The 69,901-nt window shown below is 35.4% G+C and overlaps 2 protein-coding genes across 17 annotated transcripts in view; both read left to right on the top strand.

The window, feature by feature from the left end:
* Window positions 1-24,255: 24,255 nt before the first annotated feature.
* On the top strand, window positions 24,256-45,032 carry LOC130979941 (probable DNA primase large subunit). Of its 7 annotated transcripts, none has more exons than XR_009086816.1 (10): window positions 25,451-26,188; window positions 27,635-27,682; window positions 27,782-27,871; window positions 28,006-28,065; window positions 28,772-28,831; window positions 29,077-29,151; window positions 29,504-29,595; window positions 29,761-30,019; window positions 30,233-30,295; window positions 43,755-45,032. XR_009086816.1 is itself a non-coding variant. In XM_057903503.1 (8 exons), the coding sequence occupies exons 1-7, from the start codon at window positions 26,078-26,080 to the stop codon at window positions 29,540-29,542; spliced, it is 483 nt and encodes a 160-aa protein (XP_057759486.1). In that variant the 5' UTR covers window positions 25,451-26,077; the 3' UTR covers window positions 29,543-29,566; window positions 29,761-30,210. The 7 variants fall into 7 exon arrangements, 1 of the variants encoding a protein (XP_057759486.1); XR_009086817.1 differs by lacking the exon at window positions 43,755-45,032 and adding an exon at window positions 30,473-31,069; XR_009086815.1 differs by lacking the exons at window positions 30,233-30,295; window positions 43,755-45,032 and having other exon boundaries at window positions 29,761-30,210.
* A 21,379-nt stretch (window positions 45,033-66,411) lies between these two features.
* The window catches only part of LOC130979940 (putative disease resistance RPP13-like protein 1), a 9,948-nt gene continuing 6,458 nt past the window's right edge, over window positions 66,412-69,901 (top strand). For all 10 annotated transcript variants that reach the window (XR_009086808.1, XR_009086807.1, XR_009086811.1 and 7 more), the window contains exons 1-3: window positions 66,412-66,829; window positions 67,672-68,331; window positions 69,334-69,437. Coding sequence is in view for 4 of the 10 variants with exons in the window: in XM_057903499.1 (XP_057759482.1) it covers window positions 66,622-66,829; window positions 67,672-68,331; window positions 69,334-69,437 (972 nt within the window). In the remaining 6 variants the exon portion in view is untranslated. The remainder of the gene's footprint in view (window positions 66,830-67,671; window positions 68,332-69,333; window positions 69,438-69,901) is intronic.

Here is a 69,901-nt window from a genome sequence, read left to right as displayed (position 1 = left end):
AACAAATTTGTTTTTATATTTTTTAGATTAAAATATTTGGTTGATGTTATTAATAAATATATTGAGTTGTTAAATTGATATTGTTGTTGTTGATGCTAATAAGAACAATTTTATTTTTACAGATAATAATAATCAAATTATTTTCGTCTATTTAATATTATGGTTTTATAAATAATAATAATAATAATAATAATAATAATAATAATAATAATATATTTGATCTTTAAAAAATTAAGGTCATGTTTAATGTTATAACATTCCTTAATAATAATAATAATAATAATAATTGTTCATACCCTGACCCAATGTTAAGGGCCCAGGTCCAATCGAAAGGCCTGATCCATTAGATTAAGCCTAGCAAAGCACCCACCTCTACTCAAGAGGTCGGTGTCCACCCCGACTTGGTACGAAGAAGTCGGTTGTGAGATTAGCTGGCAGGTAAACACCCATTCAAATGAGTAACCGCCCCTAAAATCTCTCTAACCACTTCCTAAAGCCATATCTTAACCTCCCTAAGATAGTGGGACGGTTATTATCCTAAAGATACGGCACTACTCCAACGGTGGTTATTGGCTCACCACTATAAGTACACTGACACACCTCAGGTATTCCTAAGTCCAATACTCTCTAAGACCTGCTCACACCCTTGCTAACTTAGGCATCGGAGTGTCTTTGCAGGTACCACCCCCCATTCACACGCGAGCACAAGTCGGACGGAGCCTCCCGAGTTGCGGACCCACAAGGAGTCCTCCTCCATCATACACTTGGGCCGCCGAACGCCACCCATTGGACTAATCTCCGGTTACCCACCGTAACATTGGCGCCGTTGCCGGGGACCCGAGAGATCATCCCTTGATGGCAGAAAGATCCCATGAAGAAGGCCATGTTGAAACAGATTCTGAGCAAGAGAATCTAGGCCTGGGCAACGACAATGAAGACACAGCCCAACATCAAGATAACGATCAACACAGAGAGGGTACCTCTGGAATGAAGAATCCAAAGGTAAACTCCTCAGATGGACGTGAATCAGAAAAGGGTGGACCATCCCACGTAACAGAATTGATGGGACTAGTCCATAGCCGCCTGGAGCAATTGGAACAAGAGCGGGAGAGGCAAAAGGAAACCGAAAGGTACCTTAAGGAAGAGATGGAACGGCGAAGAGAGTTGGAAAGAAAACTCTTGCAGGTAGAATCCTCTCTCAAGAACTCCCGCGACGAAGGAGAAGATCACCCCCAGGCGGAGAAGATCCTTTCAGCGAGGACATAATGAGGGCAAAAGTTCCAACGAACTTCAAAAGCCCTGATATGGACCTCTATGATGGAACTACGGATCCAAAGCATCATCTTAGCAACTTCAAAAGTCGGATGTATCTAGCTGACGCCTCCGACGCTACGAGATGCAAGGCTTTCCCGACCACTTTGTCGAAAGCAGCGATGAAGTGGTTCGATAGCCTTCCCCCAAGATCCATCACCAGTTTTGAAGACCTCTCAAGAAAATTCTTGATGAGGTTCTCAATCCAAAAAGATAAGGTAAAACATGCACCGAGCCTCCTGGGGATAAAACAGGAGGTCGGAGAATCTCTACGAGCCTATATGGAAAGGTTCAATAAAGCATGTTTAGAAATCCAAGACCTGCCCACGGAGGCAGTAATAATGGGGTTAGTCAATGGACTTAGAGAAGGTCCCTTCTCACAGTCCATATCTAAAAGACACCCCGTCTCTCTAAGTGATGTACAAGAAAGGGCCGAGAAGTACATCAACATGGAAGAGAATGCCAAATTAAGAGACCTAGGTTCACGACCTGGACCCACTTCCTCCCCTAGGGAGAGGGAAAGGGAAGTCAGGAAGAAGGAAGAACCCGGTCTCGAAAGGCCCAGAAAGTATCACTCTTATACTCCTCTAAAGACTTCTATAGTGGATGTATACAGAGAGATATGCAACACTGAAAGGCTGCCACCCCCAAGACCTATTAAAAACAAAAAGGGGGAAGTCGCAGCGAGTATTGTGAGTACCATAAAATATATGGTCACTCCACCAACGACTGTTACGACCTCAAAAATGTGATAGAAAAGCTGGCTAGAGAAGGCCGGCTTGATAGATATCTCATGGAGAGGTCGGACATCCATGGAAAGAGAAAGCGGGATGACATGGACAGGAGAGATCCGCCACCACAAACCCCAGAGAGACATATCCACATGATCTCAGGAGGATTTGCGGGAGGTGGGATCACCAAATCTTCTCGCAAAAGACATCTCAAAAGAGTCTATCAGGTCGGGGATGAGACACCCGACCTCCCCACTATCTCATTCACGAAAGAAGATGGGCAAGGGATAATCCTCGGGCATGATGACCCCGTGGTGATAACTATGATCCTAGCCAACGCCCATCTCCACAGAACCCTAGTAGACCAAGGAAGCTCGGCGGACATCCTTTTCAAGCCCGCCTTCGACAAACTAGGGTTAGATGAAAAAGAACTGAGAGCTTACCCCGACACTCTATATGGGTTAGGGGATACGCCAATAAAGCCACTGGGATTTTTACCCCTTCACACCACCTTTGGAAAAGGGGAAAAATCAAGGACTCTGAGTATAGACTTTATAGTCATCGATGAAGGGTCAGCCTACAATGCCTTAATTGGCAGAACTACCCTTAATCGACTTGGAGCAGTAGTGTCAACTCCTCACCTCTGCATGAAATTCCCGACTCCAGGAGGAATAGCAACGGTGAGGGGAGACCAAAAATTGGCAAGGAAGTGCTACAACGAAAGCCTGAATCTGAGAGGAAAGGGCAAAGAAGTCCACACCATAGAGTTAGGTGGGACAAGGACAAGAGAAGAGCTACGACCCCAGCCGGGAGGAAAAACCGAGGAGATACAAGTCGGTAAAGAAGAAGGAAAAACGACTTACATAGGAGCCAACCTAGGGGAAACCCTGAAACAAAGGTTGGGTGAACTCCTAAAAGCTAATTCCGACCTCTTCGCCTGGAAGGCTTCCGACATGCCCGGGATTGATCCCGAGCTCATGTCTCATAGGCTCTCGGTTTACCCAGGGTCCCGACCTGTACAGCAAAGGAGACGCAAACTCGGCCCAGAGAGGGCCTCCATAGTAGAAGAGCAAGTACAGGCGCTCCTGAAAGCCGGCTTCATCAGAGAGGTCAAATACCCAACATGGCTAGCCAATGTAGTGCTAGTCAAAAAATAAAACGGTAAATGGAGGATGTGCGTCGACTATACCGACCTGAATAAGGCCTGTCCTAAGGACCCTTATCCCTTACCAAGTATTGATACCCTAGTAGACTCCAGCTCAGGGTACCAATACCTATCATTCATGGACGCCTACTCGGGATATAACCAAATCCCGATGCACGAGCCCGACCAAGAGAAAACATCGTTCATCACACCAAAAGCCAACTATTGCTACGTGGTCATGCCATTCGGACTGAAGAATGCAGGAGCCACGTACCAAAGGCTGATGAACAAAGTGTTTTCCCCCCATTTAGGGAGCTTAATGGAGGTATACGTCGACGACATGTTAGTAAAAACCAAGCAAGGAGTCGACCCCTTAACCGACCTCTCACAAGTCTTCAACACTATAAGGTCGCATGGGATGAGACTAAATCCCGCAAAATGCGCCTTCGCAGTAGAAGCAGGGAAATTTCTAGGCTTCATGCTAACACAAAGAGGGATTGAGGCCAATCCCGACAAATGCAGAGCCATCCTAGAAATGAAGAGCCCGACTTGTTTAAGAGAGGTTCAACAGCTCAATGGCCGACTTGCAGCCCTCTCCAGATTTTTGGCAGGATCGGCACTAAAATCCCTTCCATTATTCTCCTTGTTAAGGAAGGGATGCCAGTTTGAATGGACTCCGGAATGTGAGGAGGCGTTCCAAGAGTTCAAAAAATTCTTAAGCCAACCTCCTATCTTAACCCGACCAATACCGGGAAAAGACCTCGTCCTATACCTATCCGTGGCAAACAGGGCTGTCTCCTCAGCCCTGGTCCGAGAAGACGAGGTCGGTCAACACCCGGTCTATTTTACCAGTAAGGTTCTACAAGGCCCTGAGCTAAGGTACCACAAACTAGAGAAGTTTGCCTACTGCTTAGTGATAGCCTCACGAAGACTACGACCTTACTTTCAGGCTCATACAATAAGAGTCCGTACGAACCAACCCATGAAGCAAATCATCCAAAAGACGGATGTTGCAGGGAGAATGGTTCAATGGGCAATAGAACTCTCCGAGTTCGATTTGAAATATGAAACTCGGACAGCAATCAAAGCCCAGTGCCTTGCCGACTTTATTGCAGAGTATGCAGGAGAACAAGAGGAGAAACCGACTACATGGGAACTCTATGTAGACGGATCCTCCAATAAAACAGGGAGCGGCGCAGGCATAATATTGGTAGACGGAAAAGGAACCCAGATAGAGGTCTCCTTAAAATTTGAATTTCCGGCTTCAAACAATCAGGCAGAATACGAAGCCTTGATTGCCGGATTAAAGTTAACAGAAGAAGTTGGCGCTACAAAGGTGATGATCTACAGTGACTCACAAGTGGTGACTTCCCAAATAAGTGGAGAATATCAGGCGAAGGATCCCAACATGAAGAAATACTTGGAAAAAACCTTGGAACACCTAGGGCACTTTGCGGAAAGCGAGGTCAAGCATATAACTCGGGATCTAAATAGCAGAGCCGACGCCCTATCCAAGTTAGCAAGTACCAAACCTGGAGGGAACAACAGAAGCCTGATTCAAGAAACTCTCCAAGAACCCTCGGTAACAAAAACGGAAGATGAACAAGAGGTACTTGAGGTAGTCGGCCTAAACCTCGGATGGATGAACCCCCTCGTCGAATACCTGAAGTTCGACATCCTCCCCAAAGAGGAGAAAGAGGCTAAAAAGATCCGAAGGGAAGCACAACATTATACTTTGGTGAGAAATGTCCTTTACAGAAGAGGGATATCAACGCCATTACTAAAGTGCGTACCGACCTCAAGAACCACCGAGGTGTTGGAGGAAGTACATAATGGGATCTGCGGAAACCATCTCGGAGCGAGGTCATTGACCAGAAAAGTGATCCGAGCAGGATTCTATTGGCCGACCTTGCAGAAAGATGCAACAGACTTTGTGAAAAAATGCCAGCCATGTCAGATGCATGCAAATTTCCACGTGGCTCCACCAGAAGAGCTCATCAGTATAACTTCCCCCTGGCCTTTTGCAAAATGGGGAATGGATCTGTTAGGTCCTTTTCCCCAAGCACCAGGGCAAGTCAAATACCTGATCGTGGGAATAAATTACTTCACAAAGTGGATAGAAGCAGAACCACTAGCTACTATCACCGCTCAAAGAAGTCGCAGGTTCCTCTACAAAAACATTATCACAAGGTATGGAATACCTTATTCCATAACCACAGATAATGGGACTCAGTTCACCGACGCCTCCTTCAGAAGCTTGGTAGCCAGTATGAAAATCAAACACCAATTCACCTCGGTAGAACACCCACAAGCCAATGGGCAAGCCGAGGCAGCTAACAAAGTCATACTGGCAGGCTTGAAGAAGAGACTACAGGAAGCGAAGGGGGCTTGGGCTGAAGAGCTCCCTCAAGTATTGTGGGCTTATAGGACGACCCCCCAATCCGCCACAGGAGAAACACCCTTCCGACTAGTCTATGGGGTAGAAGCCATGATTCCTATAGAAATCAGTGAGCAAAGCCCAAGGGTAATTCTCCATGATGAGGTCGGAAATGTACAGGGGCACAAAGAGGAGCTCGACTTGCTCCCCGAAGTCCGAGAGAACGCCCAGATAAGAGAAGCAGCATTAAAGCAAAGAATGGCTACCAGATACAACAAAAAAGTCATTCGAAGAACATTTGCTGTAGACGACTTGGTCCTAATCAGAAATGACATTGGAGTCAACAAGTCGGGGGAAGGAAAGCTCGCCGCCAATTCGAAAGGGCCATACAAAATCAAAGAAGTGTTAGGGAAAGGTTATTATAGAATAACCGACCTGGATGGCACTGAGTTACCAAGGTCGTGGCATGCTTGTAATATGAAAAGGTACTACAGCTAGAAGCGAACTCTACTCCCTGATGTACTCTTTTCCCAGCTTCATGATTTTTTCCCAAAAAAAAGGGTTTTTTCTGGAGAGGGGTTTTTAACGAGGCATCATAGTAGAGGCTAAGGGAAAATATATTGTCAAGACCCTTAGTATCAAAAAGGTACCTTCACGATTAATAAAGATCTTTTTTCATTCATAATATCTCTCAATATCCTCCTTTATTTTTCTAAGTCTTTCTACGAAACGCGCCGACTTAAGCTCGACAAAGCGTGAAAATCCCATGAATCGACCTAGATGGTCGTCAGGATAAAACGACGAGGTACAAGTCGGCGTAAAGAGGTTATACAAGTCGATCGTAAAAACTCGGGAACCAACCCGACTCATAAGTCGGAAAGAGATCCCGAGTAGGAAAACTTGGAAAACTTTGATCCACAGATCGGAGTATAACACCGAGTAGAAGAAAAACGCATCGCAAAAATAACCTAAGTCATAAAAACTCACTAAAGCAAAAGTTGAGTATAAAGGATAACAAAAGAGATATGAGAACCTGAGAAAGTTTAAAGTTTGCATACAAGCCTTCGCACGGAAAAGGCTCAAGAAAACAATGCAAGCCAACAAAAGGTTTTTCCGAAAAGATCAAACATACCAAAATAGAAAAAAGCATGCGCACGCACAAAGTAACTTAAACCCTTATCCAAAAAAGGGGCGCCTACTCCAATTAGAAAACCCTTATCCAAAAAAGGGCATTTATTTTGTTTAAAAACCCTTATCCAAAAAAGGGCAGCGAACAGAATATTTTGTTTACGGCCTTGAAAGGCCAGAAGCAAATTGTTCACAACCACCAGCAAATAAATAGAAGTTTAAAAAAGGGGGGACCCACAGGCCGGGCCCCCATATAGCCACAAAAATAAAAAAGTCATTTCTTGGACGGAGTAGAGGAATCACCAGGAAGAACACCACCAGGACCGGGAGGAGGAGCTAAAGAGGAAGTCGGAGTGAGGATTGAAGAACTCGGAGCATCTTGGGGACGAGGAGGAGACTCAATAATCCTCTGTCCCCGAGTCTTCAGGTCTGATTCGGAAATGACCTCGGGGACGGGAGGATCAACGATGGCGCCGTCAATAACCACCTTGTCGGGATGGAGCGGAGAAAGGTCCAAGTCGGGAGCGATAACTCTGACTTGTTCCAAGAAAATCCTCCAAGACTCCTCGGCACCATCGGCGATAGAGTCCTCCAACTCGGCATATGCGTTCCGAGAATTCAGCAAGTCCTTCCTCACGGCCACAATATCTTGAAATAAGCTGTGGTAGCTGTCTTGCGCCGTCTTCCTCAGATTAGCCTCCAAGGTACATTGGGCTCGTAGCTTACCCTCCTCCTCCTTCAGGTGATCCCTCTCCTTCCTCAACCTATCTCTCTCCTCTTTCAGCTCCTTTTCATGTTTTTCAAAATACGAAGTCTCCCCTCCAACTCCTCAACCCTCGAGGTTGCACCCAAGGAGCTAAGGGGAGCCTTCTCAAAAATGTCCAAAAGCTTGCCACAAACACCCGCCGTCCTAAAACTCTCCTCGGCCATGGTGGTAAGGTGGTTCCGAACAGAAACATCATCCATATGTATAAAAGGATAGATGTTCTTTCGGACGAATGCCATAGCATCCGCCTTAACCCCACCATCGAAGGAAGAAGAGCCAGACTCTGAAGTCTTGCGCTTCTTCTTCTCGGGTTCGGAGAGAATTTGGGCAGAGGGGGGTGGTCGGGGCAAGCTCGAGGAAGAGAGAACAATAGGTTGAGTAGGAGTGCCAGTGTTCTTAGGAGGAGGAGGTGGAGGGGGAGGAGAGATGACTACCCCGGACCTAGCCCGGGACTTCGCCTTAGCCTCCCGGACCCTTTGGTAGGCCTCCTGAGCATTCTTTTTTGCCATATCTACAAAAGAAAACAAATAACAACCGAGTTACAAGTCGGTAAAATGTAAGTCAACAACTCGTCGGCAAAATGTAAGTCGGCGGAAACAACTCGGAAATAAAGAATGCATGCACTACCTATTTGAGATTGAACGAAGGTCGGTGTACCCTGGAGAATTTTCCGGGTATCCAAGTATGGGGACTTCCCCCACGCTTCTCGGAAAAACCCTACAATGGCCGCTTCCACCTCGTCTAGGTCATCTAGACCAATCTTTTCGCAAGGGGTGGCTGGCAGCCAGTAAAGGGGAAAGCGAGGGGAGGAATGCTCATCCAGAAAAAAGGGGTGGTGACCCTCTACGGCTTGAACCTTGAAGAAGAAATTTTTGAAGTCGTGGAAAGATTCGTCAAAAAGGGTGAAAATCCTCCGACCTTGAATGGCTCGGAAGGATACCCATTGTTGCTTATTGTTTAGCCCACTAAAGGGCTTAGTCATATGGAAAAGATAAAAGAAGATTCTCAAGGAAGTCGGGAAGTCCAGAGCGTGGCTTATAAACTGATAAATCTTCAAAAAACCCCAGGAATTGGGGTGGAGTTGAGTAGGGGCAACCTTGCAATGGTGCAAAACGGACATCTCGAAAGCCGAGAAAGGGAGAAAAACACCCAAACGGGTGATCATACATTCGTACATGAAGAAAAAATGAGGGGCTGCCTCATTAACCCTTCCAAAGCAGACCCGGTCTTCAGGACCCGGGATTATCAATTCATATTTGGGCTCGTCCTCGTCCGAAGTACAGAGCCTATGATGAGTTCGGAGGTGAGTGATAAACTCAGCGTCAACCAACGGTTCCTCCCCAAGGACCGTATCGTCAACCCACTGAGAAAGAATGTCTACAGAAGCCATTTCTTTTGTAAAGAAAAGTGGCAGAAAACCTACAAAAGGGAAAAAGAAAAAGAAAATCAAAAAACAAGGCCACTAAAGAAGAAAGATTCGAAACTAGAATCTACGGGTCAACCTATCTACTCGCCAAACAAAACATGCAAACAAAAATGACATGAGAAAAGAAGAACTAACCTTTATCCGAAAATGGAGGTTGGAGAAGAACAGAAGTCTTCGAACGCAAGGATGCAACGCGAACAAGATAAGAAGAAGTTTGAAAGATCGCAGAAACGGAAAATGGAAAGAGAGGGAAAGTATTTATAAATAGGCTAAGGGGCATAATGGTAAAAACGAGGCAGTCATTAATGCGACTGCACCGTTACCAAAGCCCTCAATCCCTAAATAAACCCTCAACGGACACGACGCTTGAATTGACGTAACTGTCAGAAACTAAAAGTCGCGGAAATCACGTCGGTTTCCAAGATCCGTGTTCTTTCAAACAAGTCGACTACGAACCCGAGTTAAATACTTGAACCCAAACTTTAAAAAGATTTGGGCTCAAGTAGGGGCACTGTTCATACCCTGGCCCAATGTTAAGGGCCCAGGTCCAATCGAAAGGCCTGATCCATTAGATTAAGCCTAGCAAAGCACCCACCTCTACTCAAGAGGTCGGTGTCCACCCCGACTTGGTACGAAGAAGTCGGTTGTGAGATTAGCTGGCAGGTAAACACCCATTCAAATGAGTAACCGCCCCTAAAATCTCTCTAACCACTTCCTAAAGCCATATCTTAACCTCCCTAAGATAGTGGGACGGTTATTATCCTAAAGATACGGCACTACTCCAACGGTGGTTATTGGCTCACCACTATAAGTACACTGACACACCTCAGGTATTCCTAAGTCCAATACTCTCTAAGACCTGCTCACACCCTTGCTAACTTAGGCATCGGAGTGTCTTTGCAGGTACCACCCCCCATTCACACGCGAGCACAAGTCGGACGGAGCCTCCCGAGTTGCGGACCCACAAGGAGTCCTCCTCCATCATACACTTGGGCCGCCGAACGCCACCCATTGGACTAATCTCCGGTTACCCACCGTAACAATAATAATAATAATAATAATAATAATAATAATAATTTTTGTTTTAATATTGTAATATTTTGATATTATAATTTTTGTTTTAATAATAATAAACAAGTAAGAATGTTCCTAGTTTTACTAAAATTGAATATAATAGTAATTCTTAAGCTCATTTTTTTGTTGAATAAAAAACTCTCATATTTTTTATCTATTATTTTTGTTGTTTTATTTATTATCATGATAAGTTTTATAAAATTTTGAAGTCACCAACATTATTTTTTATTTAAAAAATGAGTTCAAGAATTATTATTATATACAAAGCTAATTCTAATTAATAAATTACAGTATTGTCTATATTTTATATCATTCTGCAAATGTCACCGCGTCAGACAAGAAAAAACCGACATTCTACGTGTTTTTTTTTCCTTTCTCCCACACATTTTAGCAAGTGAAAAAAAATTATTTTTTTACCGTAGCATTGCCCTTAAAACATAGTACACACTAAATAAAGTGTTGAAAACACTCCCATGTTTAATTGATTAATAATAATAATAATGATTATTGGATGTTTGTGTTACAAAAATTTGTGGTGAAAATAAAAAATATTATTTTAATTTATGATATTTCTATTTTATTAATATTTTTAAATGTCAATTTTTTTACTATATACATTTTTAAAGTATCGAAAATGATATGTATTTTTTACTTTTTATCCTTATTGTGTTTTTTTTTAATCAGAATTTTATTGTGATTTGTATTTTTTTTTTTAGAATTGTGATTTATATTTTGAAAGTTGAAACACTCTAACCAAAATTTATAAAATAAGGTTTAATGAACAAAAAAAAATTAATCCAACTTTGCGAAAGTCAAGACACTGTTTCTATAAAGCCTCTATCCATAAACTCAACTCTCAACAACTAGCCAGCTTTTAAGTAACAGTAACTCAAAGCCTCAAATCTAGCCTCTTTCTAAGTTAGCTTTGGCAAATAAGGAATTTTAAATTCTTATACACTGGACAATGGCTGAATCAGTTGCACACCGCCCAAAGTAGGTCTATTTACATTCTTATCCACCACAACAGATATTCCTTAATTACAATCGGTCAAATTTTTTAAATTATATCTATATATCTATAATTTTTGGAACAAAAATGTACAACAGAATATGTGAACATCTTCCAATATTATAATACAAAATAATCAATCTCATTAACCAAAAACTTTTGATCCTCTTAGAGTACGTTAAAAACCACCGAAATAAAATAGCAATAATTTAAAATACCAAACTTTGACTTTTCTCCAATATTATTAAATTGTAATAATTTTATCTAGGTTTTACTAGAGTCCTAGCTAGGATAACTTTTTAGAAGAATCACACTATGATCCAACAAAGTAAAAAATCCAAGAGAAAAGGATAAATTAATCCCTGACCTTTTAACCCGAGGATATTTTCGTCCCTGAGCATTGGAAAATACATTTAAATCCCTGACGTTCCTAAAAACCAAACCGATCAGTCCCTTCGTCCGTGAGCCACCGTCAGACCAGACGAAAAATGCTGACTTGGCTCCCCCTATGCTTACCTGGCTCAACGGCGTTCCAGCGTGGCACGTTAGTGGGTTGGAAGATTTGAAAACAGGACACATAAGTCCCTCTAACTCAAAACGACGTCGTTTTGAGTGCTGCCCCTTATATACAGTCTCGTCCCTTTCCTTGTGTACAATCTCTATTACACCCACAATCCTTTGACAGAATTACATAAAACCCTAAAGAAGACCAAAGATCAAAGACAGGAATTGCTCTGTTTCTCCCTCCAAAAAAAACCACCATCCAGACTGAGAAGGTTCCGACGTGCATAGGTGTGAATCCAGTCTGATTTGCCGTCTTCGTCACTGAAGGTAAGAATAAGTTCCATTGCTTATTGAGTCGATTGTGTAGTTCAATAGTAAAGAAAGAATGAACTGTTGTACATGCATGGTGATAGCAATGGTAAAAACTGTATGTGCGTTGTAACAGTGAATTTGATTCAATGTTAGGGCAAAGGAAAGTTCTTGGTTGTTTTCTGCTTCTATTTTTTGTAGGAGATTGATGTATGAGTGTAGAGGTAGTTGATCGTTGATTTCTGTTCTTATTTTTTTCTCCAGATGGTAGATGTGTTTGTGGTGCCAGTTTTCCACCATGGAGGTAGTTTTGTTAGAAACAGTAATGGTTCCCTTGTTTATCAGAATGGAAAGGTAGAGAAATTCCCCGAAATGGACCTGGATTTTGTGAATTTTGGGGATTTGATCACACTTTTTAAAGGCTTGGGGTACCAGTCGTACAGGGCAGTTTATTGGTATGATCCATTGAGTGAAGATGTTGAGTCGGGGCTGCACAGTTTGACAGGGGATGCAGGGATCAATGCCATGCGAGAGAACAAAATGAAGAATACAAAGACGAATGAGTTTTACCTATACTTTGACCACCCAGTTGATGAGCCTGAGATTGTGGAGGATGGTGGAAACAAAGGCAAGAGTCCTGTGTTAGAAGAGATTCAGAGTTCATCTTCAGATGATGGATATGAGAGCACCGAGGATGAGCCATATAAACCGCCACCACCCGGATATGAAAGTGATAGTGATGATGATGATAATAGTGCTGAGGACAGAGCACGCAAGAGGAAGAGAGTAAGTAAGGGAAAGGAAAAAATTGTGTCTCCAAGAAAGCCATCTGCAAAGAAGCCATGTGCCAAGAAGCCAGCTGCAAAGAAGACAGGTGTGAATAGGAATAGGAGAAGTTGGTTAAAGAAGGGACAAAGCAGTGGAATGGGGACATCTGAGGTGAATAGAAGGCAGCAGGCCAGTATGGAGCCCAATATGCAGGAGCAGGCCAATTCTGGGCCCAATGATCAACAGCCCAACAGAGGTCCAACTGTGAGGTTCTATGTCAGTGCAGTCCCAGAGGATGATGATGATGACCCCATATATGATTACCATTCTGAGGATTTACACACTCCTAACTCCACTGATGATGAGTCCAGCAAGCACACATTTCCTGAATTTGATGATCATTATGCTTTTGGAGAGGGCAGGTTTGAGTTGGGGACAAGGTTTGCAACTATAGAGAGATTTAAAGAAGTTGTAAAAGACTCTTTCATTTCTGAGGGTAGAGAGCTTAGGTGGATTAAAAATGATAGGGAGAGAGTTAGGGTGGGATGCATGGATGATGACTGCCCGTGGTTAGTTCATTTATCATACAATAAATCACTGCAATGCTACCAGGTGAAGACTTACAAAAACGATCACACTTGTGCAAGGGACCTAGGAAGTAACGCTGTTGATCAACATTGGATTAGTAAGAAGGTGGAGAAGAGAATGAGTTCACAGCCTCACATGAGAACAAATGAAGCAATTGACTTTCTGAGAGAGGAGTTCTCACTCACTGCACATCCAAAAATGGTCTATAGAGCAGTTAAGGAAGCAAGGGAGAAGATAATGAGAAATGAGAGGGAGCAGTACAATAATGTGAGGGATTACTTGTTTGAAATTCTAAGAAGCAACCCTGGCTCCAGGGCAGAGGTGTGTGTAACTCCAATTCCTCAAGCACCTCCAGTATTTGATAAGCTGTATATAGGGTTAGAGGCATGCAAGCAGGGGTTTAAGAGTGGATGTAGGCCTCTAATCCACCTTGATGGTTGCTTCCTGAAAACATACTATGGTGGACAACTCCTAACTGCAGTGGCACAGGATGCGAATAATCAATTTTATGTTGTTGCTTACGGAGTTGCAAGGTCTGAAACCAAAGAGTCTTGGAAATGGTTTCTTACCCTACTTCAGGAGGAGCTGGGGGATGTGCAGACTCATGGTTGGAATTTCATGTCCGACCAACAGAAGGTAACACTAACAACTACTTATAATATTGATAATTGTTCAATTATTTCAATATGAATTCTACTGCAGTTAGACATTTATTTCACTGAGGTGCCTAGTTTAATAATGCAATTGTTCAGAATTTACTAGTTATGTTTAATTGTGAAAACCTTTGTGTACTGTGTTAGGGATTACTGCCAGCTTTGAAAGAAGTGATGCCAAATGCACATCACCGAAACTGTGTGATGCACATTTGGAAAAACTTCATAAACCGATTTAAGGATTTGTACATTCGGGAGGTGGTTTGGGATTGTGCTAGGTGCACCACCATACCCAAGTTCAAAGAACAAATGGAGAAGCTCAAAGGTATTAATCAGGGGGCATGGGAATATCTTTCCAGGTTTGAGCCAGCAACTTGGGTGAAGGCGTATTTCTCCCACGGGCCGAAAGTGGACAACCTCACAAATAACATGTGTGAGGTGTTCAACTCGAAGATAGTCAACTACAGAAGCAAGCCTATCCTCACAATGTGTGAGGAAATTAGGTGCTATCTAATGCGGAGAATGGTTAAGCATAAGGAGCTACTTAGTGATTATACAGGAAAGCTTGCACCAGTTCAGCAGAAGAGGATGGAGCGTCTAATAAGGCCTAGCAATAAATGGCGTGCTGACTGGACAGGTGATGATGCACGCAAGCGTTTCGAAGTAACTCGTAAAGCTACAAAGGTGGATGTTGATCTCATGAGGCAGACCTGCTCCTGCAACAAATGGCAGCTGACTGGTTAGTTCTAATAAATGGCATTCAATGTTTTAATTTGTTGGCTGAATATGTTAACTTGCTGGCTGAATTTACTTTAATATATGGTTTTCATGCTGTTAAGTTGTTGGCTGAATGATGGACTTATATATGGTTTTCATGTTGTTAAGTTGTTGGCTGAATGATGGATTTATATATGGTTTTCATGCTGTTAAGTTGTTGGCTGAATGATGGACTTATATATGGTTTTCATGCTGTCAAGTTGTTGGCTGAATGATGAATTTAGTGTTATATATGGTTTTCATGCTTGCTGAATGAACGGTTAAGTCAAGTCTAGTTCATGCTGTTATCTTTTGTGTTAGGCATGCCATGTATCCATGCCATAGCAGCCATAAGGAAGAGGCATGATCATCCAGAGGATTATGTGCATCCATGGTTATGCATGGAGTCAATACACAAGACATATGCTCATTGTATTCAGCCAGTGCCAAGTGAGGAGTTCTGGACAAGGACTGAATATTCTAGGCCGGATCCTCCTATCATAAAGAGACCAATTGGCAGGCCAAAAGTACATAATAGACAGAAGGATCCAGCTGAGCCAATGATGCAACAGGGAGATAAGTTGAAGAGGTAATTCAAAGTCACTTGTAGTAAGTGTGGTTCAACGGGACATAACTACAAGACATGCAAGGGCGCTCTATCTGATCCCAATTGGAAACCTAAGACAAAGAAGCCCAAGAAAGGTTCCACATCTCAGTCAATGGCAGTCATCCCACTGTCACAATCAGCTCCAAATGATAGTGTAAGTAATTTGCTTTAGGAGTTATATGGTTTGATTTCTTAACTATGATAGGAGTTTATGTGCTTACTTGAATATTTATTTACTAGTTCTTGTTTATATGTTTAGGAGTAATCTACTTGATTTATTGTCTATTTTGGTCAGGATGCCCCACCTAGTCAGGATACTCCATCTGTTCAGGATCATAACATAACCACTCAGCAATCCACACCTGATGTAAGTTACAATCTGTTCAATGTGCATGATTGATTATTGTGTGACTACCTTGTATAATTTGTATGACTAATTACAATGCTTGTCAACCCAGCTCTCAACACAGGTTTCAAGTGGTGTCATCCCAGGTCCTTCCAACCCTGTGGCAGCAACACCATCAGTACCCCAAGTCAGGCCCGCACCAGTGACCAGAAGGACACCGTTTCGCCCTCCACTCCAAGTTCCATCTACAACGGCCCAAAAAACTCAAGCAGCTCCAGCGAGGATGAGGCCCAAGCAGAAGATATTCAGGCCACCAGCTCCACTATGCCCCACTCCACAACCCCCTCAAAGTCAGCCAAACTCCACTGGCCCACAACCACCTCAAGTCGTACCAGGAACAAGTGGATCAGCTACCTAGGAGACATTAGCCGCAGCAAGCCCGGCCACAACCAGATTGTTCAAATTCATCCCTAATCCACCTACCATTGTGCCTAAGAAGTGAAGATCTGTGTAGCTTTTAGTTATGTTGATTTTGTAGTTTGGCTTATGCCTTGTATTTTGTGTTTGAGGCTTACTTTTGACATGTTAAGCTTCATCAAACTGTTCAGTTTAGGAGACTTTTTCATTTTGGGAAGATTTAGTAAACAGTGGCTATGAAAAACTTGAAATCTTGTTTAGCAATATAACATCTTCTTTCTAAATTATGTATGCAACTACTGCCTCTAATTCCTCAATGTTTCCAAGTTTATTTACATATTCAAAATATAAGTTTAACTCACTAATATTATAACTAGAGTTCCATTTAGATTACAGGACCCATGACTTGCCAAAATGGCATGTTTCAATACACAACATAAACCTACAAAATGCCATTCTCTATCATGATTGCTATAGTTCATCTCTCAAGCACTAGCTACATAAAAGGCAACAACAACAGCAAATATAATTACAGAAAACCACAAGGCTAATGGATTTTTCTTCTTCTCCAAAGCAATAATTTTCTCCTCCAAAACAGCCATTCTTGCATCCAGTTCATCTTCGTTTTCCTTTTCCTCTTCTACAACTTCAACATGTTTCTCAACCAAATCTCTGCTGTCACAGATGCAACAATTGCTTCCTATTCTGGCAAGATGCTCATCGACCCAAACAAAAAATTTGCAATGAGGTTCCTTTCCCTGTCAAAATCACCAACATCATCTACTGCCCGCATCCATCTCAGATCAAACCAAAGCAATAATTTTTAAACTAACCTTGTACAATGGACAACCCAAGAAGATTCTGTTAGGATTGCTTCTGGTCCTCGACTTATACATTATTGCATAAACTCCACAAAAACACCTAGGGGCGACGGCGTCGTCTGGATGGTCAGCATGAACACCACCTGCTACTGAGTTTGAAACAGAATTTTCTTCTCTTACTCCACTAACGCTTCTTCTTGAGGTTGATGATGCCCCCTTCGTAGCCATTACTGAACTCTGAACAACTCTTCTCCTCAACACCAGCCACCACCATGAAGGAACGACCCAGACGAATTTTAGTGTTAGGGCAGCACTCAAAACGACGTCGTTTTGAGTTAGAGGGACTTATGTGTCCTGTTTTCAAATCCTCCAACCCACTAACGTGCCACGCTGGAACGCCGTTGAGCCAGGTAAGCATAGGGGGAGCCAAGTCAGCATTTTCCGTCTGGTCTGACGGTGGCTCACGGACGAAGGGACTGATCGGTCTGGTTTTTAGAAACGTCAGGGATTTAAATGTATTTTCCAATGCTCAGAGACGAAAATATCCTCGGGTTAAAAAGTCAGGGACTAATTTGTCCTTTTCTCAAAATCCAAAGTGAACTGACTAGAGTTGGGTTGATCAGTATTTTTTACTCAACCTTTTACTTTAAATTCAACTTGGGGATATTTGAATTCATTGTTTCTTCACTTCACCCTAACGCTATATTACACTCTTCACTTCACCCTATAATCTATACAAAATAGCATAAAATATAGTATTTACTATTTAGTATTTAGACGTGATTTTCTTTGCATATTAGTATTGAAGCCAAGTCTAGCGATAGATAAACAAACGGACAAGGTTATTTTAATTCACAGTGAATAATACTCTTTTCTTGTTTAAAAGATAAATTATTTTTTTACAATTCAAAAATTTATAATAGATCCTTAACAATTCGGGTAATTAATTTAAACAGTCAATATAAATAATAATTTACTGATGTATCAGAAACTACTTAAACTAATAATAAATATTGTTTAAATTATTTACTTAAATAATTAAATACTGATTATGAATTTTTTCATTATGGAGGAACTTTGGCTTTTGGACAAATATTCAGGATTTGAAAAAGATATTTATTCTTTAATTTATTTATGAGATTTGTGCAAAAAACTTATCTCCAAAATTTATTTACTTTTTTAACAAATATTGTTTGCATACTAAAATTAGTTATAATATATTTATATATAAATATATATAATTTAATTCACTTTATTTATATACATATATTATATTTTAATATATATTTTATATTAATAATTAATTTTAATATACACGTTTTTTTTAAATTAGGATGTATACCAAACTTGCCCTAAAAAGAATGAGATGCGAGCTGATATATGAATATGAACATTAAATATTATTCCTAGTCTTCAAATTTGAAGACATGTGGCTAATAAAAAGGCAAATAGTATCCGATCGACGAATATTTAAATTGAACAAGTATTGACGGTGTATCATGTGATTTTCAGGATAATAAAGATATACAAGAAAATAAAAAAAATTCGGAATAAATAAACCATAAATTTTAAAATATGCTGATAAAAGTATCTTAAAAATTAAAAAATTTGATAAACTATTTAACCATTAGTTCGTCTCATTTTTTTAACAGAAAATACTTACATAATCTTTTTTTTTTTGGTGTATAAATACTTACACATATCTTATATTCTTATTATTCACTAGCCGGTAGTTCTTATAAATAATGTGAAGGATTATAATGTGTGTATAATACGAGTAGAAGTAATAAAGTAATTTTAATATCTATTTTATATTTAAAATTTTATTTAAATAATATAGATTAAATAATAAATACAAAGATTTTAGCTAGTATGTTTTATAAAAATTTTATTCTTTGATTGTATGAAGATTTTATATATATTTTAATAAAATTAAAAGATGTTTTATATAGATAAAATTTAAGATCATATAGTATGAGTCTTACATTTCACTTAATAATAAAGAGATATATATAGATTTAGAGCTAATAAGTTTATTATGCACTAATAAACAGTGAGTGCTTCCGTTGATGTACTCAAATACAAGTAGTCAGGTGATGGGGTAAAAAAAAAAAAAAAAAAAACCAAAGAAAAGATATAATGACAAAATTGAGAATATTGATGGGTGGTTCATGTTGAATAAGTTCATAACACATTTCTCATATCAACATAGTACAAAAGATAATTAATAATGTGTACCCAAAATATTTATTTTTCAAATGAGGGATTGGAGTTCGGAGTCAAAAGGTATAAGCTAGTTAGTGTGGATTGAATGAAATTAAATTGCACGACTTAAAACGAAACTAGCTAGCTCAGTTATAACAAATTCGAAACACTAACTTCTTTTTCTTTTTTGTTAAAGCTAAAATAACGATTTAACACTTAACTATTGATGATTTTCTACCTTGTTTTTTAATATATATGTTTTAAAGAACGATATAAGAACAATATATATAACGAAGATATGGCAATTATAATTCTTCAGAGATCACTGGAAAGACTTAATGGTTATAAAAGGATGCAGTAGAAAAGAGACAAATTGTAAAGGACATAACATGTCAAAGGCTAAGATAGCTTGTTTCTTGAACCAGCTCACTCTATCTATCTATGATTATGAATGTCTTAGTGTTAATAGTTCCAGGCCCCTCAGAGATTGAACAAATTTGTTTAAAACTTTAACCTCAAAGAATTCCCGAAAATGATTGTCCCAGTAAAATCTTATATATTCACCAGCAAAGTTGATCTCAAGTCTCAAATAATTACCTTTCACTCATATATATATATATATATATATATATATATAAACATAATCTCGTATGAACCCCACCTACTTTTGTGGCCCGTCAACAGCTATATAAATATATGCTACGTAGTTTGCAATAACTGAACAATAAGGACTAGCTAGAAATTATATATGTTATTATATCTAATTAAGCCTAATAACTGAAGAACTAATTAATAAAATCAAATGTGTACTGCATGCTCTCTGATCTCTCACATGCACGACTACGAATAATGATGAACATGTACAATAATGTCTTAGTCATATTGCCACAATTTATCCAAACAATATAAGTAGGAAAATTATCAGGTGTTCCCGAGAACATCGGTGTTCCAGTTGTTTTAACCGTTGATTTTAATTAATATATATTATATATAATTTTTATAATTCAGATCAACGATTAAAACAACTGGAATACCGGTGTTCCTGGTACACCTGATAACCCTCCTATCTTATAATTATGAAAGGAATCAACCCCAAATTGGTAAAATTTAATCTTTTCTAGTTGGGGTCCTCTCCTTTAATTTGATCAACAACATATAATGGAGCTGCGTCAAGTGGGGGCATATGCAGTCGCTTTACAAATTCTGCTTTACCCATGTGTGGTGGTTGAAAATTTTCAAATACCCATAATATTTCTTCTTCTTTTTTTAAATTTTGAAAAAAATAAATAGAAATTAAAAGTTGGAGACGGATGCAGTGATATGCACAATTGAGTTGCTGCTCTTTCATCATAATATGTGCTAAGGTGGTTTGTACTTTGTGGTGAAATTTAACAATATACTATAAATTCGTATATCTTTTAAAAGATTAAAGTGCTAAGTAAAAACATATGAATAATTTTATATCAAATACATTAATTATGACAAAACAAAAAAAATATTACAAATGGCACTACAATAATAGTAAGTATTTTTGTTATTAAATAAAATTAAGTGCGTATCACAAAAAATTCAAGTACAGTATGGATTAGTTGAAGTCTAAAGTCTTTATGTGTTAAAAGTTGTAAGAATTTATAGTCTTTCTTAAAGTTAAAGCGGTGATCTTTAAAATATTGAGGGTGAGTTTTCTAGCAACTCGCAAATGCATGCCTCTGTGTCAGTGTCACACAGTAGTTTTCCAATTTAGGTTAACATTATATTTTGAACTACAGTAAGACAGTTTTGTTTAGTTGGTATAAATACAATTTTGTTCTTATAATTAGTTCTTTATGAGTATAGAAGTCAAACTTGATGTCTGATTTATTACTATTATTTGATAAGAGAATAAAATTTAGAAAAAGTATAGGTAACCAACAATATTTTTAAATAATGTATGAACAATGTGAATTAATAGAGTTAAAAGAATAAATTTAAATTAGTAGCATTAAATTAGGGTGTAATGTATCTTTATTTGATTGGTGATTGTTCATGTTGTTTAAAATAATCATTGTTTACCTAGTACTCTCCAAAAATGTAACTCCAAACCATTTAACTAATCAAGTCCAATTAAGTTACTATAACTTAATTCAGTTCCATGCGCCACTATTTTTAACAACCTTTTGACTTAACACGTGACTATATATAACTGCCATTTTTATGTGGATTTTGTTTTTTTTTTTCAAATTTTTTCAACGTTTTCTTTCTTTTTTGTATTCTCTTTGTTCTTTGCATTTTTTTTGTTTACGACCAATGTTCTTTGATCTTATTTAAAGATTTGGATCAAATTTTTTTGAAATTAAGTTGTGAAATCAAATTTGAATAGGTATTTCATTTTCGAAGACAATGAATGATGCAAGTTAACACTGTTAATCGAACTAGGATAAATTTGATTATTGTTTTGAAACGAGTCAAGTAAATGAGATTTGGTTCGAACCTCGTTAATATAGTTCGTTAGTAGTTTATGTTGGTGTAGTTATTTTGTCTATTGAGTTGAATAATTTCGTTATATAAGTATAATAATTTATTTTTGGTACATTTTGAAAAGCGATTATAGAATTATTTTCGGTGTTGTACTTATAAGTTTTTGTTATTTTTTGTGTCCATTTGTCCTAAAGGTTGAAATACTTTTAACATACTTTAATAAGTTGATGTTACTTTTTCTTTTTCTTCTTTTTTTTTCTCATTTTTCTCTTTTATTATCGTTATTGTCATCATCGTTATCTTCTTTTTATATGTACAACAATTCAACTCCAGAATGCACTAAAATTTTTTAATACTGACGACACACAAACAAACTCAGTTTAAAACAAATACAAACTATAAATATACTTTATTTAAGATTTGGATGTATAACGTAACTGTAAAATTTAAGAGAGTTTGTATGTATATTGAATTCTTTCTCTTATATCTTTTAAATTTAATTTTATTTATGATGTGCAAACTACAAATTTATTAATTAGTCGCAACCATTTTAATTTCTTGGAGTAGGTAGGGACTACTAGGCAATGAAGCTGTTGATGAAGGAACAAAGAAACCTAGCTATTAGCTATATACTTCATTTGAATCAAGAGAGGTAGATATCTCTGTTGATGTATTTACATTACATTTTTTTAATGTGTAAAAGAAAAATTTAAATTAGCATAATCTTCATAAATATTTTCAGTATATAATAAGTCTTATGCATTGGTGATGAATATATAAACCATTTTGATTTTAAGGTAGAATAATGTCCGATCCTAATTTCATCTATAGTAGTTGCTGAATTATTATGACCGGTGGAATCAAAATAGGCCCTTACATGAGGTTACAGAGACTTTTGTACAGAAAGTCATGTTTTCCTTTTATTTGGCAAAATTGTATTTGAAAGGTGAAAATAAATTCTTATTATGTGTACATTCATGTCAAATACTTGTTGTCACTTTATTCTATGTTTAAAATATATTTATGTCAGCAAAAATAATTATTTTCAATAATTAATACATGAATGATCATTGAATAATAATATAACGTATCAAAATTAAATTTTTAAATAAAACGTAAATAATAGATATAGTAATTTTTGAATAAATATAAAAAGTAAAAAATATTTATTTAAAGAAGAAGATAATACATAATAGTGAGAGTGGTGAAATAAGAGGTCTTTAAAGAAGGTGTTGAGAAATGAGAAATGAGGGGCCCTTGTGAGTTGGGACGTGACTTGTTGAAAGGGAACTTTCCAAAAATGGAATAAAGTTCACGTGCTATTATTGTTGACGCAGATCGTGTTAGGCCCAAATAGACAAAGTTTCTGGCAGCCCTTGTTCTTAATGGGTCCCACAACATTCAACTCTTTGGGCTTTGGAATATGAATGGTCCCCCACCCTATTACTACACCTACATCCTCGTAGTGATAAGTAATAGATACGGGCCCACTCTCCCTATTCCCCCTTTTCCTTCTGAATCTCATCAACATTCAACAACCCTCTCTATCCTCCACTTCAATTCTAACCATTAAATTAATGTCCCTCAACTCACTGATTTTGAAACTTAAACAATCTTTTACTTGCATTATACTCCCATAATTACTTCATCATCCTCAATTCTTTCTTTTGAAAAAATAAATAATTTATTGACCAACCATATTTTTAATTAATAACTCTATTTCCATCTTCTTTCCTTCACATAATTGCTTCTTTCAGGTAATTTTTCAAAAGAAATTACCATGTGGGAGTGGGATTGATCCCTTCCCCATTGCTGTACTATTTGCCTTTGCCTTTTGGTTTCTGGGACTGAATTATATATTTTTTTTGAGAAGCAGATTTAATTCAGGTTTAAAAATCAATTCTTTTCTAGGTTCTCTCTATCTCTCTTTCTCTTCATTTTTTCTTGTGCTCTTTTTCTCTCTGATTGAGTACACAAATAGAGTGGTGATTCAAAAGAAGAAGCAAGGAGCTCGCTGCTGATAATACAAAAAGGGGGAGAGAGAGAGAAAGGCAGAACAAAGCAGAGAAGAAGAAAACAACACAATGACAAAAGGAAGCACGACCGAAGAAGTAGAAGAAGGTGGCAACGACGGTGACGGATTGAGAAAGAAGGAGGCTACGTCGAGAGAGAAAGGAAGAGGAGTGAGGTGACCACGGTGATGGAGGCCACGACGCTATTGGATCCACAGAAGAGCGTCACAGCCGCTCCTTTACCGATGGCGGCGACGGGTGCTGCAAATGCGTCAAAGCAGTTCGTTACGACGTCGTTATACATCGGGGATCTGGATCCTGAGGTCGATAAGAACCTCTACGATTTGTCATTCCAGGTCAGACAAGTGGTTTCGGTTTGTTTTGCCCCCACCCTTTTCTCAAAATTATTTTTGTTTTGTTTTGTTTGTTTGAGTTTATTTTTTCTTTTTCTGTATGAACAAATGGAGTGTCATTTAGTTAGGGCTTTTGGTGCCATTGTGGAATCATTTCCAAGCTTCACTCTTTGTCGTTCAGTTTTGAAGCTGCAGATAAAGATGGTTGAAATCTTTTTTTGTCTTTTATGGCAGGAAACCAATGTCCATGAACCTGACATTATTTTATTACTAAGGTGTCTAAGGAAATGTTCCTTTTTAAAAAAAAAACAGAAAAGAAAAATAATGTTATATTAATCATTTGTTTCATCATTCAAACAAGAATTTAAAAAGATGACGAGTTAAAGCAAAGCTAGGTGGCAACTCCACTACTTTGAAATTTTAATTATTTTAAATTACCTCAGAGACTTGCTTGACACCTTCTTTGTAGACTTGATTAAGAAAACTACTCTATCGAGTTCACTATACCCTGACAACATTGTTCTTTACCTTCTCCGAAAATCCATTCACTTTTCTGTTTCCTTAGTTGATCTATTCAATTTGTTGTTGAGATCATATCATGGCTGGTGCACTTGTTGGTGGAGCTTTTCTTTCTGGGTTCATTAACGTTGTCTTTGACAGGTTCCTTACAACTGATGCCGTCAACTTGGTCTTGGGCAAGAAACTTCCTTGACTTGGTTCAAAGGCTGAAGACTGCTCTGTTGGGTGCTGAAGCTCCTGTTGCTGATGCTGAGATGAAGCAGTTCGGTAATCCATCTGTGAGGAAGTGGCTCGATAGTCTCCGAGAAGCTGTTTACTGTGCTCAGGACTTGCTCGACACTGTCCTCACCAAAGCCGCCACTCAAAAGGAGCTAAGTTCTTCCTGGTGGTCCCCTAGCATCTTCAACAACCGAGATAGAGATGACATGGTAGACAAGATGGAAGGGGTGGTTAGAAGAATTGAGGATCTTGGAAAACAAAAAGATTTCCTTGGTCTTGAAAAGATTCCCACTGGTAGCTCATCATGGAGGACTCCGACCAGTTCTCTTGTGAGAGGGAATGTGTGTGGCAGGGATGATGACCAGAAGGCCTTAGTCCAGATGCTGAATGACAACAATGAGCATCACTTGTCTGTGATTGCTATTGTTGGCATAGGTGGGGTTGGTAAAACAACTTTAGCCCAATGGCTGTACAACAACGAGGAGTTCATGAAGGGATTTGATCTGAGAGCATGGGTTTGCATTTCGGAGAAGTTTGAAGTTGTTGAGACTACAAGGAATGCCATAAAGCAGATCCATGGAAGTACTTGTACTTTTCTGTAAGACACCTTAGTTCATGTAAGCTTCACTTGCTGATCGTCCGGTTGAGGTTACGTTAATTTCCAGTAAGTATAGATGATTTGTGTGTGAACTGCTTTGGTAAGAACAATGTCTTGAGATGAAGACTAATTCTTTGTGTTTTTATGTGTTTGAAATAAGAAAAAACAGGTTGAAAGCAATCTTTTTTGATTGGGATTGTCCATGAGACCTTTAAAGGAAGATGTTAGTTTAGTAATTTTATCTTATATCAACAACCTAGAAGAATTTATTTTCGATAATTGGAATATGCAAAATAGATCTTTATTTGTGGTTTCTAATTGTGGAACTTAGATAAACTTAAATAGTAAAACTCAACTCAAAATCGATTCAGTGAGTAAACATGTAAACTTTAGAATTTGATACCCTTTTGGTATCCACTGCATCATTGTAGCTACAAGTTGTGGGTGTTTGTATATGTTTCTTAATCAGAACTAATGAATGATCCAATTTGTATTGCTATTTTCAGTCCAATACTAATTATTTGGAAGAGGTTCTGAAGTGTGTGACTGCTGAAAACAAAAAATTGGCTGAAATGCTCTTCATGTGCTTGCCAAAATGATTTCATCTCTGGGTTTATTATTGCCTTTTATTTTTTTAAAACTTTTCCTTACAAATTCTAGAACTAGAAGTTGATGGCATCCATGTTGTGTCTATTGAAGTAGATCTCAATTCTCTTCTCTTTTGCTGGAAAACTTAGTTATTGCACAGTCATCTTTGACATGAATATTCAAAGACTTAAATATTAGCCTCCCAACTATGTTTATATCTTTTTAAAGGTTTATATAATTTTGTTTTGCCTTGCTCTTGAATATTGGAAAGTTACATTTTTATTTAAGATAACAATATAAGAAAACAGACAAAAAATTGGACCCTTTTCTTCTGCTACTTTATTGTGCATGTGTCTTACTATGTTGTCTTAATTGTGTGTTTTTACCTGAAATGGCAGTTACTACAATTGATTCTGGGACCAAAGCTTTAGAATTTCTGGCCTTGCGTGAGAACGATGATAGCACCAAAAATACACCATCTATTTCTCCTAACGATCATCAGGTACGAACATTACTTTCAATTTTGTTACATTTGATTTTCTTTTAATTTATGTAATTTTGAACCATAGATCAGTATTAGTGTTATTATTATTCTGGGATTTTGAAAAATTAAGGATTTTTATTTGAAATGCATAATGATTTTTATATTATCTTTAAACTTAAAGCAAGAGATTTATTACTATTAACACCAAAAAGAACATAATGATAGTTATGTGCTACAAAATCAGGGTGGTAAGTTTGGTGTTAGTCTCAATCTTATAATGTTTGGTGTTTCCTTCTTTTCTTATTGTAAATTAGGCTTTTAGTAAATTTTAAAACTCACTTATTCCAATAGTATTTAACTGTTTATGTATGCGATTACAAAGCATTGATTTAGTGTGTGTATATATATGAACTCTTAACAATAAGTACTCAAGGTGCTAAGGAGATAGGTTCTTTCATATGCACTTATGCAGTATGTTTTTGTTTGTGTGAAGAAGAATCATTATATGAGTTCATAATAACTGTATTGCTTCAAAAGAAATCATCCCTTCTAAACTAAAGATTTTCATTTGGCTTTTTTACTACAAACAGAGGAGAAACAGATTTTGGAAAATACAACTTTTAGGATTCTAATTGCTTTTGCTTGACCCCGTAAGCTTGAAAATAAAACATGGTGTTTTAACTATACCATATATCCTTTCCTTCTATCTTTGTTTTAGAAGTTGAAAATTTTTCATTTCAAATTTTATTGTCTTTTGTGGGATTTAACTATACCATATATCCTTATCCTTTTTAATGCTATAATTATTTTTGTGACAAAATAACCATTTTAGTTGTTTTATAAGTAAGCTAAAAATTATATTTAAGCTTGTCTTCTTGAGTAGGTGATCCTACACTCTATTCAATTCATGGTTTCTATTTAAACTATTGTTGGGATAAATAAATAAATAAATATTCATTTCAGCTATTGTGTTTGTGTTTAGTAGAATTATCTCATATACTAGCTGATCTTTCTTTCAAGCATTTTATATTTAAGGCTTCAATTCAATTTCCATGTTTTTTTTACTAATAGTTAAAATAAAGATAACTCTGTACAATTAACACTTAGGCTCACAGATAAAATGTTTTATGATTTTTTTAAATAAAATACTTAAAATGATCTAACGGCACTATTTTTTATCTCTTATTTTATTGAAGTGTCTTAGATAAATATTTTTTTTGCTTATCTTGCTTCATCATGGAAGTGTTTATTTATTGTACTTCTGGTTTTCAGAAAAACTTTTATGTTCTTTGGAAGTGTTTTGAGTTTTATTGCTTGATTGTGCTAAGTAGTACTACTACTATTCTAAAGTTGAATCATTCCAAATTAAACTGAATTTAGCCCTGAAGACATGAACTACCAAATGGTAACTTGGAAGTTTAGGTATTTAGATTTTTCATAGAAGTTGGCTCTGTTTCTTTATAGATTGTGGAGGCCCTGTGTTCGAGTTATTTGGGTCCTGATTTTTCTCAGGTAATGGATGCAACATGTCCAATCATTTATATCTATTATTAGGTAAGAATGTGATGTTGGATTGATAATCATCTCTTTGATTGAGAACCTTTTTTGCAGCCTAAAGAATATGGTGAGATATCATTAAAGGACACTGATCAAGTTGCCAAGAGCTCATTTCCTTTGTGCATGCGTCGCCTATTTGAAAAGGTTAGAGATTTGTAACAAATTATGGCCACATTTCTATAATATCTTTAATGTATATTTCAACTTCCACTTACTGAGTCACGATGTTTTTTATTTGTTCTCTTACATCTGATCTGATTTATACCACTTATTTGCAGCTGAGAGAGGATCATCATTTAAAGCATGCAGGGAGGATGCAACTAGGCTTATTTCTGAAGGTTATGTTTGTTGCATTTTGAGCACAAGAAAATACTGTTTTGTCTGTGCAGTCATGAGTGAGATGTTAAACAAGGCTGCTATTATGCACACGGGTGGACAGCCACTGTGTAGCTAATCTGGTTATATTTTGACATATGTTTTCACCATATTCGTTCCTCTTTTTTCTATTGCTCTGGTTGGGGACTTTCTGGAAGAATGCTGACGGTTGAAGTTACTTTGTTTCATGTTGCTGAATAAAATCAGAGCACTCTGTTAATAAAAAGTTAATTGTTGCTTTTAAAAATTGTGATAAATTCGGTTTGAGTAGTTCTTGTAATGGTTGTCCACACTTTTTTTTTTTTTTTTCGGTCAAGTGGATTGAACAGCCCCCAATCTTAGGCATTACACCCATGCATTATACACTCACACAACCCACTCACACACACTACATGGGGGTAACACACAAATGGTTCTATATTCCTCCAAATTAAGAAACAATGGTTTATGGTAATATGGTTTTGCCGGGTCCAAACTTTACTGTTTGTTTGGGCATCGTCAGTCAAAGTAATGCATTTTGACGTTCCTTCATTGTTGAACCAAATGATTTATTGGGATATGCTTGATTGATGGATCCAAAAAAGTTCCCTTAATCCCTTTGCTTATGACTTGCTCTTTGTGATCTTATATTGTCTTATCTTACTGTCCTTTTCTCCGTAACATAAGCAGGGTGTTGGCCTGAACGTAGATGATTCACTTGCATTTTGGAGAGAGGAGTTCTCTAAAAAGGTAAGTATGCTGCTTGTATATTATCTCTTACGTTCCAATTACATGAATGAAAATTTAGAATGAAAATTACAACAGTTTCGAGTTTGATATTAAGACCTTTTACATCATTCTCTATCTGTCTTTCTATTCTGTTTACTTCACACCTCTCTAGACATACAGATTTGTAGTCTCCAACTAGTTTTTTTTAATATGTTGCTTTCTTTTCTCAAATAGTTTTTAATTATTAATCAAATGTCTCGCTGTAGGTTGGTCTGGAGAAGTTTGAGAAAGATTATGCATACAACATACGCCATAATTATGGGAAAGAAGGGAAGAAAACTGTAAGTTTTGAACTTAATGACCGATATTTGGGATGTTTCATTTATTTCCGTTTGTAATTTGAAAGTTGAAACTTGCTCTAAAAGTTAGTTCTTGTGTATTTTATTTGGAAAAACACTATTCATACACCAAACAATCTTGATACTCATGTCAAAATACCGTTGTTATTAATTAATTATGTATTTAAATTATTTTTTAATTAACAAAACAAAGAATACTTGTTTAGTTGTTAAGAACATGTTGGTATCAAAATAATGTTTATTATAAAGGGGGTAGACATTGCAGGATTGATTTGTGTTTTATGTGCATAAGTTTGATCAATTTCAGTGAGTAATATTTTGATGGATTTTCCAGGATTATACTCCCTATTCTTGTCAAAGGATTATTTTATAATGGTTGCCCTTATCGACATTTTGGGTGAGTGTTATGATCTGATGAACGATCAGGTAGATAGTTTAACTTTCTAAATTCTAACTAATTTACTCCATCTAATTATTGATTGTTATTGCCTTATTGGGAATGTTTAATATTAAGTCACGTTCTTTGGTGTTCTTTCCCCCTATCTTTTTGTTATGAATGATTTGATATTAAATTGGTATCATTTGAATTAGCGAGGAGAATGTAAGAGCTGCTCTCAGTAGAATGGGGGTTAATAGTCGGGCAATGGAAGATGTGATGGGCAAAGTGAGAAATAGAGATTATTTGGTTGGTCTCAACATAACCTACTGAAATAGGGATTTGGTTTGATGTCTGAGAACGATATGGATACTGTATGTGCAGTTGGCCTGCACCTTGACATTTGAAGCTCTTCATGCAGCGCCATGTGATGCAGGGATTAACCATCCAAATCAAAGGCTATTAAAGGCGAAGGTAGCAGTACAAACTTCAATACTAGCGTGTTACCACAAATAACTTGCACACATGTTTTTCGTTTCTTGATAATCTTGATTATCAATAGAATCGGCACTTCAATCCCAAAATACGTCTATATAAGTGGGAGTTCTAATTGGGTCTGACACCATTAGACCACTATCTCTAGACTCTAGTATGATATTACTTACTATTCATTACTTTAATGTACAGAAGGACTCTTCAACGTAAGAATTTTGTTTATCGCAATGGACAGAGTACTGTGGCCCCTCCCAGGTTCGTTTCTGTGACGTGTCCTTGTTTTCCCATGTTTTATTTATTTATTACCACTATTTCCTTGTTTGCATTCATTAACATGCAGCTTGAATTTGTAAGCAATGGCGTACAAATTCATAAAACTTTTGAAAAACTTTTGGTAGAAAAATAAAATATTTTTAGTTTTTAATACATAAGGAACCTTATCGTTAGTGGAAATACATTACTTTTTGAGTCGCCGACGAACTCTTCAACTCAGCCAGCGTCGAGCCCTGCCGTTGTGATCTTCTCTGGATCCCTTCACCTTGCGTCGCCAGGTATGCTCGGAGCTGCTGTTGGCATCGCCGCCTGTGTCCTTGTCTTCATCGGTCACCTTGAAATCGTGTCCCTGTCCTCATTGTCAATCCCTCTCTCTCGCGCGCGTCAAGCCAATGTCTTCGATTCCCTCTGTGCCCACTCATTTTCCCTCTTCCGTGACCGTCACTTGGCTTCCTCCTTCGCCACCAGTCTTCAATTTAATTTTGTTTGTTTTGTACTTTTATTTGGCTGGCTTAGAGTTACACCCATTATTCTCTTTCACTCATTCACTGTATATCTACCGCTTTGTTTTTCTTGTTTTCATGATCATCCAACACTAAATATTTTCCGTCACATGATCACTCCAACACATAGTTTTTGATTGCGGATGGCGGCTCATGGCGGTGAGCCAAAAATCCGCCATAAAGTTATAGCGGATGGCGTTGCGGAAAATGGCGGAAATGGCGGATTACCTAAAAAATACACATATATGTACAACAAAACATGCAGAAAAATTGCAAATATAATAAACTATAAAATCTATCTATATAAGCAACTTTCTAGTCATAAAACATCTAATTAATATAGCAAATATAGTAGCAAATTTAGCAAATAAACATAACATCAAGTTCAAATCATAAGTTCATAACTCAAAAGTCATAAGCAAGCCATAAAATAGAAGACACAAAACATAAAAACCATAGACCATCTAGATTCTAGCTCTCATCAAATTCATCCAAATTAACACGATTATTATCATGTCTCTCTGCCCCCTCATCATCCTCTGATTCGGTATCATTGAATTGAATCTCCTCTTCTTGTTCTTCTTCATTTTCAGAATCCTCTTCATCTTCAAATTCTAGTTCTTCCTCTTCCACAATTACTGCCTTTCCTTTTCCTTTTTTTGAAGCCTTAGACCCACTTGGTCCACCCTTTGCACCACCTCTTGCAGTTGCAGGTTCTTTTCTTTTCCTATTTTGTTGTCTTCTAGTATTTGTTGTAGGCTCATGTCCTCCCATTGCTTCAAAAACAATGTTCCAACTCAAAGTGTTGTCATCTTGATGAACCAAATCAGCATCATCATCCACACTATCATCTCGAAAGGTGGCTGTCCCAATTTCTCCCACTAACCACTCATTACACTCATCAATATCATTGAGTGCAATAGGGTCAACTTCATCTTTAAGGTTGTACCTCTCGATGAGTTGTTGGTTATACTTTATGAAGACCAAACTCTCCATCCTTTCATGATCAAGCCTATTTCTCTTCTTAGTATGAATGTGCTCAAATATACTCCAATTGCGCTCACATCCAGAAGCACTACAAGTCAAGCTCAAGATCTTGATAGCAAGGTCTCGCATGTTTGGAGCTTCATGCCCATATGTCCACCACCAAAATGCTATAAAATTAAAATAAATTTGTCTAAGCCTTTAACCGAACTAAATTTATAAAGCTTTGTAAAATTTATAACAATCTTACCGGGTGAAATCTTTTTCCTTTGAGATTTTGCAAAATCTGATCCAAAAAGTCCATAGCCGGCCTTGTATAGTGCTTGCTCCTCCAATATCTTCTGTTGCACAGCTTGACTTGGCACCAATCTAGTGATGCACTCAAACCACCCCTTTGTAACTTCTAAATCCAGCTCAATCCGAGGGTTGTCATAAAACAACTCGGGATTTAGAAAATGACCGGCTGCGTGCAACGGACGATGAAGTTGGCAATTCCATCTGTTGTCAATGATTTTAAAAACATCATTGTACTTGGTCTCATCATTAAGAAATGTTTTCATGATGCATTCCTTTGCCTTCTCCATTGCTTCATAAATATATCCCATGGGTGGCTTCTTCTCTCCATCAACAAGTCTAAGCACCCGAACAAGAGGGCCCATGATCTTAAGGGTGTACTTGACATGATTCCAAAAAGAGGGCATGATAACAATCTTTGTTGCCTCCCTCCCCTTTGCCTCCTTCGACAACTTATTCTTTGCCCATTCATCCGAGGTGAACATTCTTCTCAAATTTCCTTTCTCCTCATAAAGCCTTTCCAAAGAGAGAAATGAAGTGGCAAATCGGGTGACTGCATGCCTTACCAACTCCTTGCCATTGGTGAAGTGTCTCAACATAGCTAATGTGCTAGAGTGACTATAAGTGAAGCTAACCAATGAAATGGCCCTTTTTATGGTTTTTTGAATTAATGGTAACTTCCCAATGTCCTCAAGCATCAAATCCAAACAGTGGGCAGCACAAGGAGTCAAAAACAAATTTGGCCTTTTCTCCATCAACAACTTACCGGCAAGAACATAATTACTCCCATTATCAGTTACAACTTGAACAACGTTGTGCTCACCAATTTCCTCGACAACATCATCAAGAAGCTCAAATAATTTCTCACCAGTCTTCACATAATCAGAAGCATCAATAGACTTCAAAAACATTGTCCCTGCTGGAGAGTTTACAAGAAAATTAATAATGCTCCTTTGCCTTTTATCCGTCCAAGCATCTGACATAATAGAGCAACCATACTTTTCCCATTGCTCTTTATGACCCTTCAACAATCCTTTGGTGTAATCCAACTCCTCATTAAGCAGTGGAACCCTTAGAGCATGATAACTGGGAGCAGGTAAATTAGGACCAAAGCTTCCAACAGCCCACAACATTTCTTGAAAACTCTTCAACTTTACCGGGTTCAATGGAATCCCAGCTTGGTAGAACCACCGTGCTATGTATCGATGAACTCTACGAACTGCTTCCTTATTACATGCTTCCTTGATGTTCTGCTGCCTCAATTTCTCTCTTTTGTTTCTTGCAATGGCAGTTTCAGGTTTTCTAACAAACAAATCCATTGGACCTCTCATGCTAGTTGCACCCCCTCTAGCACTCCTTGCACCCCCTCTAACTGCTGCCATTGGAGCTGGATTATAAGGTTCATCAATCCCTTGAGCATCTTCCTCCGACAATCCGAACCCCAAACTCTCTAAGTCAAGTTCCCTAGCATTGACACTCTGTTCTTCGGTGCTTCTCGGGGTGGCACTTTGTCTTCCTCGATTTTTTTTTTTGATGGTAATACTCCCATAATTCAGCAATAACATCTTTTGGAACCATTTTACATCCAGCAACGTTTCCAGGCTTGATCATTAAGTGCTCTTTTGCCCGTGTGATGCCTCATTTCATAACTTTTCCACAAAAATTACATACAGTGTCGTTGGTATTTCCTTCCTCTACTGTACTAATATATTTCCAGCCTGGGTCAACTCTATTAGAGCGAACAGCTGCAGCGGGAGCGGGACCAACAGGGGCAGCACCAACAGTGGGACCAGCAGAGGCAGGGGTAGGAGCATTAGAAGTGGACATTGTATACTGAATGCAAAAAAATGGAGGAGGAGAAGTTTATCACTGTCACTGGTTATTAGGAATGTGCAGCAGCCAGCAGGGAAGTGCAGAAAGAATGTGCAGCAGGGAATAATGGGCAACAGGGAAGAGAGGAAAGAAAAAGATAGGAGCAGACTAGCAGAGAAAAAGGGGCACGAACCAGCAGTGTCAAAAGGTGATGAGTAGCAGCGTTGAGAGAACAGAGATGGGCGGCGCGTTGGGTGGCGCGATGGACGGCTCCTCGGACGGCGCGACGGACGGCGGTGATGGATGAGGGCTGATGAAGAAGTTTGAGTCACAGAGATGAGAGCACATAGACGAAGAGAGGGAATTTTTTTTGAACAAGAGGCAGAGGAGGGAGTTATGAGTGAGGGGCTGAAAATTAGGGTTAGTTGTTAGTGGGATCTGACTTAGGTTTAGTAAATTACCCAAACTACCCTCAATTTTTTCTGGAAAACCCAAAATAGCCCGCCATTTTCGCCATATGTATTGCGTCCCGCCATGGCGCCACCGCAATTGCGGCCGCCATGGCGCCCCCCGTTATAACCCCAATGCGGCGTCTGGTGAATGGCGGTAGGGCTAAAATCCGCCACGCCATACCGTTATGGCGCCGCCATAACCGCCATTTCAAAACACTGCTCCAACATATATACAACATAACAGCTTGCTTCCGTCCACGGCTCTCCAATCCTCCTCCTTCTTCTCCTCCTCTGTTTCACTTTTATAATTTAGTCATTTTTATTATGCATATACTTTTGTTATACAAAAATTTTACAAATTTTATGTTATAAATAATCAAATTTCATATTATTTGACTTATATTTCATATATATGACTTATTAATATCAATTTTTATATAATAAAATATATGCATAATAAAAACGACTAAATTATAAAATCATAAATTGTTTAAAATGTTTACTCAAATATTATAAAAAAAATTTTGTAGTAAGAATAATATTGAAGAGTTAACAATTGAACTGGACCAATGACAAAAATACTTGAGAATACTTAGTTTTGATATCAAAAATATTAGTAATGGTCATAAACATTATTGTTGAGAGTTGAGACGCTATAAATATGTAGACGCTCAAGGAGTTCTATATTTATACCAAACACTATACTACATACATATCTTTGCCTTTTGAATTTGAACTCCTTGGTAAAAAATGAGAAGAGAAGAATACTCCAACAACGATACTGCTCTTGCGGTGCTTGTGGTGGTGCTAATTTTCACTCAAATTGGAGCTTCCTATGCCTTCCTTTAGTTAGAAAGGCACGCTCTCATCAGTTTCAAATGATGTTTGAACTCTTGTTTTTAATAATATGGATCTTGGTTATTATGATACGGAACTACTACTTTCATTTTGGAAAAGCGTTGGTGACTGCTGTGAATAGGAAGGCATAGTCTACAATAATCTCAATCGACATATTGTTATTCTTGATCTCAACGATTCCTTTTCGGATTTCTTCACTGATTTAAATATAGAACAATTATGTGTGCTAGTGATGATATTTGTCCCCGTGATAGATGCTTTGGAAGATGTAAATCTATATCTATCACAGTTTCAATATTTGACTTATTTGGACATTTCTAGAGTTCAAATCCATGGCGTTCCAAAATTCTTTAGCTATATGCAACGCCTACGTTATCTTTCTCTGCAAGGAGAAGGCGACGCAATTCCCAACCGCAGTATTAGCAACTTCGGCGTGCGTGCTCTTTATCTCGCAGATCTCTCTTTCACCGTTACTGCAAGTACCTGGCTTGCTCAACTTTTTTCGTTACAATATCTTGGCTTGCAAGGTATGGATCTTTTTATGGATCTGTATAAGATACTTAACACGCTTTCTTATCTCTTAAACTTACATCTATCTTTCTGTAACCTTGGAAACTTGTCATCACTTGTTTTTGATCCTGTTTTCGCTCTTACAAATCTCAATTGTCTCAACTCTCTTGCATGGAATCATCTGGGTTTGTCTTAGAGTAATATTATAGTCTTTGAGAAACCTGAGCTCCATTAAAGATCTTAATCTTTCTTATTATCACAATTTAATTAGGCTGTCATAATAGTTAGCTCATTTTGATAACCTTCAAGTAATATTCCTTAGGGAGTGTCGTTCTGGTGGTGAACTTCGTTCTACTCTTCAGAACATGACTTCCATAGGGTCTCTCGACTTCAATGAAAACCGTCTGAAGTTCAATAGTACCGTTGGGGAAGTTTGAAAACCTTGTTGAGTTAGATCTTTCGGCTAATCAGCTTTATGGTCCAGTTTCTTATGCTTTACGCAATTTGACTTCTCTCATATCTTAGCCTTTTCAATAGCCACTTGAACTCACTTCCATCGTATTTAGGCGAGTTAAAGTGTCTTGTCCGTATTGATTTTTTTGTGAATAATTTCATTGTTGTGGAAGAGGGTTTCCTATTATTAATTTTGAGTAATTTATGTTATCTGAAATACTTGGATTTGTCCGACAGCAGTAGTCGAGGATTGGCCTTCAACGGAACTCTATCTGTAATGGTTATGCTTTAGAGTATCCGGATTTGAATGGGAATGAATTCGATGATTTTTTGTCCAGTTGGTTGGGACAATTTAAAATTTTGATACACTTTGATTTGTCTTTAAATTTATTTTCCGGTCCCATTCTTTTTTCTGTTGAAAATTTGACAAAAATTGAGAGTTAAATCTTGTAGATAACTTTTTTAAATTGATTAATATTCCACAGTCTTGCAAAACTTGATTCTACCTTGTTTGTATATTTCTTATAATAATTTAAGTGGTATTATTCCTCAAAACTGGAATCAACTAAAAAATTTGATTTTGCTTGATCTTTGTTCAAATTAATGAATGGATTAATAAATTCGTATCCTCGCTCATGAGGCTTACTTGGATCTCTCGTAATCAAATAATTGTATCCATTGTGAAATGCTTTCAGGAATGGATCTAATTATTTGATTATGAGAGAGATCTAAGGACACGAAGCTCATGAGCTGGGGCCGCAAATTTATTAATTTATTCATTGTGCCTTGCAAATAGTTTGAAGAAAGATTAAGTAAAATAAAATTTTTGAGTTAGACACAGGTTTTAGAGAATAATATCACTCAAATTATTAGAAAAAAGATGTAGACAAAGTAGATTCACAAGTTTTTCAAGAATCTGTTGTAGTGATCCATTAAAAATGTTACCTACAAGATTTAACTCTTTTAATTTAATCAAGTTTCCAATAGAAAAGGAATGAGGCCGAAGAATGAATATAAAGACAAATCAAACTGTATAAAATTTTTAAATTATCCCAACCAACAGGGCAAAAGATCACCGAATTCATTTCTATTCAAATCCAGATACTCTAAAGCATAGCTATTACATCCAGATAGAGTTACTTTGTCGTTGAAAGTCAATCCTTAGCCATTGTTATTGAACAAATCCAAGTGTTTTAGATGACATTGATTATTCAAAATTGATGATAGAAAATCCTCTTACACAGTAGTAAAATTATTCATAGAAAGATCAAGACGATGGGTGAATTCAAGGGGGTGTTGGAAATGTCTAGATATGGGAGAGAAATCAAATTGGGAACTGGACCATAAAGCTCATCAGTCGAAAGGTCTAACTTAACGAGGTTTTCAAGCTTCCCAATGGTACTATTGAACTCAGACCGTTTTCACTGAAGACGAGGGGCCTAATGGAAGTCATGTTCTAAAGAGTAAAAGGAAGTTCACCAACAAAACTACATTCCAAAAGAATAGTAATTGAAGGTTATTAAAACGAGCAAATTATTGTGGCAGCCAAGTTAAATTGTAATTATAAGAAAGATGGAGTTCTTTAATGGAGGTCTGATTTCTCAAAGGATCAAGGACTATAATATTATTATTTATTCTGAGACAAATTGAGCTAACGATGGCGGCACAGAGTTTAGATGGTTGCCTAAGATGTCAAAAACTTTGATGGAAGTGGTGTTTAGAGAAGCGTGTAGGAGGGTGAATGTGGATTAAGATCATTCCATGCAAGACTGAGGAGTTGGAGACGAGTGAGATTTGTGAGAGGAAAAATAGGATAAAAAATAAGTGATGACAAGGTTACAGAAAAGTAGATGTAAGTATAAGAGATAAGGAAGCGTGTTAAGTATCTTGTACAGATCCATAGAAAGGTCCATATCTTGCAACCCACAATATTGTAACGAAGAAAGTTAAGCAAGCCAGGTAGTTGCAGTATTGTTGGTGAAGGTGTGATCTGCAAAATAAAGAGCCCGCATGGTGAGGTTGCTAATACTGCTGGGAGTAGCGCCACCTTCTCCATGCAGAGAAATATAGCATTGGCGTTGCATAGAATCAAGGAATTCTGGAACGTCATGAATTTGAACTTTAGAAAGGTCTAAATAAGTCAAATTTTAAAGATATTGATTAACATCTTCCAAAGCATCTATCACAGAGGCAAATATCATCATCAACACACAATAGTGGTTCTATATTTAAATCAGTGAAGAAATCCGAACAACGGATCGTTGAGATCAAGCATGACAATATGTCAAGTGAGATTATTGCAGACTATGCCTTTTCCCATTCACAGTAGTCACCATGGCCTTTTCAAAATGGAAGTAGTGGTTCTGTATCATAATAAACATGATCGTATCATCAAAAACAAAGTTCACACATGTTTTGAAATTGTGGAGAGTGTGTCTTACTGGCTAAAGGCAGGCATAGGAAGCTCCAATTTGAGTGAAGAGTAACACCACAGCAGGAGCAGTAACGGTTGAAATGATATGTATGTAGTATAGTGTTTGGTATAGATATAGAACTCGCGTCCACGTATTTATAGCGTCTCAACTCTCAACAACAATGTGTTTGTGGCCAATACTAATATTCTGATTTGAAAACCAAATATTTTAAAGTATTTTTGCCATTAGTTCTGTTCAATTAATATTGTTTTCGTTTCTCCAGTTAACTCTTGAATATTAATCTTAATATATAAATTTCATGTTAAACATTATATAATAAATAATTTTGTAGTATTTTGAGTAAATATTTTCAAAAAATTTAGAATTTTATAATTTAGTCATTTTTATTATGCTTATATTTTTGTTATACAAAAATTTAACAAATTTTATGTTACAAATAATCAAATTTTATATTATTTGACTTATATTTCATATATATGACTTATTAATATCAATTTTATATAATAAAAATATATGCATAATAAAAACGACTAAATTATAAAATCATAAATTGTTTAAAAATGTTTACTCAAATATTATAAAATCATTTTTATAGTAAGAATAATATCGAAGAGTTAACAATTGAGTTAACAATTGAACTGAGCCAACGACAAAAATACTTGAGAATACTTAGTTTTGATATCAAAATATTAGTAATGGCCATAAACATATTATTGTTGAGAGTTGAAATGTTATAAATATGTGGACGCACAAGGAGTTCTATGTCTATACCAAACATTATACTACATACATATCTTTGCCTTTTGAATTTGAACTCCTTGACGAAAAATGAAAAGAGAAGAATACTCTTACAACGTTACTGTTCTTGCGGTGCTTGTGGTGGTGCTAATTTTCACTCAAATTGGAGCTTCCTATGCTTGCCTTCAGTTAGAAAGGCACGCTCTCCTCAGTTTCAAATAATGTTTGAACTTTGTTTTTTATGTTACGGAACTTGGTTATTATGATAAGAAATCACTACTTCCATCTTGGAAAAGCATTGGTGACTGCTATGAATGGGAATGCATAGTCTACGATAATCTCACTCGACATATTGTCATGCTTGATCTCAACGATTTCTTTTTAAATTTTTGTACTGATTTAAATATAGAACAATTATGTGTGCTGGTGATGATATTTGTCCCGTGATAGATGCTTTGGAAGATGTAAATCTATATCTGTCACAGTTTCAACATTTGACTTATTTGGACATTTCTAGAGTTCAAATCCATGGCGTTCCAGAATTCTTTGGTTATATGCAACGCCTACGTTATCTTTCTCTGCGAGGAGAAGGCAACGCTATTTTCAGCCGCAGTATTAGCAACTTCGGCATGCGTGCTCTTTATCTCGTAGATCTCTCTTTCACCGTTACTGCAAGTACGTGGCTTGTTCAACTTTCTTCGTTACAATATCTTGGCTTGCAAGGTATGAATCTTTCTATGGATCTGTATAAAGTACTTACCTTAACAGGCTTTCTTGTTTCTTACACTTACATCTACCTTTTTATAACGTTGGAAACTTTTCATCACTTGTTTTTGATCTTGTGTTCGCTCTTACAAATCTCACTCGTCTCTAATTCTCTTGCATGAAATCATCTTAGTCAACATTCATGAGTCCTAAATGCTTTTCAAACAATACTCCCATTAAAGTCCTTGACATTTCAGACAACCATTTAAATTCTGTATCTACATCGTTACCTAAGTTTGACAATCTTGTTAAGTTGTGTTTGTCTCAGAGTAATATTATAGTCTTTGAGAAACCTGACCTCCATTAAAATCTTAATCTTTCTTATTATCACAATTTAATTAGGCTGTCATAATAATTTGCTCATTTTGATAACCTTCAAGTAATATTCCTTAGGGAGTGTTGTTCTGGTGGTGAACCTCCTTCTACTCTTCAGAACATGACTTCTACTAGGTCTCTCGACTTCAATGAAAACCGTCTGAAGTTCAATAGTACTGTTGGGAAACTTTGAAAACCTTGTTGAGTTAGATCTTTCGGTTAATCAACTTTATGGTCCAATTTTTTATGCTTTACGCAATTTGACTTCTCTCATATCTTAGTCTTTTCAATAGCCACTTGAATTCACTTCCATCGTCTTTAGGCGAGTTAAAGTGTCTTGTCCGTATTGATCTTTTTGTGAATAATTTCATTGTTGTGGAAGAGGGTTTTCTATCATCAATTTTGAGTAATTTATGTCATCTAAAATACTTGGATTTGTCTGACAGCAGTGGTCAAAGATTGACTTTCTACGACAAAAGAACTCTATCTGGCTGTAATGGTTATGCTTTAGATTATCAGAATTCGAATAGGAATGAATTCGATGGTCTTTTGTCTAGTTGGTTGGGACAATTTAAAATTTTGATACACTTTGATTTGTCTTTAAATTTATTTTCTGGTCTCATTCCTTTTTCTGTTGGAAATTTGACAAAAATTGAGAGTTAAATCTCGTAGATAACTTTTTTAAATTGATTAATATACCACAGTCTTGCAAAACTTGATTCTACCTTGTCTGTATCTTTCTTATAATAATTTGAGTGGTATTATTCCTCAAAACCTGAATCAACTAAAAAATTTTATTTTGCTTGATCTTTCTTCAAACTATTTGCAAGACACAGTGAATGGATTAATAAATTCGTATCCCTAGCTCATGAGCCTTACTTGGATCTCTCTCATAATTAAATAATTGTATCCATTGTAAAATGCTTTCAGTAATGGATCTAATTATTTAATAATGAAAGAGATCTAAATACACGAAGCTCATGAGCTGGGGGTCGAAAATTTATTAATCCATTCATTGTGCCTTGTAAGTAGTTTGAAGAAAGATCAAGCAAATTCAAATTTTTGAGTTAGACTCACGATTTAGAGAATAATATCACTCAAATTATTAGGAAAAAATGTAGACAAAGTAGATTCACAAGTTTTTCAAGAATCGGTGTGTTGATCCATTAAAAATGTTACCTACAAGATTTAACTCTTTTAATTTAATCAAAATTTCAATAGAAAAAGAATTGAGACCGAAGAACGAATATAAAGACAAATTAAATTGTATAAAATTTTTAAATTGTCCAAACCAACTGGACAAAAAATCACCGAATTCATTTCTATTCAAATCAAGATACTCTAAAGTATAGCCATTACATCCAGATAGAGTTACTTTGTCGTTGAAAGTCAATCCTTAGCCATTATTGTTTGGCAAATCCAAGTATTTTAGATGACATAGATTATTTAAAATTGATGATAGAAAATCCTCTTACACAGTAGCGAAATTATTCATAGAAAGATCAAGACGGACAAGACTCTGTAACTCGCCTAACCACGATGGGAATGAATTCAAGTGGTTGTTGGAAATGTATAGATATGGGAGAGAAATCAAATTGCGTACAGCATAAGGAACTGGACCATAAAACTGATTAATCGAAAGGTCTAACTCAACGAGGTTTTCAAGCTTTCCAACAGTACTATTGAACTTAGACTGTTTTCACTGAAGTCGAGGTACCTAATAGAAGTCATGTTCTGAATAGTAGAAGGAAATTCACTAGCAAAACTACAGTCCCAAAGGAATAGTAATTGAAGGTTATTAAAACGAGCAAATCATTGTGGCAGCCAAGTTAAATTGTAATTATAAGAAAGACGGAGGTCTTTAATGGAGGTCGGATTTCTCAAAGGATATTATTCTGAGAGAAACTTAGCTAACGATGGCGACACAGAGTTTAGATGGTTACCTAAGATGTCAAGAACTTTGATGGGAGTGGTGTTTAGAAAAGCGTGGAGGATGGGTGAATATTGATTAAGATCATTCCATGCAAGACTGAGGAGTTGGAGACGAATGAGATTTGTGAGAGAGAAATTAGGATAAAAAACAAGTGATGTTAAGGTTACAGAAAAGTAGATATAAGTGTAAGAGAGAAGGAAGCGTGTTAAGTACCTTGTACAGATCCATGGAAAGATCCATACCTTGCAATCCAATATATTGTAACGAAGAAAGTAAAAGAAGCCAAGTACTTGCAGTAATGTTGGTGAAAGTGTGATCTGCAAGGTAAATGGCCCACATGGTGAGGTTGCTAATACTACTGCTGGGAGTAGCGCTGCCTTCTCCATACAGAAAAATATAGCATAGGCGTTGCACAGAATCAAAGAATTATGAAACGTCATGGATTTGAATTCTAAAAAGGTCTAAATAAGTCAAATATTGAAGCTGTGACAGATATGGATTAACATCTTTCAAAGCATCTATTACGGAGGCAGATATCATCAGCAACACACAGTAGTGGTTCTATATTTGAATCAGTGAAAAAATCTGAACAAAGATCATTGAGATCAAGCATGACAATATGTCAAGTGAAATTATTGCAGACTATGTCGTCCCATTCACAGCAGTCACCATGGCCCTCCCAAGATGGAAGTAGTGGTTGCGTATCATAATAAATGGGATCCGTATCATCAAAAACAGAGTTCACACATCTTTTGAAATTGAAGAGAACGTGTCTTTCTCGTTGAAGGTAGGCGTAGGAAGCTCCAATTTGAGTGAAGAGTAGTACCACAGCAAGAGCAGTAACAGTTGATAGAGTATTCTTTTTTTATGATTTTACACCATGGAATTCAAACTCAAAAGGAAACGATATGTATGTAGTATAGTGTTTGGTATAGATATAGAACGCGCGTCCACATATTTATAGCGTCTCAACTCTCAACAACAATGTGTTTATGGCCAATACCAATATTCTGATATGAAAACCAAGTATTTTAAAATATTTTTGTCATTGGTTCCGTTCAATTAATATTATTTTTCGTTTCTCCGGTTAACTCTTGAATATTAATCTTAATATATAAATTTCATGTTAAACATTATATAATAAATGATTTTGTAATATTTGGGTAAATATTTTCATATTATTTGACTTACTTATATTTCATATATATGACTTATTAATATAAATTTTTATATAATAAAAATATATCAATTTTTATATAATAGAAATATATGCATAATGAAAACGACTAAATTATAAAATCATAAATTGTATAAAAATGTTTACTCAAATATTATAAAATTATAAGAATCGAGCGTGATAGAAAGGAGAAGAAACTTTGGTTGTCACAGGAGAAATACATAGAGACAATGTTGCACAGATTTCAAATGGATAAAGCAAAGGCTGTTAGTACTTCTCTTGCTACACACTTCAAATTGAGTTGCAAGCAAAGTCCATCAAGTGATGAAGAGAAGAAAGACATGGAAAAAGTTTCATATGCATCAGCCGTGGGTAGCATAATGTATGCTATAGTGTGCACAAGACCGGATATAGCTCATGCTGTTGGTTGTGTTAGCCGTTTTGTTTCAAACCCAGGAAGAGAGTATTGGAATGCTGTAAAATGGATAATGAGATAAGCCTATTCTAACATGAAGTTGTGTTATGGAAGTGATAAGCCTATTCTAGTTGGTTACACTGACTCAGACATGGCAGGAGATATTGATTCTAGAAGGTCCATTTCAGGCTTCTTGATCAACTTTGCGGGTGGAGCTGTGTCTTGGCAATCAAGATTGCAAAAATGTGTTGCTTTGTCTACTACCGAGGCCAAGTTTATTGCCATTACCGAAGCGTGCAAGGAGATGCTTTGGATGAAGAAATTCTTGAAGGAACTCGGGTCTACTTAAGAGAGGTATGTGTTGTTTTGTGATAGTCAAAGTGCTATACATCTTGGTAAAAATTCTACTTTTCATTCTCGGTCCAAACATATTGATGTGAGGTATCATTGGATACATGATATTTTGGATGCTGAGTTATTGGAACTTGAAAAGGTTCATACTGATGAGAATGGTTCTGATATGATGACCAAGGCATTACCAAGATGGAAGTTTGAAGTTTGTTGCTTAATCGCCGGATTGGCGGTTACCTCCACATAGTCGTGAGGGAGAGATTTGTTGGGTTTTTGGACTCCCTTCCTATGTGGAGAAAAAGTCCAAATGCTAGTATCCAAGCCCATGAATAGTTGAAGTGGATGAGGTGATTTAGGGTTGAGTGAGAGATAGGTCATTTTGCAAGAGAACACCAAACACTAGAAAGAAGAGAAGAGAGAAAGTCATTTTCGCACATACACAAAGCTGTCTCTGTAAATTGGTCACTGCAGATTCGTTAACCGTTGGATTGAGCTCAAATTTGGACAGTATGTTCTACACATCTGGTTCTTTGATTTTACCGTTCGGATCTGCAATTAGACATCTGTATCTAGAGATATTGGCCACGCACAGTAGCTCTGTTTTTGTGGTATTTTCATCTTCTTGTTCTTGTTTTGTAAGCTTTGAAGCTTGAGTTGTTTGGCTTGTTGTATGCACGTTTTGTGCAGTAATTTGTGACTCTCTTGTACCCTATTTTTCATCATAGTGAAGCTATTTCCTGATCTTGGTGACTCGTGATTTTTACTTCTCTCATTGAGGAGGTTTTCCACGTTAAAAATCCTAGTGTGTTAGCTTGTTTCTAATTTCTTGTTTATGTGATTTTTTCGCTGCTATTGGGTATTATTGTGCTGGTGTTAATACTTTTTGTGAGTGGATATTGTTGCTCCTCTAATTCTTGCAAGTAGGGAATTGTATTTTATTCCTATCAGTCTCAACGTGTTGCAATTGCTAGTTCTTTGAATTTTAATTCTGATTCTATGATTTGTGATGATTTTTCTTCGTTTCTCTAAAAGTAATTTTGTTTGAATTGTCTCTGATGTATTTCATAACATTGATTGTAGTTCTTTAGTTTTCAATTAAGTGCATCTGATCCACATGAATTTGGTACAAAATACTTCTTTTTCAAATTCAATAAAAGATAGCAATTTGTGTAGATTCTGTTGTATGGGAAAGATGCTTGCATTATCTTTTGTTAGAGATGATTTCAATTTCACATGCCACTTAAAATGATTTATATTGATGTGTGGAGACCTTCTCCAATCCTCTCTTATCATGATTTTAACTCTTATGCATCTTTTGTAGATGCTTTTACTAGGTATACTTTTATCTTTATGCTAAATTCAAAGGCTTATGTGTTCCAAGCTTTTATTCAATTTAGGACACAAATTGAGAATCATGCTAGGTTTAAAATCAAAATCTTACAAATAGATCATGTGAGAGAATATAATATCCCTCACATACTTTTACTCATTTTCTTACCAAAAATAAGATTCTACAAAATTTTTTTGGAAAAATTATTCTAAAAAACTGTTAGAAAAATTTAATTATTAAAAAGGACTTTTAATATCAAAATTATTAAGAAGGACTAAATTTTTTTATAATATTTAAGAAAAAAAAATCAAATCTTTTTATAAAGAGATAAATATATCTTTAACTATTTATTTATTTATTTTTTATAATTTTTAATATATGATGTTTGATTCTCAACACTATATAGATATGTATGAATATTCACTTAGGATTAATTATATTAATTAATTTATAAAAAATTACTCTAAAATATTGTTAAGAAAATTTAATTATTAAAATATTGATTCTTAACTATTTTTTATTTTTTTAATTTTGATATTAACAATTTTTTTTAATTTTAGTAATTTTTATTATTTATTTATTTTTTTATGATCGTCTTTTTTTTTCGTTAGGTAAAGATCATGAAAATAAAAAAATAAATAAAAATAAATAATTAATTAATAAAAATCACTAAAATTTTAAGAGAAATAAAATTTATCAAAATAAGAATTATAAAAAAATAAATAAATAAATAATTAAAGATATATTTATCTCCTTATAAAAAGATTTGGTTCGTCTTCTTAAATATTATAAAAAGATTTAGTCTTTCTTAATAATTTTAGTATTAAAGGTTCTTTTTTAATAATTAAAGCTTCCTAACGATCCTTTAGAATAATTTTCAAGTTTTTTTACCCCTACACTCACTAATCAAATGGGAGAATTGAAAGAAAACATAAACATATTATAAAAATTGATTTGTCTATGTCATCTAAAGCCTATATCCCTTTTGTTCACAGGAATGATGTATTTCTTTTTGCAACATATCTTATAAATTGGTTACCATCTCCAAATACTCAAAACATATTTAGTAAACAGATTACTATTTATGTGCTAAACCAACTCTCTGCCACTACTTTTTCTATCCCTACATTTTCTCTTCCAAAATATGATAATTCTCATATTAATAATCATAAGCTACTAATAAATGATGAAATATCTTCTAACACTTACACTAATTTTTAAAATCCTTCCACCGATTAATTACACTTTTCTCCAAATGAGTTTAATAATACTGCATAGCCTATTCCCTCTCTTAATACCAAACCATCATTTCATACTCCGCACACTCAATCTCATTCAGATACTTTTACACCTTTTTAATATTCTCATCCTGCATCAACTTTTATTCCTATCTCACGAATAGAAATCAACTTACCGTTCAATCACATAAATACTAATACTACAAATATACACTCTATGATAATGACGGTACTGGGACTCCACTTGTCACCGCAGTATTTCATTGGCAAAAGGTTCAATCGCAGCTGCAGAGGAGGATGAGCCTTCAACGGAGAAACTTGCGAGAACTGATGAGAAATAAGATGATGATTATGAAGAGGAGCAATAGCAGTTACTTCGTCATCAATGACGACAGCGTTTTCTAAGAAAAAAGCCTCAAGGGTCATTTTCTCGAACGGGTGGTGATTATGGTGAGGTGAGTCTCTGTAAGAGTGGGTTAGGATCATGTCTTTCCAGACATCATCAACAGTTTTGGACGGAAGAGGAGGGGATGAAGAAGGATTTGAAGGATGAGAAGTGGTTGTTGTTATGGTGAGGCACCGTCTAAAACAAATTTAAAGGATTTTGGATGAAATCGAAAAATTGAGTTGAAGTATGAAGGTATCTGGTAAGAAAGAGGGTAGGGGAAGAAGCGAGGGCTCAATGCAAAAATGAGGGTAGGGGAAGAAGCAATAAGCAGAATGAGGGTTTAGTTCTCCAATTTTATATGGGGGCAATAAAAAATGCATAAATTGATAAAACGGGTGCAGACAGAACTGCTTGAAGAAAGCACAAACAGAACTATCGAAAGGAAGTGCAGACGGAACTGTCGAAAAGAAACGCAGACGAAACTGCCACAAGAAAGCGCAGACGGAACTGGCACAAGGAAGTGCAGACGGAACTGCCATAAGAAAGCATAGACAGAGTTGCCATAAGGAAACATAGATGGAATTTCTAAAAGAAAGTGCAGACGGAACTTACAGAAGAAAACGCAGATAAAACTGCCGCAAGAATGGCAAACTACCAAAAAACTATTGAAAAGATGGTGAATTGCTAGAAAACTGTTGAAAAGTGACAAAGTGCGAAGAGATGACAAACTATTGGAAATAGTTTCTCCATGAGAATAAGTAAGTAGTGGATGAGCTAATTGAGGTCAGAAAAGCATCAAAGCATTGACAAAAGAAAAGGAAAAAATGACACGAAAAAAAGTATGAAAAGTATGATAATTAATTAACTTATTCTCTTCAAGGAGGATACTATAGCTCTGATAGCATGTTAGAAAGGGAAAAGGGAGAGAATCGAAATAATAAAGTATAATATCTTATAATCAATATTCAGATATGTTGAATAATGTTAATTGATCTAATTAATTCTAATCATATTCTAACAATTATATTCAATTAATTGATATGCATAATATTAAATTATGTGATACTTAAACATCTAATCAAATAAATTAATTAATATAATTAAGTCGTCGTAATAAATTGTATTTAATGAGTTAAAAAAATAAATTAGAAAACACTCTCAAAGTATGTCATGTCAGTTTTATCATTAAGTACAAAAATTCAATTTTTATATAATAGAATAGATAGAATAGATTTTGTATTGAGATTCATTTATTTTTTGAATAAAATAATAACTAAATTATATTACTCCTTTTTTTATACAATTTTAGAAAAGAAACAATAATAAAGTTTGGAGAAAAATATCAAAAAAGCTATATGTAGAATAAAATTAATCACTTTATATTTATGTATAACATGTATTATTCCACTCATTTTCAATATATACTTTATGTTTTAGCATATATTTTATATTTATGGTTAATTTTAATATACATATAATATTATTAAAAAATATTATTTTTAATTATTGACAATTACAAATTCTAATCAAAAGAAATATTTTTAGAAACTAAATCAACCGTCTGCATTATTAAATTAGACCATATACTTAAAGTCATAAAAAGAATAAATCATATAGCTATCGTCAAAATTGATCGAATTAGCCAATTTAAATAAAAATCAATAACCCAATCAATTAAGCATTTGCATCCAAGAAATAATTCACTCCATCTACCCTTAATAAAGCAGTATATAACCATGGCATATCATTCATCAAGAGGATTGAGCACTTGACCAACAAAGAGAACAGTTTCAGTATACTGTTCTCTGATAAAAAACAAGAATGGATGGTCTGCAATAAAGTCAAAAGGAGGAGGCTTATTCATTCGTGGTGCTCCACAACCCGCAGGAGGAAACATCATCATTGTAGCTGCAGCAGCTTTAATTTGGTCCCTTCTTCGTTCACTTCAATGGTGCATTTCTGGATAATCTTGGAAATAGACACAGCTCTCGCTTCCACAATTTCAGTCAAAGCTTCTTCCATGAATGGTAATACCAAATCCATCTCCTTTAACATTGCCGAAGCCTCAATCTTGAAAGATAGCTTAAATCTTGGGATCTTTAGTTTACCTAAATCTACATTACTGAACGGGAGCATGCTTTCAAGAGATACAGAATCAGAAAACACCTATATATATATATATATATATATATATATATATATATATATATATATATATAAAATGTTATATCACACAAAAAATCAGTTATAAAACCAATTATCATATATTTGTATATAATATGTGTTGTTTAATTTACTTATAATATGTATATTATATTTTAATGTATATCATATAAGAGTAATTAATTTGGTACCTAACTTTTTGTATATGAGTAATATAGTTAACAAATGAATACATAATAATTTATTTGAAAATTATTTTATGTGTAAATAATATTTTTTATATTAAAATTTGTTATAATTATATTTTTCAAAATTGATAACATATTTAAGAGCAATAATAAGATTTATTTTTTCTTATAATTTTTTTTAAAAAAACCTCTCAACTATTCACTAAAGGTTATATTAGAAAGAACATACGAATAAAAATTCTTCTAAGGCTATCTTTAAAAAACAAACAAATGCATGTATATTATCTTTTAGGGTAAGTGTGGATATCAGCCACAATTAGTTAGTATAAATTTCAGATTCACGGATTTTTTTTTCCTAAACGTGTCGTAACTTTTGTTTCAGTGTTAAAGGTTCAAAGATACTTAATTATGTCAAATAAAAAAATAATACATAGTGAATTTTTTAATTTAAATAAAATAATACAAGATCAAATTTACTTAAATCTTTTAAATAGAATTTTTAAATATGCATTTTTTACATTATATAATATATAAATCGTCTCAAAGTAATGTGGATTAGATAATGCATGAAACATGTCAATGTATTTCTAAAGTTATATGTAACTCGTCAATCCTAACATACCAATGTATTTCTCTAGCATAATTTACATACAAATCTAAATCTGATAAATATTTAGATATAATTTTAATTTGTATTCAAGAATATTATTTTTTAATAAATTTAAGAAGTAAAAAATTTAATTAGTTTAAGAAATGAATATAAAAAATAATTTTGTTACAACAAAAATTTATTTTCTAAAATAAATAAATAAAAACTTCATTTAAAAGATTAAATTATTGTGTATGAAAAATTTTTTTATTTAAAGAACAATATCTAAAAAAATTAAAGAATTTATATATTTTAAAATAAAAAAATTATTAAAATAATAAAATAAAAATTAATATCATTAAATTTGTACTTTTTATAAAATATATATTTTATTATTTTATTTTTAAAAATTAATTTTTTATTTTATCAATTTATGCAATTTAAAAGATTTTAAACCAAAGATTAAGTATTAGAATCATCCTAAAATTGAATAATAGATTCTTTATGACCGAAAATTGAATCATATCTTTTATGTGTATGAGAATAGTACTAATTTGATCAAATAGCACTAAAAATAAAGGAAAAGATCAAAATACATATATAGCACATGTAGAATTAAATCGTCTTAGAGTGCGTGGTTAACATATTATATAAATCACAGTATTCAAGAAAAATTTATATATAATTAAAAACAAATTTATATTTTAGAAAATACTTTAGGAAAATCAAACAATTTTAAAATATATTTATTTTATTTAAATAAAAAAAACCTAAATAGTGATAAAAAAAATCACTTTTCGATACTTTATAAAATCCCCTATTTTAGGCGATGATAAAAACCCTATCAATATTCCTTCAATTTTATCAATTCTCTCTCCGTTAAATACTAAATAAATAATTTTGGCATAAAATCTAATTGCTCTTTAAAATTTATTTCCTTCCCTTGCCATATGAATGCAAATGGAAGCATTGATAGCGTGTGTGTTAAAACTTTTAAGAATGAATTATCATTTCCGATAATAAACGATTGAATTAGCTTAACAAATTTTCAAAACATTCAACGAAACTACTTAATATTTTATGTAATTAAAATAGAAAAAGTTTAGGACTAGTATTTTTATTAAAATTTGACACACACTTAACAAAAGAAAAAGTGAACTATCAATCCCACTCTCTCCATTTTTTAGAATGACAATGCGACCTCTCACCATAAAAACGACCCACTTCGGTCCTTGTCCTTTACTTCAGTGACCCAACGCGGTTTCTGTAGGTATTTTTCTATCAACTCTAAATAAAAAATGTTGACGTGTCTAGTTCAAAAATGGACAGGGGCCTAATTGTCTCTAAATTTAAATTGGTTAGGGATTTATAAATGGTCTTCATAATATAATAATATATATATATATATATTATTTTATTTTATTTAATATTAATAGCCTACTCATGGTGTATTTTAGTGCAAAGATATCAAATAGAATTATTTAATTTAAAGAGAGAAAAACTCAAAAAAATATTATATATCAAATAATGTGTTTATTATTTTTTATTTTATTGTGAAAATTATCTAGATTATAATACTAATATTATATCATAGAATTATTAGTATTAATACATTAACCGTATTTTAATATTTATTATTTATATATTTAAAAATTATTTATTTGATTTCATAATAAATAATATTTTTAAATTTAAATAATTTATTAATTAGTTTGTACTTATTATACCATATATTCAATAATTTATTAAAAAAAGAATATTAATATAATGAATAAAATTATTTTAAAAATATCATTTAAAATAATAGAGACAAATAAGCCCCTAACCAATTTAAATTTAGAGACAATTAGGTCCCTGTCCATTTTTAAAAACCTGACACCATTTTCCGTTTAAAGTTGACGGAAAAACACCCACAGAAACTACGTGGGTCACGGAAGTAAAGGATAGAGATCGAAGTGGGTCGTTTTTATAGTGAGGGGTCGCGTTGTCCTTATGAGAGGGGCGGATTAATAGTTCACTCCAAAAGAAAAGTAAATAATCTCACATCATTTGATAAAATTTTACACCATTAAATAATAATTAATTAATAACTACAAATCACAAAATTTACTGATCCCTTAACACTTCTCGTTAAAATATTCAACACTCAAATGATAAGAGTAAATGTTTTCTTTTCTGGATACTTAACTATTTGATGAGTTTGAAAAACTCTAAATTAATATTTGTGATGAACAAACATTATTGAAATAATCAATTACAAAATTCTTAATATGATTTTCATTAAACATGTGTTAATTAATAATTTTGTGATGCAGGTTTTAATATTGGACCGAAAAACAAATTTCTCGTGCAAGCCCAATCACATTCAGCCTTTAGTTTTGATAATATATGATGAATATGGCTGAATTGATTTTTTATGTTACTTGGGCCAACTTAATCCAAGTCCAAGCTGAAAATGCTTTCCTATTTGTTTTATGCATGATCTAAAAATTCATCAGAAAAGCAAATGTTACTAATTGGGCCAGATTAAATTTTGTTGCTACCAAGCCCAATATTAATTTTGATGAATGTTTTCAAGCTTGGTCCGAAACCAAATTAAAAAGAAAGCAAGTTGGCTCCATACTTTCAACGGATTCCATTTCTTGTTAAGGGATGGATTTCAAAACTTAATTTGCTAACATTGGAAATATGAGAGAGAATTTGACATTGATTTGATTGAAGGCATCATTGCTACACGCCACTCTAAGGGAAGTAAAAGCAACTTTTACCAATTAATTGGTTTAACTCATTTAATTGCTTTTCTTCCAAGATTGCTTATTCTCTCTCATCTCTTTCCTTCTTCTCCTTCGGTCATTGTCCAGGAAACAATGGAAGCTATGTTCAGCAACCAAAAGAAAGAAGAAGATGCATGCTTCAAGACCATCGAACTAATGATGGCAAGAAAACATAACAAAAGAAAAGTATGCTGTGGCTGAGATTATCACAAAAAGTGGTAAGATTTGGTGAGGTAATCTCGGATCCTTCATACTCAAAAAGAAAGAAGGAGATTCGACCAGCAAGGAGGAGATTCTTGGAGGCATGGCTTGTCTCTGATTCTGCTCAACCACCACAGGAAGTAGCTAGAGTGGCGAAGTGATGGAAGAGTCAGATATTGGAGCAGATGAAGCCATCATCATCATGAAGCATCAAGGGCCAGAAATTCATCTTGGAGAGCAAGCCAAGGATGGAGTGCTCGGATTGATGAAGAGTGATGACCAAGGAAGAACTAGAGGTTTGCATGTTGGGTTATGCATGAGTTACCTCTTCTCTCTTTGTGGCCGAACCGGATTTGTTTTTGAAGGAAAAGAAGTTTAAGCTTGGTTTTGTTTCAACTGTGAAGGCTTCTCTTCTCTATAAAAGGAGTGAACAGTCACGGTTTGATTCAAGGGAAGAAAGTGAGAGTGCAAGGCACAGAAGTCTCATAGCTACCTAAGCTTACATATTTTCTTCTCCTTCAATGTATTCTGTTTTGTAATTTTTCTGTTTATTTTTGTCATGTCTTGAGTCTCATGGAAAAAGGCAGATAGTGAGGTTTGTATGAAAAAGCCATAGAGCGGAAAAAGGCAGAGAGTGCAAAATTAAAAGAAAAAGCCATAGATGTCCTTAGAAGTTCCTTTGTTCATCTATGTTGTGTTTCATGATTCTGTGGGAATCCCCTTGTAAGTTGGGTTAGCACTTTACAATTTGTAATCTAGATGATTATAGTGAAATTCCATCATTGTTGTGATGGAGACTGGATGTAGGCTGCATTGCACTTAGCAGCTGAACCAGGATATATCTGGGTGTAATATTCTCTCTCTACTTCTTCATTTCTATTTCTGCTGCACAGGAGCTAAAATAAAAAATGTCTCGTGCCAAGTGACGAGACAAAAGTAAAAAGTCTCGTGGCTAGGGACGAAACAAAAACAGAAAAGTCTCCTCAAAGACCAGAAAGTGTAATCAAGAAAAAGGGGGCTAAGATTCAACCCCCCTTCTCTTAGCCACTGAAACCATCAATTGGTATCAGAGCTTGGTCTCAAAGAGATCAAGCTTTGCAGCTTGGAGAAAAGATCCTCATGGCAGAAAGCAGTGGCTTAAATCTGGTATCGTACAATCTCACAGAAGGGCCGTCAAGCAACATACCGCCTCTTTTCAATGGAAAAAACTATACCTATTGGAAGGAGAGAATGAAGATCTTTGTGCAAGCAGTAGACTACAGGCTTTGGAAGATCATCCTAGAAGGACCACAGTTTCCTACTAACACAAGTGCTGAAGGAGTAGTCACTCTTAAACCAGAAGCAAGCTGGACCGAAGAAGATAGGAAGAAAGTAGAGCTAAATACCAAGGCCATAAATCTACTCAACTGTGCTATCAGCTTCGAGGAGTACCGACGGGTATCACGATGCACAACGACAAAGGAAATCTGGGATAAATTACAAATCACTCATGAAGGAACCACCATTGTAAAGAAGACTCGGATAGACATGTTAAACAGGGAATATGAAACGTTTACAATGAAGGAAGGAGAATCCATTGATGAACTATTCGAACGGTTTAACACCATCACTGTTGGCTTGGATGCTATGGGAGTAACACATTCTGATTCTGTGCTTGTGAGAAGAATGCTGAGATGTCTCACTAAAGAGTGAGAAACAAAAGCTTTAATTATTTCTGAGAGCAGTAATCTTGATTCCATGACACTTGATGATTTGAGAGGAAACCTTCTTGCTTTTGAAAACACTTATTTGAAAAAAGGGTCAAAAAAGAAAGGAATTACATTTTCTTCTATAACTAACCCTCTGGATGATGAATCCAGTGATAACTCCTCTGAAAATGAATTTGTGTTGTTTGCCAAAAAATTCAGGAAAATGGTGAAGTTCAAAGGCAAAGGTGGCAGCTCAAGAAAAATGAAGAAAGACCTTAGCAAAGTGACTTGTTTCAACTGCAAGGAAATGGGGCATTACAAATCTGATTGTCCCAAGTTAAAAAGGGAGGAGAAGAAAAAAGGAGGGAAGAAGAAGGGTCTGATGGCATCATGGGAAGACTTGGAAAATGACTCAGACAGTGATGAAGAATCTGAGACCAAGTCACAGCCTTGTCTCATGGCAAATCATGTAGATCAGGTATTTTTTCAAAATCCTGACACTGAAGACCTTCATCTTATGATAGATCACCTTTCTGAAAAAATAAGATGTTTTCTGACTGATAATAAAGATCTTGAATAACAAATTTTCATTCTTAAAGCTAAAAATGATTTTCTCAAAGAAAAGCTAAGGGAGGCTGAAACTGCTTGTGATCTTGTGGAAGAAAATAAGCAGTTGAAAGCTCAACTTAAAAGCTGTGAAAGTGATCACTCGATAGTTGCATATGTAAACTGTTTTAAGGAAAATGAAGAGTTGCTAAAAAAGGTCAAAAGTCTTGAAAATGACTTAGCCAAATTTACTCAAAGTTCTGAAAATCTAAATCAAATTTTGGCTAGTCAAAAACCACTCTTTGATAAAGCTGGTTTGGGATTTTATAAATCTAATAGGAAACCTTCTTTTAAAGATAAAGCTTCTTCATCCAATGACACAAGGTTTCAAGATCCCACCTACTTTAACAAAACAGCAACTCCAAGGTTTTGTAAATTGTGTAACCGAAGTAGTCATTTTCTCGTTCAATGTTTCTTTGGTGAAAGAATGATTGGTGATAAAGTTTACAAGGTTGTTTTTTATTACAATGATTTGGGACATAAGAGATGGTTTAACGTGAAAGGATCCAAGAAAATTTGAATACCTAAGGTCACTTGAGCTTATTTTGTAGGTATGCCTAGCATCCAAGAGGAAGGAAAATATGTGGTATATGGACAGCGGATGCTCTAGGCATATGACTGAAAAGACAACCTTCTTCATAAAGCTTGATGAATATGATGGAGGACTTGTCACTTTTGGTGATGATGGAAAAGGAAAGATAGTGGCTGTTGGAAAAGTTGGTAAAAAATTTTCATCTTGTAAAAATGATGTTCTTCTTGTCAATGGTTTGAAACATAATTTATTTAGTGTAAGTCAATTGTGTGATTTAGGATTTGAAGTAATTTTTAGAAAATTTGTATGCTTGGTTGTTTGTGAAAAAACTAGGGATATTCTTCTTGAAGCTAAGAGATGCAACAATGTGTATGGATTAACTCTTGAGGACTTGAAAGAACAAAATGTAACATGTTTTACATCTCTTGAATCTGAAAAATGGCTATGGCATAGAAAGTTGGGTCATGCTAGCATGTACCAAATTTCTAAGCTAGTGAAGAAAAATCTGATTAGAGGAATTCCTAAAATTAAATTTGATAAGGATCTTACTTGTGATGCTTGTCAATTAGGCAAACAAGTCAAATCCTCTTTTAAACCAAAAGATGGAATTTCAACCAAAAGGCCATTAGAGATGTTACACATTGATCTTTTTGGTCCAACTAGAACACAAAGTCTAGGAGGTAAACACTACGGTTTGGTAGTGGTAGATGATTACTCTAGATTTGGTTGGGTACTTTTTCTTGCTCATAAAAATGATGCTTTCCATGCTTTCTCAACCCTTTGCAAGAAAATTCAAAATGAAAAAGATTTAAAAATAGCTCATTTGAGAAGTGATCACGGAAAAGAATTTGAAAACCAAGACTTTGAAAAATTCTGTGATGACTTCGGAATTTCTCATAATTTTTCATGCCCTAGAACACCTCAACAAAATGGGGTTGTTGAAAGAAGGAATAGAAGCCTTCAAGAAATGACTAGGGCTATGTTATGTGAGAATGAAGTTCCTAAATTTCCATGGGCTGAAGCTGTAAATACAGCATGTTATATTTTGATAGGACAATAATTAGAAAAGGGTTGAAAAGAACTCCTTATGAGCTATGGAAAGGAACCCCTCCAAATCTTAAGTACTTTCATGTTTTTGGATGCAAATGTTTTGTGCTTAACAACAAAGAAAATCTTGGTAAGTTTGATCCAAAATCTTATGAAGGAATGTTTGTTGGATATTCCACCACTAGCAAAGCCTATAGAATTTACCTTAAAGAACATAGAACCATAGAGAAATCCATACATGTTACTTTTTGTGATTCTAAATTAATTTCCAGTACTGTGATAGAGAGTGATTCAGATTGTGAAGGAGCTGGAACAAGCAAAGAAAATTCCAAGTCTGCCCAAATTGAAGAATCTGCCAGTCCAGAATTGTCTCGTCAGATTGGAGGAGACATTTCCATTTTGTCTCCTGAGATAGCACGAGAAACTAAAACAGTAAGACCAACATAAACTCATCAAAGCTCAACACCACAAAGGAAGCCTAGAGAATGAAAGTCTATGAAAGGTTATCCTCATGACTTCATAATTGGTGATCCCTCCCAAGGAGTGACAACAAGATCCTCAACCAAAAGACAATCCGAACCAAGCCACTTTGCATTTTTGTCACAAATGGAGCCCAATAATGTGAAGGAAGCTCTTAAAGATCCATCATGGATCAAGGCCATGCAAGAAGAACTTGCTCAATTCGACAAAAATGAGGTTTGGACATTAGTACCTCATCCGGATGGTAAGAAAGTTACGGGTACTAAGTGGGTATTTAAAAATAAACTTGGTGATGATGGACAAGTTGTTCGTAACAAGGCTAGATTAGTGGCCCAAGGTTACGATCAAGAAGAGGGATTAGATTTTGATGAGTCTTTTGCTCCGGTAGCTAGAATGGAAGCAATTAGGTTGCTTCTTGCCTATGCTGCCCATAAGGGTTTCAAAATGTTTCAAATGGATGTCAAATGTGCTTTTCTTAATGGCTTTATTGATAGAGAAGTGTATGTGGCCCAACCCCCCAGTTTTGAACATAAAGATTTTCCAAATCATGTTTTCAAACTTTCAAAGGCTCTTTATGGCCTTAGGCAAGCTCCAAGAGCTTGGTATGAAAGGTTTAGTGCCTTCCTATTAGAAAATCAATTTCAAAGGGGTACCACGGACACGACTTTATTTATTAAAGCATCTAATGACGATATTCTTCTAGTTCAAATTTATGTGGATGACACTGTGTTTGGCTCGGCCAATGAATCCTTGTGTGAAGAGTTTGGAAAATTCATGACTAGTGAGTTTGAGATGAGTTTAATGGGAGAGCTTACTTTCTTTCTTGGCCTCCAAATTAAACAAACTTCTAGTGGTACTTTTATTCACCATGGAAAGTATGCAAAAGAACTTATCAAAAAATTTGGCCTAGAAAATTCTAAACCAATGGGAACACCAATGCATCTAAACAATAAACTTGAAAAGGATGATAATGGCAAAGATGTGGATGAAACACGGTATAGGGGAATGATTGGTTCATTAATGTATCTTACCTCCTCTAGACTGGATATTGTTCAAAGTGTGGGTGTATGTTCAAGATTTCAATCTCACCCAAAAGAATCCCATCTTTCGGCTGTTAAACGCATCATTAGATATATTAAGGGAACATGTGATTATGGTTTGTGGTATCCAAAATCTGATGATTTTTGTGCAGTAGGGTTTTGTGATGCAGATTATGCGGGAGATAGAGTGGATAAAAGAAGCACCTCCGGCATGTGTTGTTTCTTTGGGAGCTCACTCAACATGTGGTCAAGCAAGAAACAAGCCACAGTTGCTCTATCCACAGCTGAAGCTAAATATATATCTGCATCTGCTTGTTGTTCACAATTAATTTAGTTAAAAGCGCAGTTGGAAGATTACAAATTAAAGATCAATAGTATACCACTATTTTGTGATAACATGAGTGCAATAAATATTTCAAAAAAAATCCTGTTTTGCACTCAAGAACAAAGCACATTGAAATCAAATATCATTTTATTAGAGAACATGTGCAAAAGGGTACTATTGATATTCAATTTGTAAAATCTGAAGATCAACTTGCTGACATTTTTACAAAACCCCTCTGTGAAGACAGATTCTGTTCTCTAAGAAAGAGCTTGGGAATGTTTGATTTAAGCTTTGTTGAAAATCTGTGAAATTCTAACTCTGCTCAGTTTTATCTCGTAGGAATGGACGAGATAAATATCAAGCATGTTGGAGAAGTTATAATTAAGGGGGAGGCTGCGCAGACTTTGTTTCTCATAGGCCCCACAAAATCTTGATTAACCCCACCTTGACTTTTTAATTGATCCCTCATTTTATGATGATCAAATCTTTTGGTTGTCATATCAAATCCTAGTGGAAGTGGTTATTGTCAAATCAAATCCCTCTCTCCATCTAATCCATTGATTCTAGGAAACCATTTTTTTCAAAATCCCTTGGTTAATAACCGCGCCATGATGATCATTAACTTCCCTTTCCAATCAACATTAAATGCACCACTAACCTCTCTCCACTCTCCACACTTTTCGGTCCTTTCCTCTTCTTCTAACTCTATATCTTCTCTTCATCATGAAGAAGAAAACGGCCTCTAGAAAAAGTGAACGCATTCGACTTTCTCAGAAGACTCCCTCTCGACAAACCCATACTCATATCCACATTCATTCTACATCTTCATCTTCTCCTTCACCACCATCCAAACGCACTTCCACCATGAGAAAGAAAGTGATTGTCCAGAAAAGTTCAGGCCGAGGCAAAAACAAGGAGCCAAGTGTTGAGGCAGAATCATCTCACACTTCACCCATCACATCACCACCACCATCACCGAAGAAAGCCACACCTGGAAAGAGTGGTCAGAAATCAAAGGGCTTCGCTCTAAACAACACCATGGAATCAGCAAATCTGGAATCCCTGGAATTCAAAAATAAATTTGCCAAGAATCACTCCCACTTCGATCCTGCCAGATTCAACTCTTGCACTTCCTATAAATTCCACAAGGAGGTCATACAAAAGCGTCATCTCTGTTTGACGTACCTTGTCAACCTTGAGAATCTCGCAAACAAGGGAGTAAATGTCTCCCCACTCTTCGAACTGCTTCAATGGACTCCTCTGCTTCAAATCCAGAAACCAGTTTATCCAGGTCTGGTCCGTGAGTTCTACGCCAACATGCGTCTTATTGATGGCACCATCCATTCATATGTGAAAAGAGTTCACATTACTCTTGACACTGCCACCATTGGATCTGCCTTGGGATACAAGGATGAAGGACCGAGAGCATACATGGCCGAACGGTGGGACTCACAAATCGGTGTCACTCATACCGTGGTTCTTCAACACATATGTGAGCGTTTCTCAGACTTGGATGGAAATATTCCTACTCACAAAGCTTTAGGCTCCACCAATTCATTGCTCCACAGGATCATCACCCATATTCTCACTCCTCAAAGCGGGTCTCACAACAGAGTAACATATTCTGACTCCCTCATCTTATTTGCACTTGTTACATCTACTCCCATTTCTTTTGGTTATATTATGATTCGCCATATGTGGGACTCGGTCAGGAGCACCAAAAAGGCAAATCTGCCCTATGGTATGTTCTTAACCAGTATCTTTGAATTCTTTAAAGTTGACCTTTTGAATGAGAAAGTAGAGAACAAAGTGTCAATGGTCAAAGGAGGCGGAGCAGTGAAAGGAACCAAAAGCAAGAAATTTATGGCTTCAGAAAGCGAGTTTGAGGGCAGACCTGAGTCCTCCAAGACCGCCAAGACCATCAAAGAAATTCTCACTGAATTTTTAAATATGTCAGAAGTCATGGTGCAATCTCATAAGGCTGCACGTAAACTGGCATATGAAACTGAAAAAGCATGGATGAGATGCAAAGATAGAGTGGGTCTAATGTTGGAAAACTTGGAGAATGATTTGGGAGTTGATAATGAAAATGATGAAGGAGATTCTGATCTCAATCTGTCTGACGATTAATTCTCTGTTTTAAGTTTAGGATATTGGCTTAAGTAGGCTCAATCTGGTACTTTATTTTGTTGGAGACTCTTATAACTCTGAGATACCCTATGATACTCTGCTGTGTTTGACTATATTTTGAATATTTTGCTTGCTATCTCAAAACTGTTTGCAGGTGACCCTTTGATGACAAAAGGGAGAGAAAAATAAAAAAATTGAAATTGAAAAACAGGGGTTGAAATTCTCTCTTGAGAATTCATGATCACCCATGTTAAAGAGGATTGATGCTTGATTGAAGTATCTGCTTTAATTGTGATCATGTTTTGATTGATGCATCTGCTTTGAATATTGCTTTAAATACATTGTTGCCATCATTTGATTTTTATCTTGGTAAAATGTGTTTACTGTGTTTATGATACATTTGAATTACCTTGATAAAATGCTTAATGTTGGATTTATTTTTGGCAGTTCTCTTAATTTTTAATGGAAACAGTTGCTGTGTTTGGAAAGATTATATCTTGCTTGAAAAATATTTTTCCTACCATAACTATGATTGCTCTGATTTGTTGGAAAATATTTTTTAACCAATTTGAACAGCAAAAATTATTTCTGTTTGATTATGTTGTGTGCATTGAGCAGAAAATAAGTTTATGATGTCAAATAAGTTTTGATTATCAATTTAAACTGCTCATAGATCAAGCATTTAGCTTCATGGAATGAAAGTGCTAAATAACATTGTTACTTGAAGTTTGATTGAATTGTTACAGGTATAAAGCCTCCCTTGGTAAAATAGCATACATTAAGGGAGAGCCATATGACATTTAGAAAGGGGGAGAAATTCAAATTCAAAGGGAGTATTCCTTACTCAATTTTAAAATTTCTTTTCATTTCAATTTTAATAATGTTTGTCATCAAGGGGGAGATTGATGAGTTTGGAAAACTCCAAATTAATATTTGTGATGAACAAACATTATTGAAATAATCAATTACAAAATTATTAATATGATTTTCATTAAACATGTGTTAATTAATAATTTTGTGATGCAGGTTTTAATATTGGGCCGAAAAACAAATTTCTGGTGCAAGCCCAATCACATTCAGCCTTTAGTTTGATAATATATGATGAATATGGCTGAATTAATTTTTTTATGTTACTTGGGCCAACTTAATCCAAGTCCAAGCTGAAAATGCTTTTCTATTTGTTTTATGCATGATCCAAAAATTCATCAGGAAAGCAAATGTTACTAATTGGGTCAGATTAAATTTTGTTGCTACCAAGCCCAATATTAATTTTGATAAATGTTTCCAAGCTTGGTCCGAAACCAAATTAAAAAGAAAGCAAGTTGGCTCCATGCTTTCAACGGATTCCATTTCTTGTTAAGGGATGGATTTCAAAACTTAATTTGCTAGCATTGGAAACATGAGAGAGAATTTGACATTGATTTGATTGAAGGCATCATTGCTACACGCCACTCTAAGGGAAGTAAAAGCAACTTTTACCAATTAATTGGTTTAACTCATTTAATTGCTTTTCTTCCAAGATTGCTTATTCTCTCTCATCTCTTTCCTTCTTCTCCTACGGTCATTGTCCAGGAAACAATAGAAGCTATGTTCAGCAACCAAAAGAAAGAAGAAGATGCATGCTTCAAGACCATTGAACTAATGATGGCAAGAAAACATAACAAAAGAAAAGTATGCTGTGGCTGAGATTATCACCAAAAGTGGTAAGATTTAGTGAGGTAATCTCGGATCCTTCATATTCAAAAAGAAAGAAGGAGATTCGGCCAGCAAGGAGGAGATTCTTAGAGGCATGGCTTGTCTCTGATTCTGATCAACCACCACAGGAAGTAGCTAGAGTGGCGAAGTGATGGAAGAGGCAGAGATTGGAGCAGATGAAGCCATCATTATCATGAAGTATCAAGGGCCAGAAATCCATCTTGGAGAGCAAGCCAAGGATGGAGCGCTCGGATTGATGAAGAGTGATGACCAAGGAAGAACTAGAGGTATTTGCATGTTGGGTTATGCATGAGTTACCTCTTCTCTCTCTGTGGCCGAACCAGATTTGTTTTTGAAGGAAAAGAAGTTTAAGCTTGGTTTTATTTCAACTGTGAAGGCTTCTCTTCTCTATAAAAGGAGTGAACAGTCACGGTTTGATTCAAGGGAAAAAAGTGAGAGTGCAAGGCACAGAAGTCTCATAGCTACCTAAGCTTACAGATTTTCTTCTCCTTCAATGTATTCTGTTTTGTAATTTTTTTGTTTAATTTTGTCATGTCTTGAGTCTCATGGAAAAAGGCAAACAGTGAGGTTTGTATGAAAAAGCCATAGAGCGTAAAAAGGCACAGAGTACAAAATTAAAAGAAAAAGCCATATATGTCCTTAGAAGTTCTTTTGTTCATCTATGTTGTGTTTCATGATTCTGTGGGAATCCCCTTTGTTCATCTATATATATAAGCAGCGAACCTAAATCTCTGTTTTAGCGGTGTCGATTTGCTTGATCTGTTATTAGAATTCAAATTAAAAAAACCGCTCCTACTACTTGTAGTCCTCTAGTGGTTACAATAAGAAAGAAACGAAGAGACAGCCGCTATAAGGTATAGAAAATTACGAGAAGAAAATATCGAGGAGTTAAACCGCTTTGTGAGTTGCAGCAACTCACGTGAATTTTGGTTGTCTTGATAATTGAGACTAATTTAGTTAAATTATTTAAATTATTTGACTATTTTTATTTATTAATTTCATGTGAATTTGAATATATTTGAGTTTTTATTTTTTATTTTTATAAATTTATATAATATATAATGCAAAAAAATCATGTAAAAAATAATATTAAAAATACAAATTTAATTGATGATTGTTTTTTTTACATATAATTTTAAATAAGTGATAAGTAGATGGTAAATATGTTAATTGCAATAATTAATTAAAAATGGTAGATAATGACTATGTTATTTAATTAATCAATAGATAAATAATAGACATGTTATTTAATTGATCATTACAGTTATTATTTTTATTTTTTTTATCAAATCTCAAAAATAACAAAAATATTAACAAATAAAAATAAAAATGAAATAAACTCTATGTTTTTAATCTAAAATATTTTCTTAATATACCAAACTGTATAAAATTTATAAAAATTATCCGATGATTTACTAGTTCAAACATACGAACTATTATTTAAAAATGTAAATTTTATACAATTTGATATATTAAATTTTAGATTAAAAATATAAAATTTATTTGATTTATATTTATATTTATATTTATATTTATATTTTTTATTTCTAAGATCTTATAAAAAATAAAAATGATAACTACAATGATTAATTAAATAATATGTTTAATATCTATCATTTTTAATTAATCATTATAATTAACATATTTACCATTTACTTATTATTCGTTTAAAATTATATATAAAAATTAATAATGAATTAAATTTATATTTTTTATAATGTAATTATTTACATGATTTTTTTGCATTACATTTTATATGAATTTGTAAAAAAACGGACGGAGTTATTGTCAAAATAAAAATAACGTTATTATCTCCGGTAAATAAATTATTTTTTTTTCTAAACCAAACTTCACTTTTCAATCACATCGGTTTAATTCTGATAATTTTTTGCTGGTAATCCGTTATACTTTGATAAAAGTAACTTCACTTTTCAATCACAGCGGTTTAACTCTTAATATTTTTTGCTCGTAATCCGTTATACTTTAATAAAAGTAGCAGTTTTTTTTTGTAGTGTTTGTATTATAATTTTGAATTTTTAAATGTTTTATTTTATTGAGTTAAATTTTTTGTTTAAAAAAAAGCTGTTATACTTTGTCGTAAAAAAAAGTATGAAAAGCCAATATGGATTGTACAATAGAATTAAATTGAAATTAAAATTAAATAATAATTAAGTTAATTAATTTTAAAATTTAAATTAAAAAAAAATCTATTTTATAAAATAAATATGTTCTTATTAGGGGTGTTTATGGTCCGGCCTAATTTCAAATTTTTTAGAGGTTAATTTGGTGTGATTTTATCGGGTCTAGGATCAGGTAAGGATCTTAAAAATAGACCTGATCGTTATTTTGGATCGGGTCCGGGCTATAGCTCGGGTCACCCGAACTCGGTCCGATGACCCGGTCATTATAAATAATTAATATTTTGTGTTATTAGTAGGGGTGGCAAAACGGGTCGAGCCCGCCGGGCTGATCCGCAAAACCCGCTAAAAAAGGCGAGTCGGGCTAGGATTTTGAGCCCGCCAAATTAAAAAAACCCGCCAAACCCGCACCGCCAAATTGGCGGATTTTGGCGGGGCGGGACGAGCCGGTCCGCCGGGCCGAAGCTTTATATTTTTCTTTTTTTTTATTAAATAAAATAGTGGTTACTATTATAAAATTAATAATTATAGAATTTTTAAACACTTTTTTTCATTTTTTGTTTTTATTCTTCTTTTAGTTATTAACTTTATTTATTTTATTTTACAATTTCGTATATATGCTCAAATTATGTGACTTATTTTTTAAAATAAAGATGCTTTTATTGACAAATATTATTTTGAACAATTTTATTGAAGTTAAAAATTTAAAAAAAATAGTAAACAAATTATATTATAATTTGACTATTTTTTATTTGTATTTTATTTTTTAATTATTATTTTTTGGTTAATTTTAATGAATTTTATTTTTCAAAAAAAAAAGAGTCAAGCGGGCTAGCCCGCCAACCCGCCAATCCGCCATAAAATGGGGCGGGCTAGTATTTTGAACCCATTTTAGTTGGCGGGGCGGGCCGGTCCGCCCCGTTTATGAGGCGGGCCTAGACGGGGCGGGGCGGGTTGGGGCGGGCTGGCCCGCTGTGCCACCCCTAGTTATTAGTGATGAATAATAGTTATTCTTGTATGGAATTTAAATATTGTAGACCTTGATATTTTGTGTTATTAGTCATTATACTATAAGTTAATGTTTTATATTTAAAATGCATAAGACTTTAGACTAATGCATAATATGTGTTATTTGTATTGATTTAAATATTTAGTGTTATTAGATAATATTAGTATTGATTGTGTTATGCTTTAATTTTAGGAAAGTGTTAGTTCTAAGTGAATTTTATCATGTCAAATAATGGTTGAGTCTTGAAAATTTGAATATTTTCATATGTTAACTTACAGGAAGGTAATGTTAACGGCCCGATTTTTACCTAATTTTTACCGATATAATCGTAGCCTGAAAGTGTGTAGATTTCATCGAATTTAAAATCGGGTTTGAGTCTAACAAAAAGGTCTGGAACATATTTCGAATCAAGTCTAAATCACACTAAACCCATTTCACCCGACCCATGCACCCGTAGTTCTCACATATTAGTATCCAAGCCCTCTCCCTAAAACCCTAATTCCTCTCCCCCAAACCTCCAACGCTGTGCCGCCCTACCCTGCTCCTAACAACTTGACGTGCCTTTTCTTCGCGCCGTTACCACGCCGCGGCGGCACCGACCAAACTTCCGTTACCCTGTCCTCATTGCAGACCGCCGCAGCCACCGCCATTGACGCAGGAGCCCGCGCGAAGGACAGCAACATGTTGTCACGCCGCCTCGCCATCGTTTGGCGACCACTCGCCCTTCCTCCATGATGGAATCAACCACAGCCACTGCCGCTCACGAATGCTCGCGCTCTCCCAGTTGCGATTCGAGGAGCCGCCACCACTCCGTCCCCCTTTCACTCACGATTCGCAGTTCACCGCCGCAGCTCTCCCTCCTCGTAGTTTGCAGATCGCTGCCCCATCCCTCCTCCCCTCATAATTGCATCGTCGTCGATCGCTGCCGCATTCCAAAAGGTCTTCATTTTTCTCTTTTTTTTTTCAAAATTTTATGAAATTTTATGAAGCACTAAGTTGGATGTTCATTCTCTATTAAATTTGACATGGTTTGGTGCAACTTCCTTAACTTTCAATCCTACTAAGAATAATAATAATAATAATAATAATAATAATAATAATAATAATAATAATAATAATAATAATAATAATAACTGCAACCAAATTCCGTAGCTTCTCTGTACTGTGTGTATATTGAGTTTCGAAACCTGAATTATTATAGCATAAAGCTTAGTTTTGAGGGAAATAATATAATGTTTGATCATATTAATAATAATTTTCTTGAGCTAACTCTGCCCAGATTAGGACTTAGTTTTGACTTAGGCATAAAAATCAATCAAATAATTAATCTTCATAGTAATTACCTGTGAAAAATTAAAGAGTTTATCATCGTATTTCTGTTTTATATGCTGTGCATGTTAGTTCTTCAATTTGGGCCAAAAATAATACCAAAAAGAGTAGAGAGTTTTAATAAATAAGTTTATGTTTTTATTGGATGGCAGGACCCTTATGCTTATCTACATCTTTATAGTTTTTCATTTCAACTCTACTACTTTGAAATTTTAATTATTTTAAATTACCTCAGAGACTTGCTTGACACCTTCTTTGTAGACTTGATTAAGAAAACTACTCTATCGAGTTCACTATACCCTGACAACATTGTTCTTTACCTTCTCCGAAAATCCATTCACTTTTCTGTTTCCTTAGTTGATCTATTCAATTTGTTGTTGAGATCATATCATGGCTGGTGCACTTGTTGGTGGAGCTTTTCTTTCTGGGTTCATTAACGTTGTCTTTGACAGGTTCCTTACAACTGATGCCGTCAACTTGGTCTTGGGCAAGAAACTTCCTTGACTTGGTTCAAAGGCTGAAGACTGCTCTGTTGGGTGCTGAAGCTCTTGTTGCTGATGCTGAGATGAAGCAGTTCGGTAATCCATCTGTGAGGAAGTGGCTCGATAGTCTCCGAGAAGCTGTTTACTGTGCTCAGGACTTGCTCGACACTGTCCTCACCAAAGCCGCCACTCAAAAGGAGCTAAGTTCTTCCTGGTGGTCCCCTAGCATATTCAACAACCGAGATAGAGATGACATGGTAGACAAGATGGAAGGGGTGGTTAGAAGAATTGAGGATCTTGGAAAACAAAAAGATTTCCTTGGTCTTGAAAAGATTCCCACTGGTAGCTCATCATGGAGGACTCCGACCAGTTCTCTTGTGAGAGGGAATGTGTGTGGCAGGGATGATGACCAGAAGGCCTTAGTCCAGATGCTGAATGACAACAATGAGCATCACTTGTCTGTGATTGCTATTGTTGGCATAGGTGGGGTTGGTAAAACAACTTTAGCCCAATGGCTGTACAACAACGAGGAGTTCATGAAGGTATTTGGTCTGAGAGCATGGGTTTGCATTTCGGAGAAGTTTGAAGTTGTTGAGACTACAAGGAATGTCATAAAGCAGATCCATGGAGGTACTTGTACTTTTCTGTAAGACACCTTAGTTCATGTAAGCTTCACTTGCTGATCGTCCGGTTGAGGTTACGTTAATTTCCAGTAAGTATAGATGATTTGTGTGTGAACTGCTTTGGTAAGAACAATGTCTTGAGATGAAGACTAATTCTTTGTGTTTTTATGTGTTTGAAATAAGAAAAACAGGTTGAAAGCAATCTTTTTTGATTGGGATTGTCTATGAGACCTTTAAAGGAAGATGTTAGTTTAGTAATTTTATCTTATATCAACAACCTAGAAGAATTGATTTTTGATAATTGGAATATGCAAAATAGATCTTTATTTGTGGTTTCTAATTGTGGAACTTAGATAAACTTAAATAGTAAAACTCAACTCAAAATCGATTCAGTGAGTAAACATGTAAACTTTAGAATTTGATACCCTTTCGGTATCCACTGCATCATTGTAGCTACAAGTTGTGGGTGTTTGTATACATTTCTTAATCAGAACTAATGAATGATCCAATTTGTATTGCTATTTTCAGTCCAATACTAATTATTTGGAAGAGGTTCTGAAGTGTGTGACTGCTGAAAACAAAAAATTGGCTGAAATGCTCTTCATGTGCTTGCCAAAATGATTTCATCTCTGGGTTTATTATTGCCTTTTATTTTTTTAAAACTTTTCCTTACAAATTCTAGAACTAGAAGTTGATGGCATCCATATTGTGTCTGTTGAAGTAGATCTCAATTCTCTTCTCTTTTGCTGGAAAACTTAGTTATTGCACAGTCATCTTTGACATAAATATTCAAAGACTTAAATATTAGCCTCCCAACTATGTTTATATCTTTTTAAAAGTTTATATAATTTTGTTTTGCCTTGCTCTTGAATATTGGAAAGTTACATTTTTATTTAAGATAACAATATAAGAAAACAGACAAAAAATTGGACCCTTTTCTTCTGCTACTTTTATTGTGCATGTGTCTTACTATGTTGTCTTAATTGTGTGTTTTTACCTGAAATGGCAGTTACTACAATTGATTCTGGGACCAAAGCTTTAGAATTTCTGGCCTTGCGTGAGAACGATGATAGCACCAAAAATACACCATCTATTTCTCCTAACGATCATCAGGTACGAACATTACTTTCAATTTTGTTACATTTGATTTTCTTTTAATTTATGTAATTTTGAACCATAGATCAGTATTAGTGTTATTATTATTCTGGGATTTTGAAAAATTAAGGATTTTTATTTGAAATGCATAATGATTTTCATATTATCTTTAAACTTAAAGCAAGACATTTATTACTATTAACACCAAAAAGAACATAATGATAGTTATGTGCTACAAAATCAGGGTGGTAAGTTTGGTGTTAGTCTCAATCTTATAATGTTTGGTGTTTCCTTACTTCTTTTCTTATTGTATTTAGGCTTTTAGTAAATTTTAAAACTCACTTATTCCAATAGTATTTAACTGTTTATGTATGCGATTACAAAGCATTGATTTAGTGTGTATATATATATATATATATATGAACTCTTAACAATAAATACTCAAGGTGCTAAGGAGATAGGTTCTTTCATATGCACTTATG

This window comes from Arachis stenosperma, chromosome 5, assembly GCF_014773155.1.
Source record: "Arachis stenosperma cultivar V10309 chromosome 5, arast.V10309.gnm1.PFL2, whole genome shotgun sequence".
NCBI classification, from domain to species: domain Eukaryota; kingdom Viridiplantae; phylum Streptophyta; class Magnoliopsida; order Fabales; family Fabaceae; genus Arachis; species Arachis stenosperma.
The sequence above is the reverse complement of the archived record's forward strand: the minus strand, read 5'-3'. Positions and strand labels throughout refer to the sequence as shown.

Bases quoted from the DNA above. Each gene is read 5' to 3' on its own strand.
- LOC130979941 (XM_057903503.1), top strand. From the start codon at position 26,078: ATGGCAGTTACTACAATTGATTCTGGGACCAAAGCTTTAGAATTTCTG. The intron at 26,189-27,634 runs GTACGAACATTA...GTTTCTTTATAG, and splicing joins TTTCTCCTAACGATCATCAG to ATTGTGGAGGCCCTGTGTTC. The intron at 28,832-29,076 runs GTAAGTATGCTG...GTCTCGCTGTAG, and splicing joins GAGAGGAGTTCTCTAAAAAG to GTTGGTCTGGAGAAGTTTGA.